The sequence below is a fragment of the Elaeis guineensis genome, chromosome 5, assembly GCF_000442705.2.
Source record: "Elaeis guineensis isolate ETL-2024a chromosome 5, EG11, whole genome shotgun sequence".
NCBI classification, from domain to species: Eukaryota; Viridiplantae; Streptophyta; class Magnoliopsida; order Arecales; family Arecaceae; genus Elaeis; species Elaeis guineensis.
In genome coordinates, this window is record NC_025997.2 from 119,319,641 (window position 1) to 119,389,260 (window position 69,620).

General features: G+C 38.6%; 3 protein-coding genes and 1 non-coding gene across 9 annotated transcripts; 3 read left to right on the forward strand and 1 right to left on the reverse strand.

Moving 5' to 3' along the window:
• The first annotated feature begins 11,563 nt into the window (after window positions 1-11,563).
• TRNAN-GUU (transfer RNA asparagine (anticodon GUU)) lies at window positions 11,564-11,637 on the forward strand. Its single transcript has one exon. It is a non-coding gene; the product is annotated as a tRNA-Asn (tRNA).
• A 372-nt stretch (window positions 11,638-12,009) lies between these two features.
• Window positions 12,010-18,941, forward strand: LOC105045497 (myb family transcription factor PHL7). Of its 2 annotated transcripts, none has more exons than XM_010923791.4 (7): window positions 12,010-12,442; window positions 13,391-13,608; window positions 16,864-16,940; window positions 17,026-17,068; window positions 17,215-17,272; window positions 17,741-17,810; window positions 18,171-18,941. In XM_010923791.4, exons 2-7 carry the CDS (start codon window positions 13,401-13,403, stop codon window positions 18,552-18,554), a joined length of 840 nt encoding a protein of 279 aa, XP_010922093.1. In that variant the 5' UTR covers window positions 12,010-12,442; window positions 13,391-13,400; the 3' UTR covers window positions 18,555-18,941. The 2 variants fall into 2 exon arrangements, with proteins under 2 accessions (XP_010922093.1, XP_019706361.1); XM_019850802.3 differs by having other exon boundaries at window positions 12,250-12,442; window positions 13,391-13,612.
• A 3,133-nt stretch (window positions 18,942-22,074) lies between these two features.
• Window positions 22,075-28,912, forward strand: LOC105045498 (leucine-rich repeat protein 1). The gene is made up of 6 exons (XM_010923792.4): window positions 22,075-22,448; window positions 23,172-23,243; window positions 24,908-25,051; window positions 25,377-25,448; window positions 25,565-25,636; window positions 28,625-28,912. The coding sequence occupies exons 1-6, from the start codon at window positions 22,225-22,227 to the stop codon at window positions 28,692-28,694; spliced, it is 654 nt and encodes a 217-aa protein (XP_010922094.1). The 5' UTR covers window positions 22,075-22,224; the 3' UTR covers window positions 28,695-28,912.
• Window positions 28,913-31,138: 2,226 nt separating this feature from the next.
• On the reverse strand, window positions 31,139-38,524 carry LOC105045499 (probable U3 small nucleolar RNA-associated protein 11). Of its 5 annotated transcripts, XR_832065.4 has the most exons (11): window positions 38,341-38,491; window positions 36,372-36,477; window positions 36,194-36,284; window positions 35,959-36,050; window positions 35,777-35,870; window positions 35,609-35,688; window positions 32,905-32,988; window positions 32,032-32,131; window positions 31,670-31,758; window positions 31,503-31,578; window positions 31,139-31,230 (listed from the first exon to the last, which is right to left on the reverse strand). XR_832065.4 is itself a non-coding variant. In XM_010923794.4 (10 exons), exons 2-10 carry the CDS (start codon window positions 36,425-36,427, stop codon window positions 31,575-31,577), a joined length of 690 nt encoding a protein of 229 aa, XP_010922096.1. In that variant the 5' UTR covers window positions 36,428-36,477; window positions 38,341-38,507; the 3' UTR covers window positions 31,139-31,574. The 5 variants fall into 5 exon arrangements, 4 of the variants coding, with proteins under 4 accessions (XP_010922096.1, XP_010922098.1, XP_010922097.1 ...); XM_010923794.4 differs by having other exon boundaries at window positions 31,139-31,578; window positions 38,341-38,507; XM_010923796.4 differs by lacking the exon at window positions 31,139-31,230 and having other exon boundaries at window positions 31,355-31,578; window positions 36,372-36,454; window positions 38,341-38,524.
• Window positions 38,525-69,620: the final 31,096 nt, after the last annotated feature.

The window sequence follows — 69,620 nt, forward strand, 5'->3', positions numbered from 1 at the left end:
TCGGACTAGCCTCGTCTTTGGCTATGATTTAGCATTGATCTGAACTTCGGCTTAGCCCATAAGAGTTTAAGTCTTTTAGAGCTTGTTTTCCCTTCTAGCTTAGATTGTTTGCCCCTCTTTTTTTTTTTTTGGGACTAACCAAGACAGCTTGAGGGGGTGCCTCCTCTTAGGGGATGCCAAGGCAACTCGATCAGGGATCTGTAGGTCCCTTGGGGCTTCGGTCCACTGATGTTTGGAGGAGTTTTTCGAGTCGAAGGAGCTTTCCGAGCTGTCGTCGATCCCATATAGTCTTGGTCTTGCTGAGATCATGGTTGATTCATCGTTTGGAAGAGTTTTTAGAATCGTCTACCCCCAGAGTTCTTTGCTATTAGAAATGAATAGAAAGTCCATACAAAAATCTACATATTGTCGAAGTTCATGACAATTAAGGGTGTCGGAAATCATGGTTGGGCATCCATGAGAACATGTCCAAGTCCAGTTTGAGCCATGGTTCATGTGGGAGTTGTCTTTCTTTCTTCTTCTTCTTTTTTGGGGATGAAAACGGTGGCCGACCATCAATCCAGACAGGCTTACAAATTCCTTGACTCATGTTGACGATGTTGAAAAGTTGGTACAAGGATCGTGGGTGTAATTCATTCTTGGTGTATAGGTCGATAAGTACCGGCTGTTATCACTGAAGGTTCCCGTGGAAGTTGTTGGTGATAGTCATTTGGTGTAGTTATCATGACTCCCACAAACTCTCCAGATAAGAAATAGGAGAAATAAAGAGCGAGACTTCTCCTTCTTTCTATCAATCTCCCTCTGCCATTTCATGAATCCAAAAGACTCTTGGGTTGTGGGAAAGAGTCTCTATTTCAATTGGAAATGGAGTTCTGACCTTGAATTCGTTCTACAACAAAGAGGATGTTCAAGAATACAATGAGGAGTCCAAAAAATGTAATCCTAGCCAAAGAAAGGTCTTGGAAATATTGATCACACGCTTTCTTTCAAAGGGAAAACGAGTGATGTGAAAATTTGGCGTAATATTTAAACAGTTAAATCTACCTACACTACTCTAGTATTATCTTTGTTTCAGCAAAATATTTACACTGGAAATTTGAGACTAAGATTCAAAAATGAGAAAGATAATGTGGGTTTAAGGTAACAAATGAAGCATTCAGGTTATTTAATATTGTCCTGTGCAGTTTCATATGTTTCAGTCTCACTCTCCACATATCCTTAGCAGTGCCCAATCTGCAGTTCCCAATCTGAATGCACACACTTTCCCTCAGTTTTCATTTTTTTCATTCATTTCTTGCTGTAAATTTTATGTTGTCTTCAGGACCGTTACGTTTGTCACCTTCTTAATTTTTAGCTGATTTGTCTCATTGGCACTGCATAAAATAATACCAAATTGCTCTTGTTTTCATTGCTCAAGAAACATCACTATGTCTTACTCATATAAGTGCATGTTAATTATGATTGAGACTGCATAATTTAATGGGTAAGGCTGTAGATGACTTTCAAGTTAGTCAGGCTGCTTTTCTCCTGTATCAAGAAATGAAGGAAAACAGCCTAAGGTAAAGTTCATGCTCTCTTTTTCCATTTTTTTCTATTCTCTTGTTTCCATTTGGTCTTGGTATTTTTGGGATCCTTGGATTCCCATTATTTATTGAGAGAATATGGCTTTTCTTCCCTTTATTTCTTTGTGAGAATACTTCTTTCCTTGTATTTCTCTTATCTAAATGAACTTTGATAGATCCTCCTTTATTTAATTATTATCTCAACAAAATTTACAAGAGTAAACAAAGACAAGATTCATCCTTTCTTTTTGGAAAAATTGGATATTAAATCAATCTAAAATAAGTGAGAACAGTAAATAAAATATTAAAAATTCAATAGGAATATCTAATAAAATCTTCCTAAGGGTAGATCCTGTGTGATTCATGCTTTTTTTTTTTTTTTTTGATATGGGCGAGTGCTCACATTGATCTTCCTGCAGAGCTTGTAGATAAGTCTGATCCTGACGTTAGGTCCAATCGCTAGTGTGCTCAGCTACATAGGAGGCGACCTAGTTGCCGGTGTCATTCATCCTTTGAGACTAAGCTATTTAAGTAGTAAAACTTCATGGTGAACTTTCTATTTATTTCATTTGCATTGAGGGAACTCATCATCTTGTTAATCTCAAATGCTTGCAATCCCATGCATGCAAAGGCCAAATATAGCATCCTCTTATTTTTCTATAAAAGTTAATCGGCTTCCTTTGCCCTACGTCAAATTAAAATAACATACAAATAGAACCATTTTCCCTTGTGCACAGGTCGGATTCAACCTATTGGGAAGGGACTAAGAAAATCCTTTATCATGAACTGAACAAGCAATCCATTGGATCAAGTTGGTTCTGAAAGTAGACTAACTTTTGTGCCTAAATCTGGGCATATGGTACACTGAAGCCTACCCAAAGCTTGAAGTTTTCACTAATACTTTATAACTTGTTTGCCGTATAAGCCAAAATTTTAGGTTGACAAACATGTAAAGCACTCACAAATTGTACTAAGAGAAGCCTAGAGGATGAATGGCCTTACACTCTTCTTTAAGACACAATTATGAGTTAGCCACTTCTTGGCCTCTAATTAAAAGGGACAACCTCCAAAAATAAAGTTTCCAACTTTTGGTCTCATCCTAAACCTCCACTGCTTGGGCTTTCATCCTGAGGCAGTTTTGATTAAAAATTTGAAAAGATATCTTTCTGTAGCCACGTGGCATACATTTCAATCCACTGATACTGGATTTCTTGTCATAAAGTTGATGCAACATTAACAACCACCTTGACATAAGTTTCTGTTATCCAATCATCTGATTTAAAGGCCGACATGGAATTGACACTGATTAAGTTGAGATTAGACGACACACGTGCATCCAAGATAATAGACCAAGGGTTTAGCTAGGAAATAGCCAGTGATGTACTCCACAAGCGTGACCTTGAAAAGGACAAACACCCCACCCCCCGCCCCCCTACCCCACCCCGGAAGCAAAAAAAAAAAAAAAAAATCTCCATTCTTGATTGCAGTTTTCTTGTTGGGAGATTACATTACTTTCAGTTTAAGGTTTTCACATAAATCGTTTAGGCTCCATTGTGGATTGGTGTTGGTAGCACCGTTTTTAGAGTTTTGAAAGTAGACGTTTTGCAAAAAGTCATTTACTATTTGATAACTATATTTTCTAAAGTATTTTGAAACTTTAATATATATTTGGTAAATATTTTTAATATTATAAAATATAATAAAATATATTACATAATATTATACAATAAAGTATAATATAATGTAATATTATATATTATTATACATTAAAATAGTATTACATAGTATAATATTATTATAATATAATATTATATATTTTAGCATAATAATATAACATAATATGATAAAATATAATATAATATCGATTATAAAATAATGTATTATCATATAATAATATAAAATAATATAATAATTATATTATATTTATAGTATAATAATATAATATAGTATGATATATGATATGATATAAGATGTAATTATGAGATTTCTTTGTGAATATTTTAGTAACCATAAAAAAATTATTAAAGCCAAAATAACTTTTTAAAATATGTCAGATAGCATTTTTGGTGAGAAGCTTTAAAATGAATCTTTTTCTAAATATATAGATCTTTTTCACTTTTTGAAAAAGCTAAAATAGTTTCTAAATTTTTTATCATTATTATACTATTTAAAAGTATTATTTAAAAATATTTTTGAAGTTCTAAAAAGTATTTTTTGGCTCCTCAAAAGTTTTGAAAAACTAGATCTTATCATTATCTCAGTAGCAGTGTTGTCATTATGATTATGTCAAATCAAAAACGACCTACAATACAAATTTGTACTGTGTAATTACTGAATTATAAATATGTATTGGTCTGCCTTAAGACATATAATCCATAGATTTAATTCAAAGCAATTGAATAATTGTTTATGCTTGGTGCATTGAACTAGATCAGCAAAAATATCTAGAACATGGATGCAACTTCATTGGCTTATTATGAGTATTCATCGTGTGAGATGCATGCAACTTATTATCATTGTTCATATTGCATGTTGTTCTTATTTAGTATTTTAGGAATTTGATAAATATATTTAAAGCACTAAACTCTCACTCTCTCACTATGAAGATAACTTCAATGGTTATAAAAGGAGAGTAAGATATAATTCTCTAAACATTACCAAATTTGTCTATGGGCTTTAAGCGAGGAAAAAAAAGAAGAAAAGAGAAAAGATAGAAAAGAAAGGAGGAAGTGGCTTTGATAAATAATGAATGCATATTTGGAGTACAGAGTAGTCCCTACAAATCCAAGCAAAAGTATTTTAATTTTTCTTTTTTTCTATTCTTTAAGTATATATTATGTCTAAAAGGAATTTTTTCCTAATTGAAATGGATAAAATAATGTTGTGTAGAGTCAAACTCCTTTTTGAGGTGTGAATGTGGGCTTTTGGAATGGTCACACTCCTTTAGCTAAAAATCAAATTAAGGTTGGATTTGAGTTGTGGGTATCACATCTCCAAAAATTTAAACTTGAATAATTATAAAATAGATGGAGTCACTTTTTCTTTCCCTCTTTCTTAAAGAGAAAAAAAAAGAAAGTAAAGCCCTATTTGATACCTTTTTTTATTTTTTAATAGAAGCATGGAACCAATGTAGAAAATATGTCCGATTATCCTATTTTTATTTCTTTAAATAATTTTCATTATTTTTAGAAAAAGTGGGAATAAACATTATCATTTCTATTTTTGTTTCTAAAAAAAATTATCTCCACCACTCCCATCTCCTCCGCTCGAGCTCCCCATGATCTCTACCTATGGGAGCTTGATATTGCAATTGTTTATACTCAAACAAGCATTATGGGTTGTCCAATGCTATCTTATCCACCACTGCCACCATCTATTGTGCCTCAATATATATCTCTCTAGCCAATGAGGGGCAATGCCATTGCCCAAGATGGAGAAGGCAATGCTTTGTGAGGATGATACCATATATAGTGAAACTTGACAGCAATGAGCTAGAAGAGATCAAAGGCTATGAGGAAGAGAAATGGGGCAGAGAGGTTGGCATCCTCATGGAGGTTAGGTTTCACATAAAAGTTGAGGATGGAGGCAATCTTGATGCTATATCTGACAAGCATTAATATTGAGCTCCTCAAGGAGGTGAGCTTGTCAATGAAGGTTCAAAGTAGACAGTACCAAAGAGGAGGCCACCCACCAATGGAGGTGAAGATGAGGGTGGTGGAGGAGGAGGTTAGCACAAAACCAATATCTGATGATATGAAGAGGATGCTAGAGGTGGAGGGACCGCTAGCAGAGAAGGAAGTGGCAAGGCTTGAAGATGCTATAGCCGAGATTCAGCACAGCTTGAGAATGCTAGGGGTGTTAGTTGAGGAGAAGATCACTAAGGAGATACTAAACTTCTTTACCATTAGTAGTGGCGGTGGTTTCTTCTTAGCCTTATCACTGACAGTCTTGGCTAACTTTGAAGAGAGCATTCTCAGCATTTCAATACTAGCTTCAAAAAGAGATAATTATTGTTAATAAAAGGTAGTGATACCAAAAATGATTTCTATTTTCAGAAATCGAATAAAATAAAAAAAATCTTATTTCTATCTTTCTTTAAAAAAAAAAAGTGACTGTGATACTAAATGCAACCTAAGTGGATGTCAATTCGTTATCTCATTTGTTAAGTACGTCTTGAGTTTACAAACTTTTGAAAAGTAAAAAGAAATCTTTTTCAAAAGTGGAGCATAGCTACGAAGCGAGTGGAGTAGAGGAAAAATGTGCCCCTCTAGTCATATACTTATCCTATTTGGGTCTTATGAATAGTTAATGGGGCCACAGAGATGAAGCCCCCACAAGTTGAGCTAATCTGATTAGCGCATCTATTCGAGTCCAAATCAACTTATCTAATATATTTCTTTTTGTTACCTTAAAAGAAATTAAAGAATAGAGTAATTAAGTAGTCTAGAGAACTAAGTTTATTGAAGGGTAAGATTTGTAAGAAGATTTTATACTCCGTAATCTCTATTTTTTGGAATGAAACTTTTGTTTCATCTCTACCCATGGATGTAGGTCAATAGATTAAATCATATAAATTTTATGTGCTCTTGTTCTTTTCTCTTTTTTCTTCTTATTTTATTATTCTCCTTACCTATCACAACATCATATAGAAACTGATACATCTATACTTACTCCATCTTAAGCTCCAACTGGGGCCTATTAGTTCTGCGAAAAGTTAAAGCAATTGGATACATTTGAAGATGATCCTAGTCTAACACAAAACAGCCTTGCTTAGGCTAAATTTGCATGGGTTCTAGCTAATCTAAATAGTTTGGACCACATACAAGTTAAGGAGTTCAACCATCATTATGTTTGTTGGATAACAATATAAGAAGTGGCAGACTGATAAATCATCATCTAAAACAATGCAAAGTATGTAAAAAATAGGAAGATGTAATAGAAAAGTATATTAGAGTTGAATATTTATGGGCTTAGTTTTCATTTGTACCCAATCTTAATCCAAGCTGACCTAGCATCTATTGGCCAAGACTTTTGACCCAAGAACAATCTATCTGGATTCAATTTAAGCTCAACCATGCAACCTATGGCTTGTGCCTCAATCTCAACTAGTTCTCAAAGCCATCCAAACTATTAATTTCAAACATTTACAAAATAGGAACTTGAAAATCATAAAGTCAAACATTTATATAGGGATGGTACTAGCCAACTGATTTATGCCCACATATAGGAGTCACATTTCTTAAATATGTGTGATAGAATGGTAAAAATTTTGAATATCAATGAGACTTAATATATTGCTATTTTGATGTAAAATATTTTTTTTTTTCTGAATCTTTATATAAACAATGATTATCATCAAACAAATCATAGCATCAGAGTATAAATCTTATGAGAATGTAAATATTGTTGAAAATTATGTCTCAAAGTCAATCATCAGCCTGTTGACGGTTGTGCTTATCATTGTAATTGTATATAAATTATTAAATTAATAAATATTATTTAATTTTTTCATCACTGTGTACATCTCATTTTGAACTCCTGTTATGTGATGAAGTCCTTAGGACTATTTGATTCGATATAGGAAGATATATCGTTTAATCCTTAAACCTTAAGTTCATAATCAAATGATATACTATTATTAGGATGATAGCTATATCAAGTATAGATCATTGTGTGCCATGTACGTTGGTTGTCCTCTTAACCGAGTGTGAAAATATTAGCATGGCATGCAAGTGAGACATAGAAGTATATTTCACTGAACGTGACCAATTGCTGAGCACTCTACTGTCAAGAGTAGCTCACGAAGGATATGGGTATAAATGTCCCTCCGATCTGAGATCATCATGGTGATTTGCAAGCAACTCACTATGCTTTGGTATCGGACTATCTGAATTTCAAATTTTAAATAAATTTTAAATTTTAAAATTTTAAATTTCAAATTTTAAATTTTGAATTTTAAATTTTGAATTTTAAATTTAAAATTTCAAACAAATTTTAAATTTTAAATTTTGAATTTTGAATTTCAAATTTTGAATTTTGAATTTTGAATTTCAAATTTCAAATTTTGAATTTTGAATTTCAAATTTTTGAATTTTGAATTTCGAACAAATTTTAAAATTCAAATTTCAAATTTTGAATTTTAAATTTTAAATTTAAACTTTTAGATTACTACTTAATCTACGTATGCAAATGTATATCATATTTTAAAACTCGCTCTGATACCATTTGAAGTAAAATTTGGATGCAGGGGTAAAACGGTAATTTTAAAATTTTTTCAAAATTACTATTTTACAGCAAAAAATATTAATTAATCTAAAATTAATATGTATTAACCCTACACAAGGATCTAAATATGATATATATAGCATATATTTAAATTTGAAATTTTGAATTCTATAGTAAATCTTTTACTGTTATGTGTTCAGAACACATTACCTTCATACGGATAGTCGATCGCCGCAATCTGATCATCGTCGGGAGGGTCTGATCATCGTAATGCAGTCACACAGTGTGTCTGGCCTCTACGGATCGTCCACACGAAACTCCTGGTCTGATCGGCTCCTCACGAATGCTAGTTCGTTGCAGAACCCTTTCGACGGTCGATGTTGATCGAACTCCTTCGATCTTGATCTGCCGACTCTTTGGATGCTTCGGATCATCAGCAAATGTACTTGAGAAGTTGATGAAGCTCTCTCTAAAATCTTGTGGACTCACGACACTCATAGCTCACTTTCTCACTTTCCGAATCCTAAGCAGAAACCCTAGGGTACTCTCAGAAAAGCCTGCGCCCACTCTCTTTCTTTTCTTTCCTCTCAAAATTTTTGAACTTTTCAAAATCACACAGAAAGCTTCCTCACGCCCACTTTTCTTTCTCAGAAATCTCGTACGCACGCCCCACCTTCTTCTCACTTTTAAAACAATGCAAGACACGTCTTAAACGCGTGAGAGGATAAAGATAGGTGGTTGCTCATTTGAATTCAAATCAAATTTGAATTCAAATGCTAACCAACCCATCTTTATCCACTCTTGGCGTGAGAAGAGAAGGGCGTGGGCTCCCTTGTGCGTGGAGAGTTTACACGAGAAACTCTTTCTCGTGTAAAGCAAATGGCGCACAAATGGATAAGGCTAGGTGGCGCATGGATTAGTTGCCCATTCAAATTCAAACTTCATTTGAATTTGAATGGCCAACCAACCATCTTTATCCATCCAAATGGCGCACAAATGGAGAGGCGTGGAAGGCTTCTTCATGGAAGAAAATTCATGAGAAGTTGTTTCTCGTGAATTCAAATGGGCGCAAATGAGTGAGGTGGCGCAGGGAGAGAATTCAAAAGATGGTTTCAACCTAATTGAACCAACCAAATCAAAATAGGTTAGGCACAATTAGGCTAAATTAAATCCAACTTAATTCGGTTTAATTAGGCTCAATAAAATTTTAATCAAATCAGGAATTGACTAAGCCCAACCCCTGATCAGATCAGGGACCAAACCATCTTGGCGATTAGGTCAACACTTAACCTAATCGGGTCAAACCCAACTGAATCCAATTCAATTGGACTTGATCTAAAAATAATTACTCAATCAAATTGAGTTAATTAGCAATCAAATCACTAATTAAATCTCTCATAAATACTGAGTCCAAATCCGATTGGCAATCGGGCATCAGAGTCCATCGATATGAAACCCTGATCAAAAAGTCTCAAATCAATGGGACTCTTGACCCCGGTACCCAAAATATGTGAAACTCATGATTAGATAATCTTGATTCTCAATCACAGAGTTTCAGACATGTAGGACTCAAAGTCCACGAGCATTAGGACTCTTCACAAGCCATCAGATCAGATAGGAATCTCTAATGTGTGTGACCCCGCACGTTTGAACCTAAGCCGGTAGCACAGGAACCAATTTCTGTACTAATCGAAGTGACCATCTAGCAATGGTATCTGACGTCCGGATAGGTTGAATAGTCGCAATCGCAACACTTAGAACCTATGTGAATATGGTTACTGTATAATTCATCCCTTTTGACCCCTGTGTTTAGGATGACTCAGGGTTAAACTGTCAACCCTGATTAGATCATCTGAATCGTGCTCAACTCAAACAGTCCTGTGACTTCTCACTAGGACTACCCTGACCAAGATTTTGCTAAATTGAAATACGACTGTACACAGCTCCTGAACTGGAGTGGTCAATCCCATCTTGACACACGCACCGACAAGTCAAGTACTTGACTACACCCAGTATCCTTCTGTCACTGAATTAGAAATTCAGGTAGTCCAATGCCTAAGTACAGTGAGTTGCTTGTAAGTCACCGTGGCGGTCTCAGTCAGAGGGACAGTTATACCCATATCCCATCGGAGCAAATATTGACAGCAGAAAAAGCTCCGGAGTCGGTCACGTTCAGTGCAGATGTACCCTTACATCTCACCTGTATGCCATACCAGTGTCTCTACACTCCTTGGTTAAGAGGACAACCAACCCATATCGCACACAACGACCTATGCTTGATAAACGTTGTTGTTCTTGGTAACAACGTATCATTTAATCGCGAACAGGTTTAAGGACTAAACGACAAATCCTCCTTTGTTGAGTCTAAATAGTCCTAAGAACTTCACCACAACATAGGAGTTTATTAGAAAATGAAATAATTTGTGATAAAAAAATATCAAAATAATTTTTATTTATTTATAATTCATATACTAATACAGGAAAGAGCACAACCATCAACAGGCTGACGATTGGCTTTGGGACACTATTCCCAACAGATAGAGGGAACCATCGTGGAGGGAGAGGGCTCATGGGCTGCTTGAAGGAAGATGAAAAGGAGAAATGGACAAAGAGGAAGAGGACGAGTGGGAAGAAGAAGTCATCGACAAAAAATAATTGAAAGTGGAGGGAGCCACTACGCAGAAGAAGGGTTCATAGATGAGATTGAAGGAGGATGAGGAGAAGAAATAACTCAAGAGGAAGGAAAGGGGGAAATAGGGGTTACTAGTAAGGAATGGATGGAAATAGAAGGCACGGTCGTGGAGGAAGAGAAGTGGATGAGAGAGAAGAGGAGGAGAGGAAAAGAGGAGGAAAAAGAGGGACATTGACAATGAAGGAGGAGAAAATCAATCAGAGAGGAGGGAGGAGGGATAGTATCATGTAATGGGCACATGACATTATTCCATTAGCAGAAATAACGATAGATCAATTTTGAAGCATCTCAAAAATTTAAAGGGCTGGTTTGATGTTTTTTAAAGTCGAAGGGCCATCAATAAAATTAGGCTAATATTGAGGAGTTGTTTTTATAATTTATCCTTTATATTATTCTGGATATATACAATATAAGATTTTAGCATGTTGCTTGAGAACTATGCCGATCAATATTTTTCTCCTTTATGCTTGAAGAAAAATATTATTCTTTTTTCTTTTGATGGATAGTATGCACTATGAAATAGGATAGCACTCCCCCAATGCCTCTAACCCTCTAAATCCTAATAATTATTAGTTTTTTTAAGAACTATGATGCATAACTAGCCAAAATCAGATAATATGGGACTCAAACCAGGTTATTGATAATAACTCTAGTGATTATCAATTGTACTAGACTACTAGTTGGCACCTTCTATAGAACTAGACTTTAATAATTAATGCCCTAATCATGACCAACTTGGGCTATTAGTGACTTGGTTGTGCAATTGTATATACATCTTTATCATGGTTCATCTATGACGATGAGTTTTTATTAAGTAGGTTAAGTTGCCATTATATCAACCTACGTTTACTGTGTTGATTTTCAACAAATGAATATTGCCCAATTGTCTCACACTTACAATACTTATCTCCATAAATTTTCAAATATTAAAAAAATAAATTTCATCAGCATCAATTTGTCTTTCAATTTCTAGTCTATGTTAAATATATTTATGATTTTAACTCCTGATGCTGTCTTTGCAGATGGGCTGAAGCAAGACGAAATATTAATAAATAAATATGATTAGACAAGGTCTGCCGGTCACGCTGGAGTAGCTCAGTCGGTTAGAGCGTGTGGCTGTTAACCACAAGGTCGAAGGTTCAACCCCTTCCTCTAGCGAACTTTTTTTTTTTTTAATAAAAAATAACTTTTTTTTTTTTTAATGAAAAATAACCTTCTCTGACTTCCATGGGCGGTTTTCCCGCACCAATCGTCATCGCCGGACCAAAACCTCCCCAACTTGTTCCCATGTTTCTAAATAGGACCTCGTTCCAGTGTCATCTCTCCACAATTTATATCAACATACTCCCCCAATACGACAAAATGATGCCCCGAAACGGCTCCCGTTCTCTTTTGTCTCATTCCAAGATTCTTCTCCTTTCAAAATTCCCCGCCGTGCCACCGAGTGCCGGAATCCCCCGGTATTGATACCGCCGTCTCTGGCACGCCATCTCGTGCACGGTACTTTTTTCCCAAAACGGGGACCGTGCTCTGAGTAAAACCTTCGCGGAAAACTAGGGCACGGCCGCGGGACGGAAACCCTATCTCTGTCTGTCTCTCCTCCCCCGCCTCGATTTCTTCGTCTGAATTCCACCTCGACTGAACCCGTGCCTTTCCCTTCTCAAGCCCCACCCATCCTCCCTTTCCCGGGATCCAATTTTACGTATCTTGTCCACCTTTCGTTGCTCCGGCCCGCGGCTTTCCTGGTCCGGTTTCTTCCTCTTCCGTTCCTTGGATCTGCGTTGTAATGCTGTGAATTGGTTGTTTCGATCGGAAAGTTTGGGTTCTGAAGGGATTCGTGGGTGGGTAATGGGGTTTTTGAGGCGATTTTGATTTCGGGAGCTGGAAGTGAAGGTGGAGATCGATGGCTTGTGGAGGTGCTGGATCAGGAGTCAAGAGAGTTAGCGAATTGCCTCTATAAGAGGTGGGTTTCTATCAAAATCGTCTTTTTTTTTTTCCCCTCCTTTTTTATGGACTTGTCCCTTGACGTGCTTCTTTAGTCTTTTGGATTGCAATTCTTTTGATGATTTTATCTCAATTTTGTCTTTTTAGTGAGTTTTTACGAATATAAAGGCATATACTTTTTGTCATGGTACCGGGGTTCTTGTGGGTCTCCGCCGTTTTCTGCTTTTCTTGTTTTGTGTTGTTAGTATTTTTTGGACTTTGTGGCAACCTCGAAATGCGGTTATAGGATTCCACGCTAATCTGTCTCTCTTTTTGATTGCGTTATTTTATTTTAGTATTTCTTTAGCGTGTTGTATGGTAATACACCGAAGGCGAGAAGCCTTCTTCTTTAGTTTACTGGTGGTGAAACTAGACCTAAGTTGCATCTGATGAAAGTGGTGCGTTAATGCATGGTTTTGCTTGGACACCGCTTTGTTTGAATTAAGTTATTGTACTCTGGATTGCTTATATTGAAGTTTTTTAGTGTTATGTAATTGGAGTTGTGATGCTTTCATAATTTTCTCCACAAGCGACTTGATATGATCTTTCTGTTCTTGGTAATTGGATTATTTAGGTAGATTTATTTAAGTAGATGCATTTGGAAGGAGACTTCTTGTAATTTTAATTGATTGGATTTGCCAAATGCTGTAATTGAAGATAGTGATTTTCTATTATTCACATAAGGCTGTCAGAGATGATACTTAATCCATAACAGGCTTCCTGCTTTTAATTGTTACATAGTAAATGGGAGGGGTGGGGAGGGGGGGACTACTTTTTTTTTCTAATTACTGCACTACATTGTTTTGAAAAATAGAAGGATAATCAACTAGCTTTAGGCATTGGTTTGACATCAGATTCTCTTTGATGTGTTTATGCTTTTTTCTTCCTGGATTATCTTCTTAATATATTATGATGTTCTAAATTGCAGTCTTATCACCATGTACCATGCAAAGAAATTTTCAACTATTTCCATGGTTCCACATAAGGCCCAAGGCACTGAGCAACTTGCTAATGCTGGAGTTATGGGTGGATCGAATGTAAGCAATACAACTAATTCTGGGGGAAGTGGGAAACAACGATTAAGATGGACATCAGATCTTCATGACCGTTTTGTTGATGCAATCACACAACTCGGTGGACCAGATAGTGGGTATTTTCAATTCAGTGAAAGTGATTTATAGATTAAAATGGTACAACCGAAAAATGATAGCTTTATAGTGCATGTTTTGAGACATTGTCACAATTAAGTATACTGCTGTGAGATACGTTTACTGTAACATTGTTGCAAATATGTGATCATGTATATGCCATTAAAACTTTCCAATATTTCATAGCTGTAGCCTTATCATCATGGAAGAGAGAAAATGTGTAATTAAATAGCATGGAGCTAGCTAGTGTTGATGATAATTGTGGCCATTTGAATCGGTAGGATTTTACATATTGATTGTGGAACTTAGAATGCAAAGCTTTCTTCCTTTATTAAATGTATATGATGCAAGCAATCATAGCTTTATTTAAAGCACCTTGGTAGCCTTGCTTCTCTTTGTTTTCCCAAATTAATTTCCATTCTGTTATTGTGGTAAAGGAACATTGTTTGTCCAGATCTAATCCGTAGCTCAGAAGCCTCGAAAGTCCAAAACATATGATTTTCTGCACATTGGCATTTTATGCCTTGTAGATCACATTCAATGTTTAGGTTTTCATTTTCTCAACCACTATCATCGAACTTTGTAATTGGTGTAAGCCCTTGCTTTACATCCTATGTCTTATAACCAACCCTTCTTTTTTATAATAGCATCTAATGAAGTGTTTGTCATGTGAAAACTCCAAAGGCTCTCAGAGCAACAAGGGCCCTGATGATCAGCTGGTTAACCTGAAGGCGTGGTTAGAAAATTAGACTACTTTGTGGTCCATGGTTAGAAAATTAGACTACATTGCGGAAAATGCAAATTGATGTAGAACCAAAAGGGATTTGCTTTTCTTAGCTGTTTACATCATTACATCATAATCTGTTATCGTGAACAGATAGATGTAAATGTTTTCTGTATAGATGTGTGCCAGGTTGCATGATGTTTCGATAAGCAAAGCTTGACAAGCGGACACTTTTTCTCTCATTGTAATTGGTCAGTTCTTGCATTAGCATGTTGTATTAAGTCATCTTAAAATATGTGATTTATTAAGAGGAGTGGTAAAACTTTTGATTAAGTATTTTAAATCAGACCTCTTTTCTTTTCTTTCTAATGAGAGATCAAAGGTTTTGTTAGTTAACTCATTGCTGTCAGCAATCTTTCTGTTATTCTTCATTTTTCTTCCCCTTTTAGATTTCTTTTAATATCTAAGAGGCCATCATTTATTGCACTTTGTCCTCCATCCTGAGCCATAGCAACAATTCACTGTCTCCTTTTGCCAAGGCATGGTCAATATTGACTGTGATTGAATATGCATTATAAGATGCATTTCTTGTGTATGAGAGCATAGATCAATGTGGTCTTATGATTTGTCAGCTTGAAGATGGGCCAAAAGATTGGTTGGTAATCAGGTGATGCTTGTTCTTAAGATTTCCCTAGAATGGGGTATTTCTTGCTTTCACTAATCTTAGAGATTTGCAGAACCTACTGCAATTGATTGATGTCATTTAAGAAAATGGTTGTGGATATTTTTTGTATTTTCTGTAAGTTGGTATTATGAGGCTTTGCTATTTTGCCAGATAATATGATCACTTTTACCTACATTTTATTTGTCAGTTTTCTCCTCCTATGGATTTGGTTTTTCTTAACTTATTTATCAGCTATATTTGGCTGCATGTTTAGTATTAACTTTTTGAAGAACAGCTAAACTGTTTGCTGACACTCTTGATATTAAGAAACTAAGAAATGTTGCACGGAGATGGATGTGGAACTGCTGGTCTGACATTATTGGGCCAGTTTTGTCAAGCTAAGTTCTTTTGATTTTGTGAACATGACTGCATCATAAACAGTTGCTGAATAAAGGGTAGGCAAAAAATAAAACAGTTGTATTAAACCTTCATTAGCTAACATCAGGTTTTTGTTTATTATACGAAGCAAGTCCATGATAGGTTCTAAGCTAATTTTAATTTAGTCTCCATCTCCCTCTCCCCACCCCCTCTTCTCTCTCTCTCTCTCTCTCTCTCTCTCTCTCTGGTCTAAAATGTGGCCTACAAGTGAAAGAGAACCCAAATCAAGGTATAACAATGTTTCAAAGTCCAACACTTTTTAATTGTTTAGATGTTCTGTATTTGTACAAAAACTTCTGTTGAGATGTTGGTTGTCTTTATCAGAAGTTTTACTTTCCAAATTCTTATAATTTTTTTCGAATTTATAGGAGGAAAAAAGGTTCATGAATAGCTGCTCCAAGAATTAAATATGTCAGTCTATCTATGTCAGCTGTTCAGGACATGCATTTATTTAGCTCTTAAGGTTTTGATATTGAATGGATAACTATCGTGTTAGAAAAATACTGACTTGGATGACCTTTGTACAATGATTTCATTGCTGCATGATGAACATATGATTGGAACCTTCTGCTGCAAATATTGTACTAGGTTTACTGGCTAAATCCTTCCATTAGGATTTAAACACTTTTTAGTTTGATTATGTGTTGAAGATCCAATATGAATCTCTTGTATTTACTTTGTGGCAAGAAAGGTGCTTGTGGTTTAGAAATCCACTTCTCAGTATCACTCTATTGTAAAATGACTTCAGCTATGCGTCTGTTGCACATGGTGCATCATTTTTGTGCTTTTCTTGTTCAGATTTACCGACTATGATATTTTGGTGAAGTTGTGACTTTGAATGCTGTTGCTTATATAAGTTATTGCTGGTAGTAAATCATTGAGATCTGGTGTAAATTAATTTACTTGGTAATTCAAATTGCCTCAAGTCATTGGTAGCATATCTTATATTTTGCACCAATAAACATTTTTATTTTCTTTTTCTATATGAAATTATGGTCATATTTAGATTTATATTATGGATGACTTTGGATGTGAATCCTGAACAGAAATTACCTGTGCTTCTTCTAATTTCACCATCCCTGGTTTAAGAAGTGCACTCTATCTCATCGCCCTTTTTCTCCTGAATAGAAATAACCTGAGCTCCTTCAAAGTTCACTATCTCTGGTATAAGAATTTCATTCTATCTCGACACCCTTTTTCTTCATCTGATACATTTTCCATCTTGGACTGATTTTAAGCCTTGTATTACTTTTTATTAACTGCTGATTAATGTCTGAGTGGTACTTCATTCCATCTCTGTTATTTCCTCTTAAATATGTGGATTGTGTAGATCAAATGTTTCAGTTTTGTTTCTAATTCTAAGACCTTGCTGACTTTGCTGACTTTAAGACAGTTCTCTCATATTTTTATTTTGATTATGGTTTTAGGAGCAACACCTAAAGGGGTTCTGCGAGTAATGGGTGTACCTGGAATTACAATATATCATGTAAAGAGCCACTTACAGGTATGGGCAATTGCTTTGAATTGAGAGAGGTTAATGCCTTTTAGACGAGCCGAACTTTGCTGATTCTTTTGTGGTGTTCTTGTAGAAGTACCGCCTTGCAAAATATCTACCAGAATCTCCGACTGATGGTAAGATTATTCTCTTATGTTTGATGTGTGCTTCTGCTGCCAAATTCTTAGTGCAGAGCTCTTACTTGAAAACCTTTTGAGTTGGAAAACTTTTTCTTCAAGAACAAAAATACCAAGTCCACGCTAAAAGGACATGCTGATTGTAGGTTCAAAAGATGAAAAGAAGGACTCTGGTGATTCACTCTCTAGCATGGATTCCGCATCGTAAGTAACCTTTTTGATTAATGATGAAATGGCTTAATTTTTTATTTATTTAGGTATGTTTTTTGTGGTTCTCCCAATTTCTTGAAAATTATTGGGCTTTCCTGAAAAACTTATCACTGCTGGCTAAAAAAATTGAGTAGGTACAAATCTTGATTAAAGGGAATATGTCCTGTTTTATTGTTTTTGTTGACCTGTTGTCATAAATGGTTCGGGAGAGACTGTGTTCCTATTACTACTGCTTGAGCAGGTAAAGTCCTGGGGAGATGTAACCAGTTAAGTAGACAAGACTGCACCTGCCTTCTGATACTGGCAATTGAACTTGAAATTAGTCTCGTGGGTAGTCTTTATGTTAGTAGTCTACTTACTGCCGGACTCTTGTATGGTAGGAATGTAATCTGTAAATACATATGACTCATTTGGTGAGGCACGTAATCTTGGTAACATTCTATGGTCCTGTTCATCTTCCAGAGGAGTACAGATCAGTGAAGCTTTGAAGATGCAAATGGAGGTTCAGAAGCGGCTCCATGAACAACTTGAGGTTTGTCTATTTGCCAGCTGGCCTTGTTGCTCATTTATGTTGGATGTTGTTTGGTTTTCTTCGACTCAAGATGCTACATTTAATTCAGTTCTGATCAGGCTAGATTTGATTGCCATTGCCTGTGAATATTGCATGACAGATGGTATACATGCAAATCTAAGCGACCTTTATTATATATCTGTTGCCCTCTTATTTTCATTCTTCATTTTTCATCTCTGAATCGCTGCTACTATGAAATCTTTTAGCTCGCCATGGTCCTGTAGAGCCTCTGATATCTGATTGTGGCTTCGTACTTTGTCATACTTTGGACATGCTCACCATCATACTGTTTGACTTTTTTAACATTTTCAATCATTTTAGGTCCAAAGACAGTTGCAGCTGAGAATTGAAGCTCAGGGGAGATACCTGCAGAAAATAATCGAGGAGCAGCAGAAGCTAGGTGGTGCCCTTAAATCCACGGAGGAAAGTCAAAAACCCTCTGAATCTCCATCGGCTTCACAGGACTGCCTTGGTGACCCTTCTCCACTCAAGAAACCAAGAATTGCTGATCAGTCACCAGATGCGGCCGATGAAACACCTCTACCAGAGTCCAAACCCGATTTCATCGGTCAGTGGGATCGAGAATTCTATGATAGTAGTGTTACTCGTTTTGCATTTGAGTCACGGTCAGAATTCAAAGAAGGTGGAAATAATCATGAGCAGCAGGAGCAGCAGTTTGTGGGGGCTAATGCTGACAGAAGTTAAAGTGGAGGTCCCAAGCAAAGAGGTCCGATCGGTCACATGACCTGCCCCCATTTTATTGGTTCGTCTAAATCAGAATGTGTCATCTTTTGTGATCACTCCAAGCAGATGAGTGTGCTGTCCATGCAATGCCTTGTACAATTCATGCATTCTAAGCCATTTGTAATTATATCTACCATCTAGTACTAGTACCGGTTCACCAAAGATTTTTTTGCCACATGGTAATATGGCAGTTGTATTTGTGGTGGAAGCTAAAACTAGGAGGCAGTTATGCACTCTCCTCTGAAATATGAAGTTTGTTGCTGCTTTCTGATTGAACTCGCAGAGACAACAAAGTTTTGTTTGTCATTTTGTACTAAATTCACTATTTAGTGGGGCCAGTTTCTATGAGTTTGCTTGCCTGGTTGTGCACGTGTTCTACATTTTGATCAGTGAAGCAGCAGTATGCCTTTCTTTTTTTCCTTTTTTTTTTTTTTTTCACATCTAGTTGGTCATCCATGTCTGTTAGCTGGTGATGAGGACTGAAGAGAAAAATATTAAGGGCTTGTTTGGTTCACAGAGAAGAGAGGAGAAGAGATAATTTTTGAGAAGTGGATAAGAGTTCTCTTATTTGATTGGAGTCTTATTTGATTGGAGTTTTAAGAAGAGAAAATAAAAAAATCTCTCCTTATATGAAAGATATTTTTCACATGTCATAGAAAGCAGAAATTTATAGAGGAGATGAATTTTGAGATTTTCTATGGGTTAGAAAGTAATAATTTTTTAAAAAAAATAAAATTTATGATAAAAATTTTATAAAATATCAATAGATGATTAAGATGATATTGAATAGTGATATTAATATATCGTTTATATTTCTTTGGTAGAATATATGATTTATATTAATATATTATTAATATAATAAATTATTATAATCTAATATTATATTATAATATATTTATATTATATTTATATAAATATAAATATGATATTATTATTTATATAAAGTTTGGAAGTAAAAATATATAATTTTATATTTATTAAAAATATAATAGATATTTTATATAGTTTTTCAAGAAAATGAATGTTCTAGCAAACAAAAATCACTACGTAATAAACTATTTTTTCATGATAAATTAAATATATCAAAATTATTTTTTAAAAAAATAATTTTTTATAAAATTTATTTTGAAAAAAAATAAATGAGTTCGAAGGCTTGATTTGGTTTCTTTCAAATTATTGGGAATTGAAATGAAAATTTGAAAGGAGAAAATAAAGGGGCAATTCAGGGTCAACTCATTTCAAAAAAAAAAAAAAAAAAGCCTGGATGGTGACTGGTAGGATAACCCAACCATATTCCAAGCCCGCATTCCTAATCATATTCCATTTCCTCGCCATCCAAACACCGTTGAATGGTTTTTTTTAATGTTAATTCAGAAAGCATCGTATGCGGTCAACCAATTTTATGGTGGACTAATAATTTTGGGCTTTTATCCCCTTGGAGAGGGTGAGGACATCTGTCTTCCAGATTCTTCTTCCTCCTCTTCTTCTTCTTTTTTTTTTTTTTTTTTTTTTTTTTTTTTTTTTTTTTTTTTTTTTTGGGGGGGGGGGTGCTAGGGCTGTTGTTAGATGCTCTTTCCAACTGCATCACTTTAGTAACTCTGCCCAACTCTTGCCTTTTCGCCAGGCAAAGGTGGTAGTGCAGTGCAGGAGAACAAGTTCCAAAGCAAGTCCACTCAGTAGTGGAGTTGGTGGGATTCACTTGACCTTGTGAATGAGAGGTTGCAGGTAATGCTGACAGGGACCAACGCACCTACCTCAGTGTTTTACACCTCCACTTAACGCAAAGAAAACTAAGAAAACAGAGGAGAATCCTAACATCGAATAGATTACTCTACCATTAATTACATCAATTGCCTCCAAATTAAGCCTATAGTTGATGCTATGGACCAACTTCCAAAGAGGCATAAAGGTGGACAAAGAAAGTAGCATACAAAGAACGACTCGCAGAGCCTGGTTTAAAAGACCTTTGGAGGAAGAAAAGGTTGTGGTCCACGCATGGGGTTATGGCGTTCAGATTCCATGTCGGCAGGCAAGAGGAGGCATTAAATCGTCCAGCGGAGGCATAAATTTTTGTTATGAGATTTTGTCTGGTGACTCTTAAATCTAGCATAGTGCCAAACGGCTATGGTCCAAGGTCATTTATGAAAGAAAAAAATAGATAACATCACAAATATAAGTTCTGTGCTCATCAAAGCATTTGTTCTCTAGTTAAAGGTGGTTTTTTTGGTGGGGTAATTGAAAAGGTCGTTTTATGGTAAAAGTAAAAATATTTGAGAAGAAAAATCAACAAGAACCCTAATTTTCAAATATATTTGAGAGACACTGAAAAACCGATTTATGGATTTGAACCCAAATTTGATCCAGTAAGAAAAGCCCAAACTAAAATTCATTTATGACATACTGTAAGCAAACAGATATAATACAAATTTTGTAGATCTTTTTTTTTGGTAGAGAAACTTTGTAGATCTTTTAAAAGATGTTTAAATTAGGTAGAACTTTCGTATACATGCACCATGGGAGATAAAAGGTGACAGGATGAGATGATCTTAAATGAAATCAGTGTGATTGAGAGGAGCAAGAATATCTTATTACAAAAATGATCTTAATCAACATTTGGTTGTGGTTTCTAGATCCCAAAATATCGATCATCCCTTTGAATTGGTAATATCAAAATGAACCTAGATCTCAATTCATTTCGACCTAGATAGCACACAGTAACTTATGTAAAGAACTAAGATGTCTATATATAGATACATAAGATATTGATAATTTGGTCGATATAGTAAAATTGGGATTACCCAATACTTTCAGGCTATTAATTTTAACATCTATTTATTTAAGATGGTAAAAGAAAACTATTAAATCTTGGTGAGTATACCAATATGTACTAATTTATATTCCGATATCTTAGTTCAAATCAATCAAGATTTTTGGTGCCCTATATCAATTCAGATTGTGATTTTGAGTAAATTTTAGTGAGTATGTAAATGTTTGCTTAGATCTTTAAGCTTAATATTTTCTAATCATCATTTTCAATTCAATACCTATAACCAAACTAAAATATTTTACCCAAAAATAATTAAAATTTTTTAAAAATATATTATTTCACTTCAAACAGCCTAATTACATTCGTTATGATTTTTCTTCTTCCATCCACGGCAAAATTCGAAAGTTATGACCATTCATATGTAACACCATTCATGATTGCATGTATCATACAGTACATACATCATAATGTCCATCACATTATGATCATCATGTACAATACATGAATGATCAATCTTATTAAGTGTGCAACAAATAAACGGCGATGATCTCAGGGTTGGACTCTACGAGGAATCTATCTACACCGCTACCGCTATAAAGACTGGAGCCAAAACGTCCAAACCAACGGCCAACAAGCTCTCGCTCATTAATTAGAACTTAAAAAAAAGGGTAGATATACACCCTTTTTCTTTCCCCTTCTCTCTCTCTTTCTCTCTCTCTCTCTCTCTTCAGCGGCCGGCCGAGTGCTTGTTAACCCACCGTTCGTCCTCTCCCATTCATTTCTCACCAACTCTCTCCCTCTCTCTTCCTTGAGATCTCGGAAACCCTAACCCTAACTTCTCCGGGAGCCCCTCGCCGCGGAGCGATGGCAGTTGCACCCGGTGTCGCTGCCCGAGCCCTAGCCCTAGCCGTGGCCGCCGTCCTCCTCGCCGGCCCGGCCGCTTCCAACTCCGAGGGCGACGCGCTCTTCGCCCTCCGCCGGAGCCTCTCCGACCCCGACAACGTCCTTGAGAGCTGGGATCCCACGCTCGTCAACCCCTGCACCTGGTTCCACATCACCTGCAACCAGGAGAACCGCGTCACCAGAGTGTAGGCATCTCCTCCCTCTTCTTCTCATCATTCTTCCAATTTGTGTTCTTTTTTCTTCACGATCGAATCCCCTTGGCTGCGATTCGAGGAATGATTTTTTTTTTTTAATTTTTTTTTATGGAGAAAAGGGAGTTCATTGAGGGAAGATTTTGTATCTGATGAGATGGTTAATGATTATATTTGAATTCAAATCGTGGATTATTGTTAAACCTCCTTTTTCTGTATTGAATTAAGGAAAACAACATTTTTGAAATGATTAAATGCTCAAAGTTGCAGTTTTTCAAATGAAAATTGCTTGGATTAAGAATCGTATTTGATTGCATTATTAAAGATGCTGCTAATTGATTTTTCTCTATTGAATTGGGGAAAGAAGTTTTTGAGCTCATAACATGCTTCAACTTTCAAATGAAAATATTTCAAGCATGAATTCTTGATGGGATTTGAATAAGACATGTCGCACGTATCTTGTTACTGTATTCTGGTTTGTTATGATGAGTTTTAAGCAATAGACTACGAAAGATAGAGAAACGGATTTCAAAGAGTTCACTTTTTTGATTTTGGCCAGCGGATTGACGCGAAGGAATGGGATGCTGATTGAGAATCGTACTTCAATTTAGTTTAATGTGCTGGCTTATATTGTAATATCGCAACATGGTGTATGATAGACTGAAGGAAAGATTGCAATACATTTATCTTTTTATATTCATATCTGTTTTTCTGCAGGGATTTAGGAAATTCTAATCTGTCAGGCCATTTGGTAGCCGAACTTGGAAAGCTTGAGCATTTGCAGTATCTGTAAGTATCCTCTTTGTAAAAGCATATATGGCTTTGCACGAACAGTGAGTCTGGCTTTCTTGGATTCATGATATGCTGGCTCCTAATTTCACACTTGCATTTCATTTTTTAACCTGAGATTGACTATTAGAGCATAAAAAATTGAGACATAGTAACAAATAAACTATTGCATTCTTTGAGAGATTAGTCCTGATAGGAAGAACTTTCCTTTAGTAATGTTAGAGGGAGGGCATCAACAATCATTTGAAAGAAAATGATATGACAAATACCCTGGTCAAACGCTTATGGAAACACCTCCCAAGGTATGAACCTGGAACCTCATCCAAGTGGAGGAGGTGTGCCTGTTACTTTGAGCACATAAGAACTAGACAAAGCTAGCACCTTAGAGGAATCCTCTAGGTATCAAGTTTTGATAAGAATATCACTGGGTTTATGTTATGCGAAGCTTGAATATGCTTAACATGATACTACAGAGGAAAATATTCCATTATTCTGGAACATGCAGAATTTTGTTTGAATAGTGGCAGTAAAAGTTAATTTAGTATCATTTTTCCCTAAATGTCACATTTTTCAAAATTGGGGCAGACACATATAAATACATGCGTACATACATATCTATATCACACGCACACATACATGCACATATATTTATATGTATATATATGCATGTACATGTATACATGTAGTGTTAAAATTGGGCTACATGCACATGCACACACGCACACGTGTAGAAATGCAAACACACTCGCACGTGCATGTCACATGCGCGCATGCGTGCACGCACACACACATGTATATCTATATATGTATGTGTGTACGTATGTGTATTCATACACACATACATATATACAATCACATCCTGTGACCTGATGATATTTTGAGGCTTATTTATAAGCATAGGAGAAGTGATCATTGTATGGTGGGATTTGTGGAGAAGATGTCTATCATGTTTTTGTTATAAGCTTCTATCCCTTTCCCAGACTTTGTAGGTGCACCTAAATACACATTTATGCATAATAGTCCCCACTTGGAATTTGTTACATAGGATCAATCAATGTGGATTCATTCATAATAGTCCACTTGGAATTGTATAAGAATTCATTGTGGATTCATTTTACCTAAGCAACTATAGTATCTACAATTTTGCAAGGAGGGGGAGGGTGCTTAAGTTATATAAAGATGCAAATTTCGTGGATTTTCTCTAGTACAGGTATGAGTACGTGAAAAAGAGGAAGGTATAAAAGACATGATGGTTTTTAACATAATTTGTTGTACAGGACCACAAGAATGCATGTATTTACTTTTAATGAGAATAATTTTTTTTATTTTAGTTATGTCTTGGTCCATGACGTCTTTGGGTGATATACAATGCTTTTTAGGATAAAGTTCTAATATTTGAATAAATATTAAGAATGAACATTCATGTTCTCCTTTACTCAATCTGCAATCAACTAGTTGTTCTCTTCTATTCTTTGTGTTCATCCTTCTCATGGAAACTATCTTCTTCAATTTACTTCTGTAGCACCTCATGACTATATTCCTGCACTATGATTCTAAATATGCAAGGGTTTTTCACAATCTTTTGCAGGTCCTTTGTTGTTTATGATATATCTATGGCTTATGTACTAATATTGGATATGTGAATCTTTATGATACTTAAACAGGGAGCTTTACAAAAACAACATTCAAGGGACAATCCCAGCTGAACTTGGTAACCTAAAGAGCCTGATTAGCTTGGACTTGTATAACAACAACATTTCGGGGACTATACCTCCAACACTGGGCAAACTGAAGGCTTTAGTATTTTTGTGAGTTCATATTTTTTTTTTCCTTCTCATATTATCCTTTTTCCTACTCAGAATAATTTACATGGATTCGCAACTGAATACAATCCATTATTGGTATTTTCTCTACTGGCGTCACTCACATCACATCAAGTCATTTGGGTGTCAAACTTTTAATATATCATAACCAGTTGGATTCTGCTGAAGTGTATCTGACAAAGTTACTATTCTTTAAGTAGAGGGCAGAAAATAATAGAGCAATAGTGAGAGTGCTTCGTGTCTTCTGAGTCCTTTTGGTCTGACTTTTGTATTCCTGGTTTATTGCTGATTTTATTGTATGTTTATGCAGACGGCTCAATAACAACCAATTAACTGGACCAATCCCAAGAGAACTTGTTGGAATTTCTAGTCTCAAAGTTGTGTAAGTTTAGCAGTATTGGCACCTCTCTTTGCATCAGATGGGCAAGATTTGCTTATTATGAGTCAATTAAATGTAATTTTGCTTGGTTTATGAAATGTACTTCTTTGTGCTTTCAGAGATGTCTCAAGTAACAACCTTTGTGGGACGATTCCCACCTCTGGACCTTTTGAACACATCCCCCTGAACAAGTAATTCCCAACTTTCTTGACTTTATTTTCATTTAGCTCAAATGATTAGCATCCACTATTCTGATTTTTAAAGTGTAGTTTTTAGATATTAGTTATTTTCAGTGTCCATCCTTGCATCTTAATCTGCCCTATCGTAGTAATGTAGTAGAAGTGATTAAGTCTGCTGCCAATAACTGGAGTTGGCAGCTACAAGTTTAAGAAGATGGAGCATGCAAACAATCTGAACAGTTAATCATATCTGATGATATGATTAGACATTTCATTTTAACTAGAAAGAACTTGTTTGCATGTAGAGCTTCTGACATGCTTCCCAAGATATAGAAATCATCTTTCGATGACCCCATTTATAAATTAGATTGCACTTCCAGTTTTGTCAATCTTGTTCAGTACAGTGCTTATGAATATTTTCATTGTCAGCGGTCTTTTCTTGGAAGGTTTGCTGGAGGTGTTGAAGGATTTTAAAAAGTTTTGTCTTAGGTATAGAGATATCTAGAGGGTACTGGGGCGCCAAGGCCCTTAGCATATTTGATAGGATTTTTAGTGTTGGAGTGCATTTCGGATATGTCATGGATGAGATGGAGGACATGAATATGTGATTGGGAAATCCTTTCCACTAATCTGGACCCTTCTTGCTAGTAATTCAGATTGTATTTGATAGCATTTGCTAGTTTCGCTTGGAGACAGAATTATTCTATAGGACGTTAGAAAATTGGATCATGTGCTTGACAAAATTTATTGAGGTGATGGGCAGTTCTCCATTCCTTTGAAGTAAAGTTTATTGTAGAATTCACTGATTATGATCTGGTATTCTTGTTACAATCTATGTGATGCTACATACCTGCCCAATCTATGTGATGCTAGATACCTGTTGTGAAAACTAACACGCCATCTTCTTATAGTATGTTTTCCTTAGTAAGAAAGAAGCTGAAATGATCATTATGTTATTATAACATCATAAATGTGAACTTTGGTGCCTCCTGCAAAGTTTGGGATGAAATATTAAGGGCTCTCCTTCCGTTACCATGTTTTGTTGTGTCTATTTCATGAGGAAGAAGCTGAAAGTGTGTACATGTTCTTCTGTTTTTGTGACTTAAGCAATAAGCAGTATCCAGGTTGTGAGTAACCTTTTGTGGATATGTGGGTAGATAGGATAAAGATAAGGATTGGGAAGTTTTGTTTAACAGGGGCTCTGGTTTTTTTTGAGTGATTGCATACTGTCATGGACATTCTATTCTTAAAGTTTCTACTGTAGCATGGGAAAAGTACATTTCTTAAATTCAGAATTAGTTTGATCTTATTATGGCTTAAAACCTTTAAAGTTTTATGGTTGTATCAACATTGACAGCTTGATCATATGTAAGAAAGATCCTGGGAGAACTGGGCAGAGTGGGGTGTCCAAATGAGTATTAGACCAGTATTGGTGGTTGAGAGACCAGATAAAGCTCAGAAGAAACTTGTGAAAAGAGTATAAAGATGCCAATGTTGAGTAGCTTTTTTAGAAGTAGGTTTCAAGGAAACAATTGTAAAGCCAACCAAATTGATGTTATGAGCTTCTTGTTTATCATTTTGATTTCTCTTGTTTGTAAGTTGTCAGAGATGATCACATAGGGTCAAAGTACAAAGGATTGGAAATGCTATACAAAACCTGCTAAGAGCAGCTTTGAAAGGGGGCCACTTTATTGTGCAATTTCATGATTTTTGTGAAAGTTATGGAGTTTAATGAAGCTAGGAAGGATTGGAAAAATTTGAAATTCTAGAAAAAATATAAAGAACAGGCTTTAAAGACGTAAAATTCTACTGGGCAATTATGTGAATTTATCAATGTCAAAAAAGTTGCAGAATATGATGAATCTGAGATTTCCTAGGTGCCAAAAGAAAATGGTGTTAGATCAATACTGACTCAGAATGGCATCATTTGTCATGTCATCCATAGGGAAGTTATGCTAGAGCTTAATATAATTTCAATTGAAAAATGATAGGATTTCTTTGGATAATTGGTTTCGAAGGTAGTCCGATCAAGATTCTGATAATATAGTGGTTGCATTGTGGAAGGAATGAATTTTAAATGAATTACTACTTCATTGGTGAAAATTTATGCTTGGATCCTCCGAAAGTTTCTATTTTGAAACCTAAACTGAAAGATTTTCTCATCTATACATGATCTGCTTTAGGGATCACAGTGTTATTCCTTTTTAAATTTTCTTTTCTGTTCTTTTTTCTCTGTGCTAATTTCGTTGGTTCTTTTTCCTCCATTATCATATTTATCTTTTTCGTGGTTAGGCATATTACAGGGACTTAATTGGGACTTCTAATTAACTTAGTCTGCATGTTTCTTAAACTCTAAGCTGTTTGTTGCCTCTTTGTTCGCATGGACATTAATTTGTTCTGTCTAGCATCATCAGGTTGTACTCTCAAAATCCTCTACATTTTCATAATGTTGTTTTCTCATTCTTAGACGGCAGGCCTTGTTGTAAAGGTAAGGCTGCTCCATTGTAAGCTTCTTCTGTACATGAGCTTAAGGCTGCAAATATCTGACCCTCTCTAGACTCAGTGGTGGCACAAGCCTTGCATCCCAGCATGCCTTTTTTCTTTCTTCGTTTTCTCTTTCTAGGAAATGCTCTATACATCTCCTGCTCTATACATCTCCCATTCATCTTCTTATTTCACAGTATAAACACATTTCCAATGAACGTGTTCTGAATGTTTACTCATCACAAAAATTGTTTGCAACTCTTGACAAATAGGAAATACTGCTTTGAGTATTGACCTTTAAGCAAGTCAAATTTTGTTCTGTAAGAGAATCTGAGCTCTACTGCAAAAATGAAGATTGCATTTTCTTGATTTTTGTTGGCTATGAAATACAATAAATAGTTTTATGCACTTATAGTAATGGTAATGGTAGTTTCAGCCTCCAGAGAGTAGTTTTAGTGTCTTTCTGCTGTTTTATCTATTTATGTATTTTTCATGATTTTGCCTTTTGTTATGTAGCTTCGAAAATAATCCCCGATTGGAAGGTCCTGAGTTGCAAGGGCTTGTAACCTATGATACAAACTGCTAGATGGTGACTGGTGACAACGACATATGGGTAGGGGATATTTATATATTGGTTTTGGTGTTGAATCTAGGCCATTATGTATATCTACTTTGTAGCCGTCTGCTTCATAGTTGTAGTGCGGGAACACTGCTGCTTGATGTTGTATGTAGATTGGTGGGTGAATGTTTTCCTTGTACTGCTACTTGGATTGGAATAAATGAAGACAAAGCTAATCCTAGAAATATGTTGAGCACAGTTTCTGTATGGATGGATACATATGCGGTAGTTCAAGTGTTAGCTGACCAACATCCCAACTCTTGCTTCATACCGGGTTGTATTTTCTAACCTGTGAAATGTTTTCTAAAAGGCTCTTTTAAGCATCACTAGGTAGAGCCGACTGTTGTGAGATGACTGGTGGTTAGGAAATGAGTTTTTGGGATAATCTTGGATTTGTGATTCTGTAGCTCATCTTGTGGCTGTTACTTGTGCTCTACCTGCTGCAACTCAATGCTTTTTTACAATCATTTCTTATCTAGATTTGGTTGTCTCTGTTTGATGAAATTTAGGGTGCGTTTAGTTACATTTTTTATTTTTTGATTTTTAATTTTTAAAAAATATTTTTTTTATTTTTACTATTGAGTCAAAGTAAAAAGGTAAAAAATATATTTGATAACTATGTTGTTATAAAGTAAAAAATAACATTTGAGGATGGTAGGTAAAAAATTCGATGAGAAAGAATTGTTTGAAAATGAAAGAAGGGGTGAGGAGATGAAGAGTTCGACGAGGAAGAAAGATTTGGATTTTTTATTTTTTGATTTGATGTTTTAAACATGGCGAAATAAAAAAAAAAAAAGAAAAAAAAAAAAGTAAGTTTTGAAAAATAAAAAATTTTTATTTTGCATATAATATAATTATTTTGATTTTTTATTTTTATTTTTTATTTTTTTATGATGTCATCAAATATTATTTTTTGATTTTTATTTTTAAAAAATTAAATATATATATATATTTTAATAGCTAACCAAATGCACACTTAGTGTTCAGGCTGAACATAGATCGCCGTTGAATATCAAAATATGAGATAGGCCCAGGTTGGAGCTTTTTTCTATGCCTTTCGTGTGCAAGGCATGCTCTACCTTTTGCCTCATGGAGTTCTATCATGGTCGGCACTAGATGCTAGATTTTAATTAGCCCCACCAGAATCATACTTGATGGTCTCAAAGTATGGGTATTTCCATTTGGTCCCTGACTATTTTCCCAGGCACCAAGCTGCTTTACTCAATAAATTTTATGTATCACCATATTAGTTTACAGAGGGTTAAAGGCACCAACACACGGCATGGAAGGGAACTCCACTTTGGTTTATGAATTTTCTGTACAACTCTAATTATCTAAACGAACCATTAGTCAACAACAAAGCTAAAAGTAGCTTTCTTCAATCTTGAAAATAAATCAATGCTGAAGATATTCCGAAAAACAGCAACTATTTGGATCTCCGAAATATCTTGCTCAAACTTGTAGAACATGGCATGATTCTTGCTCAGGAGAACTCTTTTCGGATAGTAAAGATAAAGAATTATCTCTATCTGCGTGTGTGTGTGTGAGAGAGAGAGAGAGAGGCGACAAATCTACTCGACATAGTATTAATTTGCATACCCCGGTTTGCGTCTGCGAGGGCTAATTTTGTTACATGGCATGAGAAGATTGGTGATGCATGGAACGCAGATTATGTAACATGTTTTCCTACTGGCTCTATGGCTGCCTCGCATGATATGCACATAGGAGGGAATTAGAGTGCCGTCTCGAAAATCTTTGAACTGATGGAATCAGTTACAGTGCAGCTCGGCTATTTGGCTTCTGTTATGTCCTCAACCATAAGGTGAATCTATGAGGTCTCGCTTCTCTAAACCAAAAAGGCCAGTTTATATGCAGATAAACTCACTATGCCAGGGTTAAATTAAAACAACCCAATGCTTGGTGGTCAATTTTATCCCGGCCTCTTAAAAGCTATTTGATGCCCAAGTTATGAATCTCTGGCACAAGAGAGTGAGAGAGAGAGAGAGAGAGAGAGAGAGAGAGAGAGGAGAGACGTTCCCCTCCATGTAGATGGTTTGGCCCCTCAAATCACTTCAAGAAGCAAACTTGTACGCACCAAAAACAGTGGTCAGTGGTAGATAGGCCTCTAATAGAGGCTACAAATATTCAGATGGCCACAGCAACACGTCCCAAGAATATCCTAATGCCTGTGTTTATGTTGAATCATCTTCATCAAATTCCATGACAAAAAATGTTGTCAATGATAAATAAATTCAATCCAAGCGGCAATTCTCAATTCATTCAAATACAAGTTATGCATCAGCACTGCAGTTCAAAAAGGCAGTAACCACACCAACAACCGCATGAATCAGCATTATCATAAGAAAAACCAAAAATAATCTAAATACAAGTTTGTTAGCGGTCACGCATGATAGACATAATAGCAGCTTTGAGCAACAGCTGATTTGTGCATATCCTTCCAACATTACAGTCCATAGTTTATAAGAATCCTATCATCGCCATCCTGGACCATCACAATATAGTTCAACGAAAAAGAAAAAGAAAGAAATTGTAAGCAAAAGCTTCTATGATACTACCCAAAAACTGACAGAAACTAGCTTTCTAATGACTTCAAGAGAGGAGAAGGCTTTGGTATGCCAACAAAATGGTTTAGGGCTCGGAGTTCTTAATCAGGTAATCAGGTAGAAGATCCCAGGGAATATCTCCCATGTGTCAATACATCAATAATAAGAACTCTAATTGAAGGCACAATATAACATCACAAAGCTAAGTGACCTTTAGATTTCTCTTGCTGGCTCCACCTATTCAGTTCAATCTCGCTTTCTTGCCCAGAAGGTGGCCAAAGGATCACCTAAACAGTTTTTCGGAAGACAATATGAGTACTGTTGATGCGAGAACCAGTGCCATAGATCATTTACTTAATAAGAAAAATAGCTCTTTACCTTTTGCGCTCCGCACGCCATTTATATACGGGTTTAGTTGTTGGAGAAACTATCTCATCTTCAAGGAGCTTGCGCTTCCGACCAGGTTTCTGGTTCATAAATAGAAATTATGCAGCTCATTAGGAAAGTACTGGAAAAAAAAACCATCAATACTACCACAGAATTTATGGAGTATCGGTCTTTTATGAAATTGATGAGGCTGAAGCTGTACACAACTATCCCCAACTACGGATGATCCAAATAAAAATGCTAATGGGAAGTGTATCAAAATTTGTGTTAGCATCTACTCATATCTAATCATGCGTAAGGATGCACCAAAGTTTCCAGCACAGTATATAATTTTTTTTTTTTTTTTTTGAAACCTGCAATTCTTTTTGCAATGCCATGTCTGCATACAATTTTTCCAGCTCCTGAACCCTTTTTTTCCTTGCTTCTAACTCTTTGTAAGAAGAAGATGTTTTCCTGAATTCGAGCAAATGATTAGCAGGAAAAAAAAGGTCAAGCTTCAGCAGAGTCAAGACTATCATATAATGCAATGAGATTGTAGAAAAAGAAAAGTAAATAAAAGGACCTGATAATAGAGAGAGAGAGAGAGTCAAGCTATTCCTATTTCATTATTGAGTTGCAAAAAACCAATTATTTCGCATGTGATACACAATAATACAAAAATATTTGATTGCAGCACAGGAATACCACATCTGAAGCAACTTACAAAATTAAAATATTTCATGAAGAATTTGCATATACATGTTTAACAATATCTAATGTCTCTAAGTCAAAAGATGCAACTATAGATCTCCCAATATTCGTGTTCTTCCGAAACACTATGTGATGCCATATCCACCCAATTATTTTTAAGTCGAAAGATGCAACCATAGATCTCTCAATATTCATGTGTCCTTCCGACACACTTTGTGATGCCATATCCACCCAATTATTTTTAAGTCGAAAGATGCAACTATAGATCTCTCAATATTCATGTGTTCTTCCGAAACACTTTGTGATGCCATATCCACCCACTTATTTTTAAGTAATGAATAAGTACCATCTCACACTCTGTGAGATAACAAACAACATTCTCCCATCATTAGGCTAGAAAAATTTAGACACATAAAAACCAAGAATAAGCCTAGCGCTAAACACATCTTAACATTACTCACAGATAACATCAATCAAGCCCAACTATTTATTCTGTACAACATTATTACGGCTTCTACCAATTAAAAAGTACTTACTTCTTTATACGATTCGGCACATTTTCAAAAGCAGGTGAATTACTTGTCTGTGATGACCTTGATTGTATTTCTTTAGCTTCTTCCCTGATACAACATGGAATAAAGTCATCCTAGTAGACATGTAAGAATTAGATGAATAGAGAATTTAAAAAGAATTTGATTAATAAAAATAAAAAATTGTGTCTCAACCACCTACAAAAAAACTGAAAAAGTGCATACAACCAATAATCATGTTTCATAAAGATAAAGTGCCACAAATGGTTTTCATCATATGCTTTCTTTCCTTCTATTTACTTTTGAAGACAATTATCATAACAAAACGAAAGAGCAAAAAAAATGTCATGAGGCAGACAGAAAAGATAAAAGATCCTCTCACCTGGCATTAATCTAACATACATTTCTTCTATTGCATGGCAATGGATTGAAATATTTGTTAATTTTACGAAAGCATATCTACAGCTAAAGAGAGCCAAAGAGCTCCTCTTTAAAGTTGAAACAAAGTCAGGAGCTTCTGTTAATGGTACAATATCACCACTCCTCTTTGCAAGCCTAAAGAAAGGAAGATGTAACAGAACAGCGCATGACCAAGCAAAGAAGATTGGGCTCCAGAAAAACAGTGGTTACCTAGAAAATTAGCAATTCCAATACCACTAATCAATGAAATAGGACATCAGGATATGTGTAATAAACCAGCTGAAATAAGGAATAGCTTACTGTTTACAGGACAAAAGGTGTTTGTCATGAGGAGAAAACAAGGACATACACATGTAAGGCATGGAAATTGTCTATCAATTTGTCAGACATGTTAAGCTCATTTAACATATTGTTAACTGATTCTAACCTTCCCCGCGCAGGTCATTGGATTATTGGTGTTTGGACAAATATTTATCTACTTGATCGTTGATATTATGATAAATGCATTTGAGTCATAAGAAAAATCAAACTTAAATGGAAATTACTGCAACAAGCAACCAAGATTCCATACAAACCCAAATTAAAAAAACAATCTAATGTCTTTATAGTAGATGTATAAATGATACAGTACATGCATGCAGGCACCTTAGCTTCAATAAGATAGTAAGCAAATCTATTTTATTTTCCACTTCTCATTAATAAAAATCAATTTTATTTTGAAATATCACACAAATGAATTTGAGTACTCAGTTTCTCCAAGAGATCCAGCTTAGATACTATACTGGAGCATCACTACGCAATTGAAACTCAAAATACACTTAAAGCATAGTCCTACCGACATTTATCAGCCCAAAATGTTGTTTCCGTTCTGTTCAAATATAGCTCTATTTTTTCCCAAAGATCCAACAAGATAATTTGTCATCATGTGATGTAGCAGCATTTTGGTGTTCTTGTAATTATTTTGTGCTTGAGCTGATCTATTCCCTTTCTCATTTCAAATGTGTCCAAACCGTGATTATCACTGTATCATGGTGACAACCTGCTGGCATGCTATGACTAATAACTTTTATGACCATCATATGCAGGTGGCTGTTGTACTGCATAGTGTATACCACATGCAACTACATATATGGTTGTACTCTAAAAATAGTAAGAAGTAAATACAAATCATAAAAAAGATAAAATAATAAACTAATTGAAAATGCATACATATGTAAAAAAGCACAAAAAAAAAATCAAGCATACAGTTGCACACCTGTTTGAAGGCTCATTTTAGTGTGGTATGGCATGTTAACCTAAAGAAATAAACAATACCCAACTATTTCTGATGCTCACATTTCAAGTCACTAATGCAACAAAAGAACGTAGCCATTAAAAATAAAATGGAGATAGAATGAGAAAAATGTCTGATGGGATGTGATATGGTTCTAAAGGATGAACTAGATATCAACAATTCCAATAAAATTTCATTCTTGAAATAAAATCCATTTTTTGATTTATTTCACCTATTCAACGATTAGAACAAAAGGGGAAACATGTTATACCACAATTTTGAATCATAGAGAACCTATTCTTCTATATGAATTGATATTATGACATTCCAATTCCTTCCTAATACCTCCCAAGAAAAATCCTGAATTGGATCCAAAATCGACTAGTTGGCATGAAACTTATCCATGCAGTTATGCACTTTTCAAATAGGAATCAATTTTTGGACTTGGCTTCCGTGCTTTGGTGAGTCATCCGAGTGCACTCACCAAAATAGAGCTCAGACTACATAAGATACCTCTCAAAATCAACCAGTTGGCATGAACTTATCCATGTAGTTATGCACTCTTCAAATAGAAATCAATTATTTGACTTGGCTTTTGTGCTTTGGTGAGTCATCTGAGTGCACTCACCAAAATAGAGCTCAAGCGACACAACATGCTGCTTGAGCCTACATAAGAACCTAATAGTCCATTATGTGGTTGATGTAGTGTGGTCAATCATTGCATCTGCATATGCACGCATGAGAACCACAATGAAAACAGATGTACTCTCTAACCCAAAGTGTAAGGGGTTGCTGTCACCCAAAACATGAGAGGACTCAGTCACCCTATAGAAACATTAGACTGATATCAAAATGTTTCAAGTCCAACAGAATATTTTCTTTCCTAGTTCCAATCCCAATATCTAACAGAATACATTTACAACTATAATTTTGCATTCTTCTACTTTACAGCCAAATTTTCTATCCCCATGTCCAACCATCATCCATAAACTCAAATAGAAGATGAGAAGGCCATACCTATCTTCAGCATAGTAAACATGTCTGTTCGATGGCTGATTATCCAGTGCATGAAGTGCAGAACTTAGCCTTTCAATTTTCTAGAGCAAGTAAAAAGCCATGAGATACGAACAAGAAGAATTGCAGCAAGCCATAAAAAGAACAGCCTAGGCAACATTACTCACAAACCTTTTTTTCACTTTGAACTTTCTGAAGAATGTATCCAATGTCTTGAGTCTTCATCAGCATGAGTTCCTCTTGGGTGTACTTGTTTGCTTCGCTCCTGAAAAGCATATCATTAATCTTGAGACAAAACAAACCAACAAAACCAACACAAGACTCAAGCATTTAGAAAATCAAATTCTTCTAACTTTGGTCTGTGAATTCCACCAACAGTTCTAGTGTTGATCATCTTGAAATAGAACTCATCTGGATTCCTAAAAGAAGCCTTCTCCTTCAACCTCTGTTAAACACCACCAATAAATTACAATTAGACATAACAATCCTTAATTCTTCATTAATACAAACAAAGTGATACAATCTTCAGTTCTTCATGAACTTAAATAAAGGGATCAAGCTATAGGAAAATAAATTAGTTGTTCCAACCCTCAAAGTCTCTTCCTTCTTGTGGAATGCCTGAGCTCGCAAAACATAATCTTTATGCTTCTCGAGAAGCCCAAACCTCTTCCTCGCATGACTGAGTATTAAACCAAAATAATTAAAGAATTGGAAAAGAGAGAGAGAGAGCACAAATAAGAAGGGGCACAGAAAGCAGTTCACTCACGGCTGAGCACGTTCCTTGTGAGCCCGTCGAGGGATAGCATTCCTCAGTGACGACATCTTCGAGACCAGATCAAGCAATCACCACTGCAGCAAGAAGTGAATCAATCCTGCAGCCAATTCCTATCAAGATGAAACTTTTCCAAATAAATCTGATTCCAGGAAGCTAATTCCTATATATACATATACATATATATATTAAAAAATAAATCTTTGAGATGAAAAACCAAAAATGAATCAATTATAATGCGAAAATTCTACTTTCCACCAAACAACTTAAACCCTAGATACCAACTTACTGAGAATAACTGAAATCAATGGAAAAAACAAAGAAAAAGATTAAGAGGGGAAGTACCGATAGAGAAGAGAGAAGAAAGAAGGCTGGTTGGTGGCTCAAAGCTGGCTGGTTGGTGCTTTGAACCTGGATGGGATGGTAGAAGAGCGAACAGAGGAGTTGTAGGGTTTCTTCCTTTGTGACACGAGGGGTATTGAGGGTTTAGCCTTTTAGGTTTATTTCGGTCTCCAAGGTGTGATTCCGTGTTGCATTGGATCTGATTCAGTTGGATAAAAGGTCTCCATGGCATGGTACAACGGTTTTGGAGCAGGGCCCATCACATTATATATGTTATAACAGATAAAGATATTTCAGAAACGGTGTTATTTGACTGCTAGTCGGTTATAATGGCATGTTCACTTGTACGCACTGCTTAAAAATTTATGTATTTGTCCTCCTGCACCCACAGGCTTAAATTTTACAGGGATTTACTTTCACATTAAGGACCTGCTTGGATATTCTTGCTGAAATATGCTGCCTGTTGGCCCACTCAGCAATCTTCTAAGAGCATGTCAAAACTCCCTTTAATTTCTAGCTTGTAGACCTATTGGTCTATAAAAATGATCCATGAAAATCTTTTTTCCTCTCTACAGGATTTGGACTAGGAGGTATTCGTCGATATAGGCCATACTTGCATAGGTTAGCCTGTCCATGACTCCAACAGGAGACTCAGCACAAATTCTACTGAATCATCCATACAGGCAAAAAAAAAAAAAAAAGCAAGTTGTGTTACCATCCTATCAATCGGCACATGAACTAGAGCAGGATGGAAGTGGTGCAATGAATTATTCAAAAAATATATGTTTATTGCTAGCTACAAGAAAACTTATTCCCATGCATATTAACTTCTACATAAAAAATGTAATCATCTTCGGCTTTCCTTTTTTGGGTTTTCAGGTTGGCCCGATTGGGATTAAGCCATTAATGCATAATAAATTAATAATTGCTCGTCCATTCAGAGGTCATCTTACTACTTGAGATGTTGATAATCAACAACATAATTTATCAAATACCTCAGAAGTTGATTGGGACTACTCAATCAGAAATAGTAGATACAACTAATTGAAAGAAATCATAGACATTGATCACATGAACTGTTTGCATAAACTAACATAATAAGCATAATAAAACTTTATTTAGCTTTCTAGTGACTGAGAGACAGGTGAAGGAGGGATTGACAAACAAATCCATCTTTTAGATTCATCCTATTATAATAACACAGTATTAACTGCAACAAAAATCTCTCAAGTACAAACTTGCAAGAAAGAAATAAATGGAAAATAAAAGCAAAATAATATGAGAGGATGGTCGGCGTCATCTCCAAATCCCTCCACATCTCCAATCCATCACTGCCTTCCACCCTGAAACCCCACCTGAAGAAGAAAACCCCTCCCCTCGCCCCTGATGCGCCAAGTCTCCTCCTCCTCCACCGCCGCCGCCGCCGAACCTCCGGCATCGATCGGCAACGGCGCTGGTGGTGGAGGGCTCAGCCCCTACAGCGACTGGCTTAACAGGAGGCTGGCCGTACGGGGTCAATCACGGTGATGTAACCACAGTCGGCCATTATGGAGCGATAGAAAAAGCAATAGACCCAAACGAGAAGGAAGATGAAAGAAAGGGGGGAGAGAGATCATGGTACCTCAATGGAACGGCAGTCGCCGACGATAGGAGGCTCACCGACGCTCGGCGACTGGCGATGAGGGACGAGCGTCAGGGATCGGAGAGGGAGAAGTGGAGAACCTAGCCGGGGGTTGTTGAAGGGTTTCACGAGGTTCGGAACTCTTCGAGAGAAGCAGAGCCCAGGTACTCGCAAACTTTGCCCCCACCCGTATCCCGGATCCGAATCCGTTTAAAGCACACATCCGAAAGCCTTCCCATTTAAAATTGGTATCCCCGCCGGTACCCGAACCCGCCCGATCAACCCTCCCTCGTTCGTATCATATTATCACAGAACAGAACTCCATAAATGGAAAGTTTGGTGGCCAAAGAAGAATCCTTCCAATCAAAAATTTTAAAACCCTACAAAATACCATGCTTGGACCAAGATTAAGCTCTGAAAACCTCAAGGGACCAGCTCACAACGCCACAGCTCCCACAAAATCCAGAAAAAAACCCCAACCGGAACGTAAAGAACCCCTCCGATCTCTGTCAGGTAATCGAAAAGAAAAAAAAAAAAATCTATGGAAAAAGATCTTATTTGTTAATTTTTTTTCATCTTTCTTTTATTTTTTTTTTAATTTTTTATATATTTTTTCTATTTTCTTTTTGATTTTTCTATCCTCAGGAGCCTCAATTGGGTGGAGGCGTGGAGCGACCGAATAGGAAAGTTTGGACAACAGTAGTGGTTTTGTGTTGGGAGAAATTCTGTGCACTGCAGGAAGTATAAAAAATCCGACATAGAGCACACCATCAGATCCACATAGTCATCACTTTTCAACGTATATTTAATACCTGCAAATCAATTTTTTCGTTTAAAAATTTTATATAATGAAAATATCTATCTTTTGAAAAAAATTATAACATTTAATGACGTATTATAGCCCAGGATATCATAATATAAAAGGGACATTTTTATCCAACCGCTTTTCAATGCGCATTTAATACAGATCGATTTTTTCATTTGAAAATTTTGAATGACAAATGTTGGGTATATAATACCCCCCAGCCGAAGTTCGTGATGGGAGTGACCCTCCGGGGATCCAACTGACTTTCGACCTCCGGCAACATCTCTTCAAACCTCCCAGACGGCCGAGCCTCCGCCACACTCCCAAATTTTGCCGACGGGCAGGCCCCCGCCAGCGTCGACCGGATTTTTCGCGACGTCCGGGCTCCTATGGGAGCCGGACCTCGCCCACGACTTCACTTGCAGACTTCGCCCGAACTCCTACGGGAGTCGGATCTCGTCCCCAACTCCGAATGCAGAAAGGCTTCGCCCGGACTCCTACGGGAGCCGGACTTCGCCCACGACTCGAGCTGCAGGTAAACTTCGTCCGGACTCCTACAGGAGCCAGACTTCGTCCCTGACTCTAATTGAAGGTAAACTTCGTCCGGACTCCTACGGGAGCCGGACTTCACCCCTAACTGTGGTTGCAGGTGGACTTCGCCTGGGCTCCTACGGGAGCCGGACCTCGCCCACGACTTCACCTGCAGACTTCGCCCGAACTCCTACGGGAGCCGGATCTCGTCCCAACTCCGAATGCAGAAAGGCTTCGCCCGGACTCCTACGGGAGCCGGACTCCGCCCACGACTCGAGCTGCAGGTAAACTTCGTCCGGACTCCTACGGGAGCCGGACTTCATCCCTGACTCTAATTGAAAGTAAACTTCGTCCGGACTCCTACGGGAGCCGGACTTCACCCCTAACTGTGGCTGCAGGTGGACTTCGCCTGGGCTCCTACGGGAGCCGGACCTCGCCCACGACTTCACCTGCAGACTTCGTCCGAACTCCTACGGGAGCCAGATCTCGTCCCCAACTCCGAATGCAGAAAGGCTTCGCCCAGACTCCTACGGGAGCCGGACTCCGCCCATGACTCAAGCTGCAGGTAAACTTCGTCCGGACTCCTACGGGAGCCGGACTTCATCCCTGGCTCTAATTGCAAGTAAGCTTCGTCCGGACTCCTATGGGAGCCGGACTTCACCCCTGACTGTGATTACAGGTAGACTTCGTCCGAACTCCTACGGGAGCCGGATCTCATCCCCAACTCCGAATGCAGAAAGGCTTCGCCCGGACTCCTACTGGAGCCGGACTCCGCCCACGACTCGAGCTGCAGGTAAACTTCGTCCGGACTCCTACGGGAGCCGGACTTCGTCCCTGACTCTAATTGCAAGTAAGCTTCGTCCGGACTCCTACGGGAGCCGGACTTCACCCCTGACCTTGATTGCAGGTAGACTTCGCCCGAACTCCTACGGGAGCCGGATCTCATCCCCAGCTCCGAATGCAGAAAGGCTTCGCCCGGACTCCTACGGGAGCCGGACTCCGCCCACGACTCGAGCTGCAGGTAAACTTCGTCCGGACTCCTACGGGAGCCGGACTTTGTCCCTGACTCTAATTGCAAGTAAGCTTCGTTCGGACTCCTACGGGAGCCGGACTTCACCCCTGACCTTGATTGCAGATAGACTTCGCTCGGGCTCCTACGGGAGCCGGATCTCGTCCCCAACTCCGAATGCGGAAAGGCTTCGCCCGGACCCCTACGGGAGTCGGGCTCCGTCCTCGATCCCGGTTGCTGGTAAACTTCGTCCGGACTCCTACGGGAGCCAGACTTCACCTCTGACCTTGATTGCAGGTAGACTTCGTCCGGATTCCTATGGGAGTCGGATCTCGTCCCCAACTCCGAATGCGGAAAGGCTTCGCCCGGACCCCTACGGAAGCCGGGCTCCATCCTCGATCCCGATTGTTGGTAAACTTCGTCCGGACTCCTACGGGAGCCGGACTTCACCCCTGACCTTGATTGCAGGTAGACTTCGCCCGGGCTCCTACGGGAGCCGGATCTCGTCCCCAACTTCGAATGCGGAAAGGCTTCGCTCGGACCCCTACGGGAGTCGGGCTCCGTCCTCGATCTCGGTTGCTGGTAAACTTCGTCCGGACTCCTACGGGAATCGGACTTCACCCCTGACCTTGATTGCAGGTAGACTTTGCCCGGGCTCTTACGGGAGCCAGATTTCGTCCCCGACTTCAACGGAAAGAAGACTCTATCCGGGCTCCTGCGAGAGCCATACTCCAAGCTCCTCTCAGACGGGTAGCCAGTCACATCTCCCCGTCAAACACCCCAGCCGAACTCCGGTCGATAGGCCTGGAGCCCCTGGCAGGCCGCAGCAACGGCCACGACTCTGCTCCACCTCCTGCGATGGATTCCACGCGGCTCCATCACTCCCTGACAGGCCGTAATAATGACCACGATTCTGCTCCACTTCCTGCAACGGATACCGCACGATTCTTCCATTCTCTGGCAAGTCGCGACAACGGATGCCGCTCCGCTCCCCGTGGCAAACTCCACGGGCACGCCCCGGTGATAGCCACGGGTCCGCTCCACTACTCTCCGCAATAAATTTTTCCTGACTCTGGACGGCCCACTGCCAGACGGTTACAGGCATCGCTATCAATTTGTTGCCCCCTCCGCCTATAAAAAGGGGACTCCAGATACGTTATTCTATAAGCTCTCGTTTTTATCTAGAAACTCTGTTAAAATTTTCGTTCGAGCACTCCATTCTTATTAAGACAGAGAACTGACTTGAAGTCGGAGGGTCTTGTCGGAGCAACCCCACCTCCGATTTAGACTTCTTTTGCAGGTCCCAACGGCGACCGCGACTCCAGCTTCTCCGGCGCAAACGAATTTTTGCACCAACAGGATTGGCGCTAGAGAAAGGGGTGAACCTCCGCAATACCCTTGTTCTTAAAGGAGCGCTCAACGGAACTGCCTCTGGTCATCTTCTCCGACATCCGCTCCTCCTTCCCCCCACTGGATCCTCGCCCGATGACTTCTCGCGAAGCATCCGCATGGCAACCCACGGCCTCCGCAGCCAGATCTCAGGCTCCGGTCTCATCTCTGATTTCCCGGGCCCCACATCCTCCGGCTATGGTCGCCGGCATGGAGTGGTCGGACAATCGACCTCCGATGGATTTCGCCAACACCATCTCGGGAGGATCCCGGCAGGAAGCAACCAACGTACTGGCCGTACCCCCCAAACGACAAAAGATTGAGGAGCACATAACCTTTACTGAAGAAGACGCTCGGGGGGTTCAATTCTTCCATAACGACGCGGTTGTAGTATCCTTGAATATAGCAAATTACGACGTCCACCGCATTCTTATTGACAATGGAAGCTCGGCCGACATTTTGTTCTACGACGCCTTTCCAAGAATGTCCATCCTTGACGGTCATTTGAGGCCGATTAGCTCCCCTCTGGTAGGATTTACCGATGATGCTGTTCCGGTGGAGGGAATAATACCTTTGACTGTGGCCGCAGGTCGATATCCGAGGCAATCCAGGGCTCTGGTGAATTTTCTGGTGGTGAAAGCGCCGTCAGCCTACAACTCAATCCTCGACCGGCCTGGCCTCAATGCTCTCCGAGCCATTGTGTCAACCTACCATTTGAAGTTGAAATTCTCCACCAATCAGAGGATCGGAGAAGTTCGAGGGGACCAAGTCCTGGCCAGACACTGCTACAATATAGCTTTGCAAAGAAGCGACCAATCTGACCCCTGTCCAGTCGATGGATTGGATGCTCGCGACGACCTCACTGAAGAGAGGGGCATTCCAATTGAGGATCTGGTACCGATCCCGTTGAATGACGAGAGCACGGAGCATGTAGCGATGATCGGCTCCAACCTAGGGGAGGAGGTGCGGACGCGTCTCATCGATTTTCTGCGAAAGAACGCAGACGTTTTCGCTTGGGTTTCAGCAGACATGCCGGGGATTGACACGAAAGTCATGGAGCATCGCCTGGCCGTCGATCCAAAGCATCAACCGACGAAAGAAAAAATCTGAGGTCATGCGCCAGAGAGGCAGAAGATGATAGCCGAGGAAGTGGACAAGCTTTTTAAAGTCGGATTCATTAGGGAAGTCAATTATCCTGATTGGATTTTCAACGTTGTCCTAGTCAAAAAAGCAAACGGTAAGTGGAGGATGTGCATAGACTTCAAAAAGCTGAATAAAGCCTGTCCAAAGGACAGCTATCCCCTCCCCAGAATCGACCAACTGGTGGACGCGACCTCGGGCCATGAGCTCCTCACCTTCATGGATGCATTCTCCGGCTATAATCAAATCAGGATGGCACCGGAAGACGAAGAAAAGACCGCTTTCATTACTAACCGTGGCCTTTACTGTTACAGGGTCATGCCTTTCGGCCTAAAAAATACAGGCGCAACCTACCAGCGGTTGGTGAACAAAATCTTCAAGGAGCAAATCAGCCGCAATATGGAGGTTTACGTGGACGACATGCTCATAAAAAGCAAATCTTTCGTGGATCACGTCGCCGACCTCGAGGAGACCTTCGACGCTCTCCAGAAATATAAAATGAAGCTGAACCCGACTAAATGCGCTTTCGGAGTAACCTCGGAAAAGTTTCTGGGCTTCATGGTATCGGAGCGCGGGATTGAGGCCAATCCAGAAAAAATTCGCGCCATCCAGGAGATGGCTGCCCCAAAGTCGATACAAGAGGTTCAGCACCTTACAGGGAGGGTAGCGGCCCTGAATCGCTTCGTCGCAAGGTCGGCCGAACGGTGCTTACCCTTCTTTCAAACCCTCAAGCAGTCGAAGAACTTCTGTTGGACCTCTGAGTGCCAGCAGGCGTTCGAAGAACTAAGGAGCTACCTCGGCTCACCCCCACTGTTGGCAAAGCCGGAGCCTGGGGAGGAACTATTTTTATACTTGGCGGTCTCTCCCATGGCTCTCGCGGCTGTCCTTGTCAAAGAAGAAGCGAAAATCCAACGGTCGATCTACTACGTCAGTCGCACGTTGAGAGACGATGAGACCAGGTATACCAAATTAGAAAAACTGACTTACGCCTTGTTGATTGCAGCCCGGAGGCTACGACCCTACTTTCAAAGGCACACCGTAACGCTGCTCACCGACCAACCGATCAAGGCGATTTTGCACCGGGCGGACGCCTCCGAGAGGATGGCAAAATGGGCGATCGAGCTCACAGAATTCGACATCAACTATCGACCCAGGCCAGCAGTGAAGGCCCAAATATTGACAGATTTCATAGTGGAGTGTACCGTCCCAGAGGAGGCCGAACCTGAACAAGGTGAAATTGACGGCCTGAAGCCCCGACCGAACTCCCCCAAAGAAGAAGCAGATCCCTCTGATCGCTTTTGGGCCCTCTATGTAGACGGGTCTTCCAACATGTCAGGTGCAGGTGCGGGCCTGATCTTGATCAGTCTGGAGGGAATCGTCGCGGAGTATGCTCTGCATTTTGAGTTCCCCGCAACGAACAACGGAGCAGAATATGAAGCTCTGATCGCGGGATTGAGGATCGCCAAAGAGCTGGGAGTAGATCGGCTCCGGGTCCACAGCGACTCTCAACTAGTAGTGGGACAAGTCAACAAAAATTACGAAGCGCGGGAGGACAGCATGGCTAAATACCTTGAAAGGGTAAAGGAGCTCGTCCCCGCCTTCAGCGACTTCAACATCAGACAGATTCTAAGGTTGGAAAATACCAGAGCTGACCTTCTTTCCAAGCTGGCAACATTGGCTCCGGCCGAATTGCCCAAAGACGTTCTTTTTAAAGTTCTAAAGTGTCCGAGCACAGAAGAATCGCGGCCCATGATGAAAATTGACCACTAGCCCAGCTGGGTCGACCCACTGATAACCTATCTCAGAGATGGGGTTCTCCCCCAGGATGCAAAAGAGGCTCGAAAGCTCAGAAATCAAGCCTCTCGATACATCCTTTATGAGGGCAAATTGTACAAGAGATCATACTCTTTGCCCCTTTTGAAATGTCTCCGACCTTCAGAAGCTGACTATGCCTTGTGGGAGGTGCATGAAGGAATCTGCGAAAACCATCTGGGGGCTAGATCTTTATCCCATAAGTTGCTCCGCCAAGAATATTATTGGCCGACAATGCATCATGATTCGATTGAATATGTCAGAAAGTGTGATCGATGCCAGAGATATGCTAATATCCAGAGACAGCCCGCCACCGAGCTTACACCCTTGAGTGCCTCATGGCCTTTTGCGCAATGGGGGATGGACATCCTTGGCCCCTTTCCCATAGCATCGGGGCAGAGAAAATTCCTCCTTGTAGCGATCGATTACTTCACCAAATGGGTCGAAGCCGAACCACTAGCAAAAATCACAGAAGCAAAAGTGCAAGATTTCGTCTGAAAGTCGATCGTATGTAGGTTCGGTCTGCCTAGGACCCTGATCACTGATAATGGGCGGCAATTCGCGGGAGCAAGATTCGCCGAATTCTGTGAAGATCTAAATATCTCCCACAACTTCACATTAGTAGCCCATCCTCAGGCAAACGGCGAAGCTGAGGTGACTAACAGGACCCTTCTGCAGGGGATTAAGATAAGGCTCGAAAAGGCGAAGGGAACTTGGGCGGACGAGCTTTATCATGTATTGTGGGCGTATCGAACTACCCAAAGATTGCCCATAGGGGAGACCCTCTTTGCTTTGGCCTTCGGAACGGAGGCCGTCATCCCAATTGAGCTTAAACTTCCGTCGGCACAAGTCGTGGCATTCGACGAACATCAAAATTCGCAAGGTCTTAAAGCCAACCTCGACCTGCTGGAAGAAAGGCGGGAGGTAGCTCAGGTTCGAATGACAGCCTACAGACAGAAAGTCGCTCGCTATTACAACTCCAGGGTCAAGAACAAAGTCTTTAGAGCAGGAGATCTAGTGCTTCGATGGGCCACTGTCTCGCAACCTCAGGATCGAGGGAAGCTCGCTCCAAACTGAGAGGGCCCGTATGAGGTCAAAGAAGTAGTCCGGCCCGAAACTTATTATCTTAAGAAACTCGAAGGAGCCGACCTCCCGCGACCATGGAGCTCGAAAAATTTATGGATATACCATCAATAACTTTATTTTAATTAAAAGTTGTCTATCTACATGTCTCCCCCCTTTGGCACTATCTTACATCGACAGGGCAGTCCAAACAAACTGTATCAGAAGCAAGAGGGGAACCTCATCTCGACAAAGTCAAAAGCCCAGTTCTCTTTAGATCGGATGGGGGGAGAGGCCCTGCAACGTCCATATGCGCCCCAACAACCCTGTTAGGGACAGGAGGAGAACCTCGTCCTAACTTGAGCAAAGTCGAAGGCCCGGTTCTCTTTAGATCGGATGGAGGGAGAGGCCCTACAACGCCCATATGCGCCCCCACAGCCCTGTTAGGGACAGGAGGAGAACCTCGCCCTAACTTGAGAAAAGTCGAAGGCCCGGTTCTCTTTAGACCGGATGGGGGGAGAGGCCCTACAACGCCCATATGCGCCCCCACAGCGCTGTTAGGGACCGGAGGAGAACCTCGTCCTAACTTGAGCAAAGTCGAAGGCCTGGTTCTCTTTAGACCGGATGGGGGGAGAGGCCCTGCAACGCCCATATGCGCCCCCACAGCCCTGTTAGGGATAGGAGGAGAACCTCGTCCTAACTTGAGCAAAGTCGAAGGCCCGGTTCTCTTTAGACCGGATGGGGGGAGAGGCCTTACAACGCCCATATGCGCCCCCACAGCCCTGTTAGGGACAGGAGGAGAACCTCGCCCTAACTCGAGCAAAGTCGAAGGCCCGGTTCTCTTTAGACCGGAAGGGGAGACCTTCCCCAGCGGCCCCTTCGCAATAAGGTTCCGTCCGGACTCCTACGGGAGCCGGACTTCATCTCCGACTTCGGCCGTCGGTAAACTCCGTCCGGATTTCCACGGGGATCGGACTCCACCTCCAACTTCAACTGCGGACAAACTTCACCCGGACTCTTACGGGAGCCAGATCTCATCTCCGACTCCAGCCACAGGCAGACTCCGTCCGTCCTCCTACGGGAGTCGGGCTCCGTCCTCGACCCCGACTGTGGGAAGGCTTCGCTTGGGTTCCTACGGGAGTCGGGCTTTGCCCACGACTTCGCTCGCAGGTAAACTCCGTCCGGACTCTCACGGGAGCCGGACTTCGCCCCGATTTTGCTCACGAGAGCCGAACTCCCGTAGCCCCACCAAGAGCGGAGGAAAAATTTCAAAAAAAAAAAAGAAAGAGAAGAGAAAAGAGAGAAAAAAGAAGAGAAGTAAAGAGAAGGGAATACAACCGCAATAATGGTAAAGAAAGAAAGTTCGGCGGACAACAATTCGACGCAAAGCGCAAACGAGGTAACAAAATCTCCTTCTCATTTCTCGATGTACGTTACAAGACCCGGAGGGTCAAAAAAATAAAACATTATTACAAGACTTGAAAGGAACACACCGGAGGCTACTTCGAGCTGTAGACTTCTCTTTCCGGTTCTATCCTTCCCAGCAGCATTTTCCAGCACGTGTGACAAGCCTCTCGGCTCTCGCCCCCCGCCTCGTTCCGCTCCACCTCTGAAATCCCAACCCTAGGGGGAAAAGGATGGGATAGATTCCAGGGGGCAGTAAGGATAACGGCGGCGGCGACGACGACCTGTTTCAAGAAGAACCGGAGTTACCCCGGAGGCAGCGATGGCACCGGAGATATGCGCCATCACCGGATGCTCCATGACAACCACCATCCTAGGCGTTCCGGCAAGGTCGGCATGCGCTATTTCCACCGTCCCCGCAACAAGTTTTACTGCCCCACCGTCGACGCAGACCGTTTCTGGTCCCCCAGCCCCGACGACATCAAGGATCCCGCCACGGCTTGTAACGACAGCTCCACCCCCTTGACCGGTGTCGCCCCGTTCAACTACTCCGAAATTCTCAAGCAGAACGCCTTCATCGGTTGTCTCCATTATTAAACCCCTGTTGTTGAAGGAATTCTCTCTCGAGCCCCCTTTAAGGCGGCGGGAACCCTCAACGGCAGTTCGACGATCAGAGAATTCGCAGGCTGCTGTTCTCCTCCTTGTACTCTTCTTAGCCCGTGGCATCATCTGGAGATTGGCCTCCGGAGCAGAGGCCCGTGCGGGGGAACCCCGTGGAGAGACTCGGGGGATTGGAAACAGCGGAGAGCCGGCGGAGATGGCAAAGACCAGCGCGAGGGACGCTCAGAGCCAGAAGGGGCACCGATGGAGTAGTTGAGTGGCTAAGCTCTCAGGCGAAGGAAAGTTGTCGTCCCTCAGGCGAAGTGAAGCCTCTGGAGGAGAGGAGGGGGCTTAAATAGGCGACGGAGCCTGGCACAATTATGGTGGCAGGTGTCCCTAGGCCAACCAATGCTCACCGCGTGTCCCACTCATCGCGACCTAGGGTTGACCGTTCGCAGACTTTCACGGCGTGACGCTTGGGATCACGTCCTGGTGGGAGTTTCGAAAAGACTCTTCGGGTCGTCTTAATCGGAAAAAGGCTTCAGCACGCGCGTATTAAATGCCAAAATATCTGAGAACGATCGCGTGCGGACATCGAGGAAAGAACTTCGGCTGTGACAATCTTTCTGTACTTCCTTCATTCGAAAATTCGAACTCGAAAGTAGGGGGACTGGTGTTGGGTATATAATACCCCCAGCCGAAGTTCGTGATGGGAGTGACCCTCCGGGGATCCAACTGACTTTCGACCTCCGACAACATCTCTTCAAACCTCCCAGGCGGTCGAGCCTCCGCCACACTCCCAAGTTTTGTCGACGGGCAGGCCCCCGCTAGCGTCGACCGGATTCTTCGCGATGTCCGGGCTCCTACGGGAGCCGGACCTCGCCCACGACTTCACCTGCAGACTTCGCCCAAACTCCTATAGGAGCCGGATCTCGTCCCCAACTTCGAATGCAGAAAGGCTTTGCCCGGACTCCTACGGGAGCCGGACTCCACCCACGACTCGAGCTGCAGATAAACTTCGTCCAGACTCCTATGGGAGCCGGACTTCGTCCCTGACTCTAATTGAAGGTAAACTTCATCCGGACTCCTACGAGAGCCGGACTTCACCCCTAACTGTGGCTGCAGGTGGACTTCGCCTGGGCTCCTACGGGAGCCGGACCTCGCCCACGACTTCACCCGCAGACTTCGCCCGAACTCCTACGGGAGCCGGATCTCGTCCCCAACTCCGAATGCAGAAAGGCTTCGCTCGGACTCCGCCCATGACTTGAGCTGCAGGTAAACTTCGTCTGGACTCCTACGGGAGCCGGACTTCGTCCCTGACTCTAATTGAAGGTAAACTTCGTCCGGACTCCTACGGGAGCCGGACTTCACCCCTAACTGTGGCTGCAGGTGGACTTCGCCTGGGCTCCTACGGGAGCCAGACCTCGCCCATGACTTCACCTGCAGACTTCGCCCGAACTCCTACGGGAGCCGGATCCCGTCCCCAACTCCGAATGCAGAAAGGCTTCACCCGGACTCCTACGGGAGCCGGACTCTGCCCACGACTCGAGCTGCAGGTAAACTTCATCCGGACTCCTACGGGAGCCGGACTTCGTCCCTGACTCTAATTGCAAGTAAGCTTCGTCCGGACTCCTACGGGAGCCGGACTTCACCCCTGACTGTGATTACAGGTAGACTTCGTTCGAACTCCTACGGGAGCCGGATCTCGTCCCCAACTCCGAATCCAGAAAGGCTTCGCCCGGACTCCTACGGGAGCCGGACTCCGTCCACGACTCGAGCTGCAAGTAAACTTCGTCCGGACTCCTACGGGAGCCGGACTTCGTCCCTGACTCTAATTGCAAGTAAGCTTCGTCCGGACTCCTACAGGAGCCGGACTTCACCCCTGACCTTGATTGCAGGTAGACTTCGCCCGGGCTCCTACGGGAGCCGGATCTCGTGCCCAACTCCGAATGCGGAAAGGCTTTGCCCGGAACCCTACGGGAGTCAGGCTCCGTCCTCGATCCCGATTGCTGGTAAACTTCGTCCGGACTCCTACGGGAGCCGGACTTCACCCCTGACCTTGATTGCAGGTAGACTTTGCCCGGGCTCCTACGGGAGCCGGATCTCGTCCCCAACTCCGAATGCGGAAAGGCTTTGCCCGGACCCCTACGGGAGCCAGGCTCCGTCCTCGATCCCGGTTGCTGGTAAACTTCGTCCGGACTCCTACGGGAGCCGGACTTCACCCCTGACCTTGATTGCAAGTAGACTTCGCCCGGGCTCCTACGGGAGCCGGATCTCGTTCCCAACTCCGAATGCGGAAAGGCTTCGCCCGGACCCCTACGGGAGCCGGGCTCCGTCCTCGATCCCGGTTGCTGGTAAACTTCGTCCGGACTCCTACGGGTGCCGGACTTCACTCTTGACCTTGATTGCAGGTAGACTTCGCCCGGGCTCCTACGAGAGCCAGATTTCGTCCCCGACTTCAACGGAAAGAAGACTCCATCCGAGCTCCTGCGAGAGCCGTACTCCAAGCTCCTCTCAGACGGATAGCCAGTCACATCTTCCCGTCAAACACCCCAGCCGAACTCCGGCCGATAGGCCTGGACCCCCTGGCAGGCCGCAGCAACGGCCACGACTTTGCTCCACCTCCTGCGACGGATTCTACGCGGCTCCATCACTCCCTGACAGGCCGTAATAATGACCACGATACTGCTCCACTTCCTGCGACGGATACCGCGTGATTCTTCCATTCTCTGGCAAGTCGCGACAACGGACGCCGCTCCGCTCCCCGTGGCAAACTCCACGTGGCACGCCCCGGTGATAGCCACGGGTCTGCTCCACTACTCTCCGCAACAAATTTCTCCTGACTCTGGGCGGCCCACTGCTAGACGGTTACAGGCAACGCTATCAGTTTGTTGCCCCCTCCGCCTATAAAAAGGGGACCCCAGATACGTTATTCTATAAGCTCTCGTTTTTACCTAGAAACTCTGCTAAAATTTTCGTTCGAGCACTCCATTCTTGTTGAGGCAAAGAACTGACTTGAGCATTGAAGGGTCTTGCCGGAGCAATCCCACCTCCGGTTTAGACTTCTTTTGCAGGTCCCGGCGGCGACCGCGACTCCAGCTTCTCCGGCGCAAGCGGATTTTTGCACCAACAACAAAAATACTCCTATTTTTTGAAAAAAAATTATAATGTTCTGTACATATTATAACATCCTACGTTATATTATGACATCCTGTGGACAAAAATTATAAGTTTCTAGATGCAAAATGTCATAATATGGGTATAGAATGTAATAATTTTATCAAAAAATAGGGATATTTTCATCATACAAAATTTTTAAATAAAAAAATTGATCTACAGATATTAAATCTGTATTGAAAAATAATGACTATATAGATCAATCAGATAAGACTGTGTTAGATTTTCTACGTGCCCACGGTGCACAAAGGATTTGCCTTTGCGTTGGTATTTATATAGAAGAGTTTAAATATCGGACCGAATTGGGCCTTTTGGGTTAAGGTAGTGTTTAGGCTATCTGGTCTGGCCACTTACCTACATTTTCCAGCCCAGACCTTGGGCCATATAGTTTGCCGGTGCAGGCTCGATTTTCAAACTCGGACTGAATCACATAACTACCAGAATCCAGTCCGAAACGTACTCGGGCTCATCCAAATTGCTCAAGCCCATAATCTGATCCAAAATTGGCCCAATTGGGCCTACTTTCAACCCTACTTAAAGCATGCTTTGTTCTTGGGTAAATATAAAACTAGAGATAGCATTGAACCGGATTCGGAATAGATTTCTAACTATTCAAATCCAAATCCAAATACTTAATAAACCATCCAAACTCAACCCAAACAATATCAGGATTGGATTTTTTTTGTTCAAACCCATCTCAATTGGTATTGAGTAATTCAGATTTATGCGGCCCGAATCCAATTGAGTTATATTGAGCTTTTTTTTATTTTTTCATTTCTGTCAACTCTAAAACCATATTACTATTCCATGAACCATACTTGTCTAAAACAAAAAAAATTTCACAACATTTGATTTCATGTTCAATCAAAATAAAATTCAACAATACTTAGTTCAACAACACTTAATTTAATGTTCAATTAAAATAAAATTCAAATGCAATATAAATTTAACAGACATTCGACAACAATACTTAGTTCTAACACCTCTAAAGTAAATAAAAACACAAATATAATTTAGAAGTACATCTAAGTTTAAAGTTTCAAAAAAATTTAAATAAGAATTCTCGACCAATCTTCAATTCCAACATTATTCTTCATCCTAATGAAATCAGACTAATGGCTGATAAACTAATACCATCAAATTATCCACATTGGGGAAATAGAGGAGGCTGAAAAGACTAAAAATATCTTAAATGGAATCGGACTAATGGTTGATGGGTGGCAGACTAATGACTGACTGTGAAAGGAATAGCGAATGAACTAACGGTTGGTTGTTGGACTAATGATGGTGTCACTACTAACCAGAGAAAGGGATGATAGGACAGTTGATGGATGGTGGTGTGGATGTGGTCGACTGGCCATATAGGACAATAGGTGAGGAGGGTTTGGTTTGCCGTTTTGTACTTTGTATTTGTGGGCGATGGTTGAAGGAAATAAAAAAAAAAGAAATGGGGGAATAAATGAATAAATTAAGACTTAGTAACTAATATATGGTAATTGATAAAATATATTTAATGAAATATATATATTTTTTAAAATACTAAAATAGTTCGGATCAGATTCTGATCGGATGTATAACTATCTAGTCCTGACTCGAATTCAAAGTTAAGCATTGGGGTTTTATTCGAATCCGGTCCAAATCCAGTCAACGCATCGACTACCCAACCCAATCGGATTGGGTCGGATCGGATACTCACGGATTTGAGTTTTGTTGCCATCTCTATATAAAACAAAGTGATTTTACACGTAAACACTGATGTATCAAATTTATATATATCCCTAAAAATAAATTAATTTGTATATTAATCATTCATTAATCCCTAAACTTTGCATATTGGACATTCTTCACATAAAATTATAAGTCAAGGGAATTATTGACTTGTTTCTCTTAAATTCGAGCATATGGTTGTGTGAGTATCTTTTCTCCTCTCCCTTCCAAGGCCTTTTTTAAAAAGGGGGCGCAATAGGGTTACCGAAAGTGTTTCATTTATATTGTCTATTTAGTGAATATTTGCAGAATATTTCCTGGAGCTTCTTTGCAAATGCTTCCAACCGTCGGGGGTGGATTCACACCAATCTACAATTTGGCACTTCTCTTACGAGCTGTCAGCTGAGAAGAGATTCCAAAATCAAACTAAAAAAAAAAAAAAGCGGTGCTCTCACCATTATTTTAAGAAAGAAAAAACAAACATTGCATTCGATTTACTTTTAGGTTAGTATGCAAATACAAAGGACAGCTTGGGTTCCTACCAAAATAGGATTAATTTTAGCAATGCACGTCAACAGTGCTAAAAATCAATAGCATTATTTCTTGCATAACATCGCTATGCAATTCTCTCATATCCAACCATTTATTTGGTAGCTGGTCAAATTCCATTTAGGTGAGGCCTAAGTTTACGGAGCATTACTTTTTTTATTGGATCAAAGTTGGATTTATTTAGGCCAGGTTCAAAAATATTGTGAAGATGACAATCACATTGGCTGTGCCTACGGCCAATATTGGTAGCTCTTAATCCGCTCCTAATGTTTTAAGGTTGCATTTAGTGCATTGTCAAGCAATGGTAATCTGAATTATTCAGTAATTTGGATTACCTGTAATTTAGATAGATTGTCAGTAATATTGATTACTATATTTGATACATGCAGATAATATTACAGTAAAATTATTGAAAATTTTGATTGATATATTTGATATGACAATCAAATTACTAATAATGTAACATCAAATTCTCAAAATACTCTTAAATCAAATTTACTAAAAATCATACCCATGCACAAAATTTTTAATTTTTCAAAATAAAAAAATAAAAAAATATTATATATTATAATATATATTATATATTATATTATATATATTATATATTATATATAATATTATATTATATTATTATTTTTATTTTTATTTTTATTTTTATTTTCTTCCTTCTCCTTCCCCCGCACGCCACAACCCCCCCTAACCCCTAGCTGCTCCACCGTCGGCCCCTTAGCAGTTGCGTCTCCGGCACCGCCTCCGACCCTCCGACCGTCCGTGCCACCCTCTTCACCATCCCCTGGCCTCCTGACGAACCTGCACCCTGTGCCCTCTGCAGCTACCTTTATCGTCGCCTTCACCCACCGCACCATCGGTCCCTCACATCTCACCCCCAGTGGCCGTCTGGCACGATGCCACCGACGGCGATTGGCAACGCTTGATCCGTGCTGAGCCCAATCTTCTCCTTCCTCACATCAAACAAAAAAAAGAGAGGAGATCAAAGAGACCACCGGCTCCTCCACATCGTGTCCTCCTTCTCTACATAGTGACCGTAGGCCGCCATTCGTGGAGGCGGCAGCAACTCCGATAGCAACATTTGGGCAGCCGGCGATGCCGGACGTGGCTCGCCGGCGGCCCGATTAACCAAATAAACAAAAAAAGGAGGGAGGAGGGGTCATCAGATCCCGCCTTAATCGGCGTTTTCCCCTTGCTTTTCGATGGCTACTGACGGTCGGCGATTGGGAGACAGCAGTGGCCTGTCGATTTGCCAATTTTGGGGCTGCTGTCAGTCAGATTTTGTAGAGGAGAGTACCAATTTTGGCTCTCCTCTTTTCACTGTCCATCGTGAGGAAAAAGATCGTCTGGATTTTTTAAGATATTTTTGTCCAAAAAAATTATTACAAGATTATCAAATATGTGATAATCTAGATAGCCCCCCAAATAAAAAAGAAAAAAGAGAAAAAAAAAAAGGAAAAAAAACCACCACCACACCCAGAAAAGACACACAATTAGGAAAACTCAATTAACATATTGGTTGGCGTTGGGCTCTCACTTGCGACTCCTGGCTTGAGGTTTTGCAGTCATTTGGTTAAATATCAAGCACAAATCAGGAGAAATCTGCTTAGCTATATAAGAACATTAGTGTTAAAATATTTGCACAAGAAGAGGAAAACGAGAGAGAAAGAGAAAGAAGGGAGGACGGGGGGGGCGGTGTGGGGAGTGTGGCTTAATATATTTATATTCCATTTTATTTGATCCATCTCGGGAGTTATATAATATATAAATTTAAATAAAAAATAATATAAATGAATACAGAATTATGCTAATAAAAATACTACAGGCTAACATAAGTCATTACATAATTCATAAAATCACTCTAACAAGATTATGCTAAAAAAAAAAGATACAAGCTGGTATAAGATCATGCTATTAAAAAAATATTATGGATTTATTTAGATTACGTGATCTCTAAAATCATACTAACAATAAGATTGAAGAGATCATCTACTAGCTTTGAAAGCACAAACCCACCAGTTATCTTATTTTAATTTCTTAGGCATTCCGCATAACTCCATGACAGGTATTGCATTTTTTCTCGATTTGTCGGATATCCGTCTCGATCTAATTCGAATGGGATGGATTTTATCTGATCTGATTAAGAGATAAAGTGGGTACATATTCTACAAAAAAAAATCCAAAGCAAGTTCAAATAGGATATGGATAATGGTATGTCTCGACCCCAGCCCGCCCCAATTATATATATATATATATATATATCATTGAAATAAAACATCTCTCTCTCTAAAATAAAATCCAACAAAATTGTAGCCACTCGGATCCTCACTCCCCCCACCCTAATACTCAAACCCTAGCAGCAGCCTGGTAAGTGCTTGGTGGTGGACGAGGAGAATGCTGGCGGTAGAGAGGAAGTAGCGAGATCTTGCTGGTGTCGATGAGGGCTTGGTGGTGGACAAAGAGGGTGCCAACAATGGAGAGAAAGATGGATCGAGACCGTTTGCTTGACGGATGGAGAAGTTAGAGTTCCATTCATCGAATCAAGCATTGTCCACCCATTCATCGACTAGGGGTATGGGTCTGCAGGCTCGAAAAACTACTAGTTGGACGGTGGAAGAAGAGTAGAGGAGGATGGTGTCCATGGCTCCAACAAAACCTTAGCCATCATCTAAGCTTCCTTATTCAGTCGCTCCAAGCCTCCTCCCTCCCACTTGATTGAGACTCCTACAGACAAATCAAAGGAAAGATGAAAAAAATTAAAAGATAAGATATTTTTCCATATAGATTGATCATTTTTGTTGTTTTTTTTTTTTTTGCTTTTTGCTTCTTTTTAATCGAAGATCGAAGGGAATTTTTGATTGGATGGGCTCAGGAAGAGGGATTTCGGGTATACCCGATCAAATCCATCCTGTTCGTGCATCTTTATTTTGCTTGATCTGAGATAGATATGGGATGGATATAAATATAATTTTTTTCTTAATAGAGTGCATACGGATGTTGATCAATCCGATCCATATCTGACTCGTTGCCACCCTTACTCTATAATTTGATGGGTACACACTACTAACAAAAGAGGCTATGGCAGCGCTTATATCATAGTGGTTTTTAAAATCGCTGCCATAGAACCTACGACAGTGATTATTCATAATCATTGCCATAAGTCAAACCTACGATAGCGATTATTTATAACCACTGCAGTAGCATAACTCACAGTAGTTGTTATGGATAACCACTGCCGTAGGTAGGACATACTACAGCGGTTACGGATAATCACCACCGTAGGTCGGGCCTATCACAGCAGTTATGGATAACCACCACCGTAAGTCCTATGGCAGTGGTTATTGTAACTACCACCATAGGTTCTATGGTAGCGGTTATTGTAACCGCTGTCGAAGATAAAACTTTGTCATTCTATAACTTTTGACCCAAAAATCAAATTTTAGTGATTTTTTTTAAATTTTATATAATTTTTTAAAATCTACATGGCTGTGACGATGATTTTATAAAAAAATATCATTTTATCTCTCAAATTGAAGTTTTGAAAAAATTTAGTCGATACTTACAAACTATTTTGGATGATTTTGTGAACCTGTAATAGTAAAATCAAATTTCAAGCATATCTTTACCGTTCATTATCTAAATAATTATCGTTAGAGTATCCTTACAAAAGATCACCTCGATCCAGTAGCCCTAGTTTTGTCGATTATTAAGATTTGATTTTGATGGCCACGAACGATCGTGCAATGATTTGATAGATAGAGACCATCGATGGATCCAAAAATTTACGACGATGATTTGGATGATGTTTATAGTATACTATCAAAATTTCACTTCAATTGAATATCATTAGCACGATCAATTTAGTATGAGATGATTTTGATCGTTAAATAAAAAATGAGTGATCATAAGGCCAATCGATGTCCGATTGAGATGATTTTTTAGATAAATAATTTTTATTAATATTTTAATTATTTGTACGGTGGTTATTATAAAATTCTATGTACATATATGTTAGAATCCACTTGAGTACATCTTACAAAAATACAAGTACAAATTACTTAAGAAATTTAAGAATGAATAGCAAGTGACATATAGTTTTAGATCGTTCATATATGCATGATTTAAATTTTACGATCATTACCGTATAAACAATCAAAATAGTAGCAAAGATCATTTATCTAAAATATCATCTTATAATCTGATGTTGTTTGGCTTTTTCATTACTCATTTTTCATTTAACGGTCTAAATTATCCCATGCTAAATTGATCATGATAATGATGTTCGATTGAAGTAAAATTTTGATAATGTAATACAAATATCACTGAGATCATCGTTGTAAGTTTTTGGATCTATCGGTGGTCTCTATCTATCAGATTATCATGCTGTCGTTCGTAACCGTCGAAATCAAATTTTAATAATCGACATATCTACGACTGTTGGATCAAGGTGGTCTTTTGTGACGATACTCTAACCATAATTATTTAGATAATGAATAGTGAATATGAGTTTTAAATTTTAAAATTATATCATATTCAGAGAAAAAAAAAAGATTATATTCTATTTCTGTAGCAGCGGTAGCTAATAACCGTTGCTATAGATCTATGACAGCAGTTTACTAATCCTTGCCATATCTATTTCTGGTAGCGGTTAGGTATAACCGCTACCATATCTTTATCAATAGCAGTGGTTATCACCAACCGCTGTCATAGACTGGACCTACGGCAACGCTTATTGATAATCGCTGCCATAGGTTAACCTATGGTAGCGGTTATCCGTAAGTCCAAACCTATGGTTGATTGTGATAATCTCACATCAATTGTGGAAGTAATGAATGACCTGTATATAATGACTTTAGTCAACCATCCACCACCCCCGCCTGCCCCCATCGCCGCTGCCGCCGTCAGTTGTCGGCAGCTGCCGCCGCTGCCCTCGATGGGCCCGACCATCGGTGACTGCCACCTCCCGTCGGTCGGCCACTGTCCGTTGTCTACCGACCTTTTTGATCGATGAAAGGCTACAGCAACAATTTGCCAACCGTTGCTGTAGTATCTTTGACAGTAATTTGCATAACCTATGGTAGCGGTTGGACAACCTCTACCATAGGTGTGCGACAGCGGTTGGTAAATCGCTGTCATAGTCTTAATGACAGTTGTTGATATAGCAGTAATTATAAAATCACTGTCATAGAAAGCACTGTCATAGCCTTTATAGCAGTTATTAATATAGTAGCGATTACAAAACTATTACGATACCTTTCTATAGTAGCAGTTGATATAACCACTATTATATTTCAAAAAATCAGGGTCATAAGCCTAGGATGATGAATACAGCAATTGCAATTTTCTAACCGTTGCTCTAGGTGACTTTTTGGGCTATACAGCGATAAGTTAGGGTTGGCTACAAACACATATATTACTAATTGATTGGTGGTCTACTTAAATGCTTTTCAAATAGCAATCCTATATGCTATCCCATCAGGTCACTTTCCGTAGGCTAGAAACAAAATGCACGCATTGAGGCCATACTTTCATGATTAGATGAGGAATTGTCTACAAACACGTTATTTAGCTCTCATTATAAATTAAGATTTTCTTTCATGCATATCTTCTTATTATACACATATACTGTTCTATTTTATTTTTTCACATATATTCATGTCATCTAACATCATTAAAAAATTAATAATTTAAAATTAAAATTACTAAAATATCCTCAATGGGTATACATATAAAAAAAATCCTTGTAAGGATATACATGTAAATAGTAATTTTATAGATATTTATATAATTTTATATATTTGAAAGGTCTACGTGCAAAAAGATTCTTAATTTTTTATATAAATATCCTCTAAAATATTAGATTTACGTAAATATCTTTTCAAAATTGATATTTTTATGCATACCCTCATAATTTTTTTTGTATGAATACCTTTGGCGTGGCAGTTCAGGTAATATCATTAGCCAAAATTATTTTTATTTAAATTAAAAATTAATTAAAATTATGAAACTATCTTTTTACTTCAAAAGTGGATAATAGATTAATGGATCTCACTAAAAACTTATTCGACCAATTGAATTTTCTCTCTTTTCTATGATAAAACTTTTTTTTTTTGTTATCTAATCATCAAATCAATCTTTTTTCTAAGTAATATTTTCATAAAAAATATTAATAAATAAGCATTAGACAAGTTTGAGTATTAAAACAACTTGAAATAGATAAAAATAAAGTTAAATATTTTTTACATATATACCCTCCTAAATATGTAAAATTGCATGAATATCTCACAAAGTTGCTATTTATATGTATATCCTTATAAATATTTATTTTTGCATCTATACTAATTAAGGATATTTCAATCATTTTAATTTTAATCTATTAATTTTTTAAGAGCATCAAACGATATTAGCAAAATTTTAATCTATTAATTTCTTATAAGTATTGCAAAATAAGTATTTTATAAAGATATATATATATATATATATATATATATATATATATATATATATATATATATATATGTAAATTTTAATTTTATGAGAATATTCATATAAATTTTAATATTTAAAAGGATATGTACATAAAAAAATCTTATAAATTATTTGATTAGCCTTCAAATGACAACCCAGTGTTATCCTATCCTATCTCTTTTTAGCTTTCTTCAGACAACAGCATGGGTGGATAGTGCCATGTTTCATGAATATAAAAGACATATATCTTGTCTCTTCGTGTCAAATAAAATTATTGACAATACAACTTTTGTACCAGAGTGCACTATGATCATGGATAGTAATCATATCATCCATTAGGCTTGAGCATGGATCTGATTCAGTCAGATTGAGAAAAAAATTTTATTTGATCAAATCTAAGTGGATTGAAGAAAATTCAACTCACTGCCAATCATTTATCATATATAAATCATTTGAAACTGAAGTGAATAATTTATAGCGAGTTCGGGTGAGTTATGTCGATTTGGACTTCAATACTGATCTAATATTAATTTTAAGGTTAATATTGGTCCACTTAAATTTATTTATTTATTTATAATCAATTTAATATAGAAAAAGTCTAAAGCTTATAAATTATAAATTTTAGATTTATTTTTAAATCTGTATAAAATAAAATAAAAAAAAAGATTTACTCATCTGAAAATTTTTACTTTAGAACTGTCTCAAATTGATATGCTTCTATCAACAATTTAATATTAATATTTTTATGAATCCAAATGGAAGATGTGGTATTTTTTTAAAATGAAGTATTGAAGTCTAAACGATGTCATCCCGAAATGAAGGTGAGTTTGTGAAATACTATATCGATTGAATTTGATTTCATATAGTTTAAAAGTGTAAGAACCGAATCCGACCGTAAATAACTGATTTTTTACAAATGCTAATCCGATTCCATCTGATTCATATCTTTCAACCAACCAAAACTGATGTTTATCGGATCAGATTAGGTGGATTTTTTTGGATTTTGATTATTTGCTCAGCCCTATCATCCATCTAGGAGGTAGATAACTCTTTTCCATCTCTACAATGCATCCTGATATTCTCAAGATAAAGGACAGATACCCATCCAATAAAGATGATAGTTTACTTTGATCCATGGAATATTTGATCTTAATAGGATGGATTTTATCTAACGGGATCTATGATGGCAAAATTCTTTTCAAATCTGACTTGATAAATTAACACTCGGCAAATCTTCTTTTTGAGATAAAAATGATTAGAGAAGCCCTCATATGTTATGTCCGAGTGCGGTCGTGTATCTGCATCTAAATTCGTATACTTCTTTTGAATATTTTGACGAACAACGTGTGAGAATTGGATTGGATTTACCATGATAGAGAAAGGGAAGGGTCCGAGGAACAGCAGTAGGTCATCACTGGAGGTGGTTGTGGGAGAGCGATCTTGGGCTCAGGTGGCTCAGGGGCCACTGAGGCAGGCCCGATGGATGGTGTTCAAAATCTCATCGGAGAAGGTGGAGCAACTATAATGTTACTTCACAAAAGTGCTAGAATTTCTAGTAGAAGCCATGAAAGAGTCAAGGAGGAAGTGGGATGGCATTTCCATGCTGGTTCGGAGTCTCGACAGGTGGGTCCCGACCAATTGGATTGGAAGGGAGTTTAAGGAGTAGAGCAAGCTTCAGTATAATCCAGAACCCTTTGCCCTCACTGAGGACCACCACCTCATTCATTTTCTATCGGAGGTTGACTACGATGCCATACTTGTCGGGGGCCCTTAGTTCATTATTGGCCAGCTTCTTACCGTGGAACCATGGGTCTTCGATTCTGTTCCCGACACGAACATGGTAAAGTGAATAGTGGTATGGATTCAGATTCCTAAGCTACCAATAGAGTATTAGGAGCCAAAGATGTTGTTAGGAACACCCTTGAAGGTCGATTGATCGATGGACATCGATGAGTTCACCGATCAATGTCGGAAAATAGGATTTGCCTGCATTTGAGTGGAGCTCGACTTATTAGAACCCCTGAAATTGGGGGTTTCAATCTAAGGGAACAAAGGCATTTTCTGATAGCCCATGGTCTACGAGAATATCCCAACCATCTGTTACCAATGCGGCCAGCTGGGGTACACTAATGGTGAGTGTCAGTTTTCTTGAGGATGTTCAGTGAATGGCGAGCGACCTTACAGTTGGAGTACTTTGTTTCTCCAGAGGTAGGTGGAAGATCCGATGGATGGTGAGGTAGTGGCATCGGCAACACGGCCATGGCTCGGCCCCTAGGTGGCGACATCTCACATCCGACAACCCCAACTGGTTAGGGCTCTCACCAAACCATAGAAGGATGATGAGTCCAATCCAGACTCTTGAGGGATGACAAGCTAGAGCTCTTTTTATGATAGATAGAGTCATCCTTGTGGGATCAGTTCTCAGCTCTATGCCTGTTTATCTCCTTTCAAATACTATTTTATCAAAAACTCTAGTGGGGAAGCTTGAGCAGCATTTTCAAAGATTTATGTGAAGATCGATCTCTGATGGTGGGGGTGTGTACTTGGTGGCATGGGATATTGTGTGCCAATTGTTGATGAATGGTGGTCTGAGAAATTGGTATCTAGTCACCAGACCAGAGGCCCTGATTGCCAGGCATGCAGTCAATTCCCTTCTTGACCTCGACAGCTGGTACAGTAGGGTGATGAGTGCCAAGCATGGAGCCTAGGTGGGGGAGAGGAGATTCTGTGTCTCGAAGCTGCTCTTTCCTTTGAAAGAGATTTGTGCATGGCCCTGATGTTCTTTTCCAAACGAGATGGCTTGTAGGGGATGGTCATTCTGTGAACATCCTGTTTGATTCATGGATTGCTGATCTGCCACTGAGCCGATGGTTGACTTTCATCAGCACAGAGGTAGGAGACTTGATGAGGATCTGTGAGCCGTTCACTCAGAATGGTGGAAGTTGGGATACAGCAATAGTTGCCCAATTATTTGGTGAGCCCTTTGTTGAGCGGGTGCACTCACTGACGATTCCAACTAGTAGTACTCAAGATGTCAAAGTCTGGAAATCTTCGTATTCCTCGAGAGCAGTGACTACTGCATATCGGACGGAGCCTACTAGGCACCTAGATATTGGATAGATTTGGAAGATTGGTGTGCATCTGAGGGTAAGTCTCTTCGTCTGAAAAGTGGCTTAAAGGCGATTTTCGACGAGATCTCTCCTGAGGGAGAGAGGAATGCATCTACAGCCTATTGGCCCAATTTATTGTATGGATGATGAGGCTCTTGAGCACGTGCCCTTAATGTGTCTGAGAGTGTCACATGTATGGCATCCGACAGGAATGCATATCTTGGCCTCCCAGGCTATGGCTCCAATCCAATTCGTCTTAGACTTGCTAAGATGGTATGCGAGAGTAGCTACATCGTAGATGGTCGGCATCAGATTTGCTTATACTGCCAACCAAATTTGGCTGGCCAAGAATAGCCTAGTATTTGAGGCGAAGATGTGTTCGGCAAGATTTATATTGGAGAGAGTCTTGTTCTTGATAGTTGAGATGACCGATGTGACTTTGAGATGATCAGAGATCTGAGACTTCCACTTTGCTCATGCAGCAACTCATTAGGTTTTTATCACTTGGGAACCTTCTCCTCTGATGCATCTTCAGATCAACTTTAACGACAGCATCAGGGGCAGACATAGAGGTGTTGGAGTTGTAATTCGTGAGCGTGCATCCAGATTGGTTGCAGCTGGAGGCACTTATCTCTATGAGTCCTTAGTCTCTGATGCGGAGCTTCGGGCTGCATGAGCCAGGATCATTATGCTCGTCGAACTTTTCAGACCAACCATCCGATTATTGAGAGTGACTCCATTACAGTTGTGACTTGGATGCGGGGGTGCGTATGGGGTGATGCCGTCCATCTCCTTCTTTAGGATATAGCAACTTTATTGAGAAATTGTGCAATTAGCATCACTATTGGGCATATCTTTCAGAAGATGATCTCAGCAACTGGCTAGATTATGATTTTTGTTACAGAGCATTCTTATTCGTCACTTTAGATGAACATAGACGGAACCCCTAATCTATATAAAAATATTTTATTTTTTAATTTTTTAAATATATTTATATAAAAATTATATGAATGACCTATTTTATCAAAAGAGATAAAAATGATCGATGTGCATGTAAAAAAATAATTTTTTTTGTATCTTTCACTTGAGGTGCAACAAAATTATCGGTCGATTTAAGGAATCGGAAGCGACATTGCAATCAACTTATACGTAAAACAGTAATTTTTGTATCTTTCACTTTAGGTGAAACAAAATTATCAATTGATTTGATTAGTCAGAAGCGACGTTCCAGGGACGAGTTATTGTCCTTTTTCTGTTGGACGCCGATGGGTTGGTGCAAATTTGATTTTTTTTTTTTTTGTATATAGCACAAAATTGATTTGAAAGTAGAGGTTGATAGATGTCAAAAGTCTAAATAATTAATAATATTCTCAATACCGCCAACCGAATCATCACACTTTATTATCAACGTTGCACTCCTAACGCTCACAAAATCTGCGCCACATCTTTCAATTGACTAAGGACCCACCTGCACATGGTCCCACATGAAAGCGTAGATCCCGGCACGTGTCACAGAAGTAGGTGTGTTTGGGCCAACTTTACTCATGTGTTCACAGTTGTGCAAGTTGGAACCCTGCACGGTGCCGGCCCCTCGACGACCGAACAACCTGACCAAACTCTAATAAAAACCGACAAATTATTAGATGGGTCAGTGGACGGTCCAAATCCCAGTTGAATCCCCCCTGTTTCCATCTTACATGGTTTAAACACAGGAAGGGTGACGTGGCGACTGACTATTAGATTGGTCCGTCGAATCTTGCCCATGTGATATTTTCCAACAAAAATGGACCCATCGACAAGCTGGTCATACCTGCCTGACCTTTAAATATGATTTTTTTTAAATTCATTTTTTTACAATTTTTTTATTTAAAAAAATATAGATAAAAATGATATAAATATGATCCGTTCGGATTTATTTTTATATTCGAATCAATTCAAATATGATAAAAATTTATGAGTTTGATTAATATCCATATCCATATTTCTACCGATATCCGTAAAAAAAAATAAATATGAATATGAATAGACAACTATTCGATCCATATCCAAATATCTTAATCTATATATAATCCTATATAATTTTATATAATATTTATTAATTTTTTAAAAATATATAATTATATAAATTATATTATTAATTTAATTTATTATCTATTTAGTAATATATTTAATTTTATAATTATAAAATTTAATAATCTGTATTATATTCATAATTATATTTATATTTACAATATGCGAATTGTATCTACAACCGTTTAAAATAAATATAGGTATATATTTTTATATTTAAATAATATCTATATTCATATTTATATTTATTAGATAAAAAAATAAGAATATGGATACGTTGATATCTGTTTCAATTCTATTTAGAAGAAATTATTAATAATATTAATTATTATTTTTGGACAATACCCCATCTAAAATTATTAATTATAATAATTATTATAATAATTTTTATTAAATTATTTTAAATCATATAATGCAATTGGTATAAACAAAATTTGTTATAACAATCAGGTCAATCAATAATGATTGGGATGGTACAGACACTCCCTCTCTTAGACTCTTCCTCTTTTTTCTCCTCCGTCTTTCTCTCTATTTTTTTTTTTTTAAGCACATGGTCATATCGTATTGCATATTATTGGACAATGAGGACAAATTCCGGCCATTGACTCAACCGTCATTAAACAGTTAAGAGTATCAATGGCCGATATAAAGACTCAAAGCTAGATTTTTGACCCCACATGTCCATTTTCATGGAGACTGCATGAGGATAAGGGTGGCTTATCATATAGAAAAAAAGTAGACTAATTTAAAGGCAGTACAAAACATCGCATATGGTGCATGAATCTTAGACAAAAAAATTATTTGAAAAATATATCCTGTGAGATGGTATTAGGACAGCTAATGTGCATTATGTACGTATGTCAGGCCATCTGCTACAATCCATGCACAAGCACTCATTACTTTGACACCATGTACCAAAAGAAAAATAAAAATTACTTTATCTGTCCTTTCTTACGGTGGAGGACAAAAAATCTAGATTTCTAGGCATCCGAAACTATTTAGGTGTCGTTTGGTGTATGTATAATATCGCTACGATAACGTGAATAAAAAAAATATATGATTATTTAATAAAATTATAAAAAAATTTATATTATAATATTTAATATATATAATAATATTATTATAAAATTATAAAAAATTTTATATTATAGTATTTGATATATAATTTAAATTATATAAAATATAAATTAATTTTTTTAAAATATTTTTATTTTTTTTATTAATTATTATTTATTTTTTTAAAAAAAATAATTTAATTTTAAGATCAACTATTTTTTATGATATCATCCATTATATTTTTTTTATTTTCATCAATTGAGATTATCCATAATTTATTTTAATAAAAATATTTTGATCTTAAAATTTTTTTATTGCAAGATGAAAGAATTTTAAGATTATATGTAATCACATAGTGCTAGGTAATTAAATTATTTTTTTTAAAATAATAAAAATAATAAAATAAATAATATTATCTAATAATTTATTATAAAATTATATATAATTTTATTAAAATTACATACAATCAAACGCACGCTCCTTGGTACGTAGCCTACGGATACCAAATATTATGTGGACGTCTTGTAAGCTTGTGTCCACGGGGTGCGTGCGTTGATGATCTTCATTGTCCCACGAATTCTGGGTGGAGATCGCCTCAAATCTTTAGCGACTACTTGAAAAGCGTATTGGTTGAGTTAACTTGCTCAGGACAATGCTATAATGTGGAAAGGTGGCCATGACACAAATCTTTTGATATTTGTCAAAATTTAAATTTAATATTTTCCAGTATAAATTTGGGCTGGTCGATTAATCTGGTGTTAGGCCAACAACTTGATGACCCGGAACTTTGGCCAGGTTGGTCACTAATTTGATTTTTATAACTTGCAAATAATGTATAAAGAAGTGCTACCTTGCACCACTCTATTTCCCAATCAGAGTACCAGTTCTTAATGGCAGTTGAGATTTAGCAAGGGATAAAAGGGAACGAAATCTTAACTGTGAAGGAAAAAAAAAAAAAAAAAAAGGAACCGAAATTCTTTTTAGTGTTGGAAATTTAGAATGTCTTTTTTAAAATAAGGTTTAAATTTTTAAATAGAATTTTTATTAATTTCTTCTTTGGAAAAGGTTTAAATTTTAAAATTCATTCTGAAAAATCATATATTGGATGTTTAAATGTAACTATGCTTGTATTTATTGATGTCAAATGGTTCATGGCCTGATTAGACTTTGGAGACGATGGGCGGACCGTTGATGTGTGGCTGGAATTAATGCTTGGTTGAGTTTATATTAGTAGCATAAGTATTGCAATTTTTAAAATCATTGATTTTAAATTGATTTAATTTGAATTTGAAATTTAAATCAGCTTTATCTAGATTGGCTCCCATGTTTTGCCACACATTTTACTCAAGCCAATCTGGATTAATTCTTGTTTGACCTGATGGTTGTGCTATGCATTTCAAAATAGTTAATTTTAAATTGATTTAGTTTGAATTTAAAATTAAAATTAAAATTATACTAACTCTTAGTTGATTTGCACAGTATGTACACATTTTAGTGCGTAAGAGAGACAAGCCTAGAGTCATTGAGGCATCAGAGCTAGCAAGCTATTAAAGTCTTTATTAAGAAAGTTTTGAGGTTTTTATAGGTCCCAAGCTAAGACTATAAATAAAAAAAAACTCCATGTCCCGAAAAAGATCAAGCCTAGCACAATTATACGGAGGAAGCCTCCTGATAACCTTTTCTAAAAATTTTCTATTTCTCTCTTTTCCATTCAATTTATATGTCTTTTTTTTTTTATTTTTTTATATCTTTTTTAAATATTCTTCTTCTTAGGCAACTGAAGAGGTTTATTATGTCACACCTCCAAAGAACCATGCTTGTAATAGAAGATTTAGGGTTGAGTTAAATTTATTGTGTCTTAGCGACGATCTCACCGTAACACAAAGAGGTAAAATTTTTTTTTAAGATAATGTTTTGACATTCCTCATATATAATATATGTTTCAATTTTTTTCTTCAGTCTGATCTTTGAATTTCCAAGAAATAGCCTAAAATATTTAGCCTAGTGGACATTCTCAATCTCTCTTTTAAGGGATCAAAAATCACATAGGGTGGGTACATACTAGAGAAAAAATTACAGGACAGACTTCATAGTTTGACATATTTCTGTTGATACAAATTTTAAAGAATAAATTTAATAGTTAAAGAGTTTCTACTAACAGGGTTGCCAGTTCTATAATTAAAAAAAAATATGGTATTCTTTTTTCTTTCATTTTCAATGCATACATTTTATGATATATACTACATGGTCATATGAAATATATCAAAATTAATCATCAAGCAAGTTAGTACATACCTTTAAATAAATTTAGATATAGTTTCAAAAATATAAAGTTCATCAATACATAGAATATGGCTATATAATATACACTTAGCAAATTAGTCTTTTAGTAATCCAATACACACCTCCAAACAAATTGATATATAGTTTCTAGAGCATTATGTTCACTATACATACTATATAATCTGATGATACATACTCATTGACTTTCTGATATATATTATAAGCTTATTTGATATACATCCAATGATCATCCAATATACACATGTAGGTAGATCGATATACAGTTTATAGTTATTTATTAAAAAAACTTATAGTATGTATCAAAATATCCATCAGTGTGTATCATTATACCATATAAAATGTATCGGTGAGCATAATATTTTGAAAATTATGTATCGGTTTGCTTGAAGGTGTACATTAATTTGCTAGATGACTAATTTACTAAATATATATCACTTAATCGTATACTATTTATTGATAAATTTTATATTTTAGAAACTATATATTGATTTATTTAGAAATATGTATTGGATCACTATTAAGTATGTATCAAAGAAACTTATAGTATATATCAAAAAATCAATGTATGTATATCATTGTACCATGTCATATATATTAATAAATATAATATTTGAAAAAGTATGTATCAATTTGTTTGAAGATGCATATTGAGTTGTTAGATGACTAATTTACTAAATATGTATCATTTGGTCGCATACTGTATAGTGATGAACTCTATATTTTGAAAATCTAAATCGATTTATCTAAAGATGTATATTGACTTTCTTGATGATTAATTTACTTAGTGTATATTACTTGATCATGTAGTATATATCGATAAAAAATATATTATAAAAATGAGAAAGAAAGAAAATATTATATTTTTTTATTTTAAATTATGAGACTAACGACTCTGCTACTATGAAAAATCTTTGATTTTCAATTTTTTTTTTTAAGATTAGTATTAAAAAAAATGTGGCAAAAACAGAAATCCATCCCATATTTTTTTTCTTAGTGCCCACCTTATATGTTTTTTATTCCTTTTAGAGATGTTTGTGTATTACATAACAACACGTGATGAGGCAGGGACATGCTGCAC

Excerpts from the sequence above, each read along its gene's own strand:
- LOC105045497 (XM_010923791.4), top strand. The coding sequence starts at position 13,401 with ATGTACCATGCAAAGAAATTTTCAACTATTTCCATGGTTCCACATAAG. Across the intron at positions 16,941-17,025 it reads ATGTAAAGAGCCACTTACAG|AAGTACCGCCTTGCAAAATA; the intron begins GTATGGGCAATT and ends GTGTTCTTGTAG. Across the intron at positions 17,273-17,740 it reads TCTAGCATGGATTCCGCATC|AGGAGTACAGATCAGTGAAG; the intron begins GTAAGTAACCTT and ends TTCATCTTCCAG.
- LOC105045498 (XM_010923792.4), top strand. The coding sequence starts at position 22,225 with ATGGCAGTTGCACCCGGTGTCGCTGCCCGAGCCCTAGCCCTAGCCGTG. Across the intron at positions 22,449-23,171 it reads GAGAACCGCGTCACCAGAGT|GGATTTAGGAAATTCTAATC; the intron begins GTAGGCATCTCC and ends GTTTTTCTGCAG. Across the intron at positions 25,449-25,564 it reads ATTTCTAGTCTCAAAGTTGT|AGATGTCTCAAGTAACAACC; the intron begins GTAAGTTTAGCA and ends TTGTGCTTTCAG.
- LOC105045499 (XM_010923794.4), bottom strand. The coding sequence starts at position 36,427 with ATGTCGTCACTGAGGAATGCTATCCCTCGACGGGCTCACAAGGAACGT. Across the intron at positions 36,051-36,193 it reads AGAAGGAAGAGACTTTGAGG|AGGTTGAAGGAGAAGGCTTC; the intron begins GTTGGAACAACT and ends GGTGTTTAACAG. Across the intron at positions 32,989-35,608 it reads GTTTACTATGCTGAAGATAG|GGAAGAAGCTAAAGAAATAC; the intron begins GTATGGCCTTCT and ends ATGTTGTATCAG.